Source organism: Rhodamnia argentea, chromosome 8 (assembly GCF_020921035.1).
Source record: "Rhodamnia argentea isolate NSW1041297 chromosome 8, ASM2092103v1, whole genome shotgun sequence".
Lineage (NCBI taxonomy): Eukaryota > Viridiplantae > Streptophyta > Magnoliopsida > Myrtales > Myrtaceae > Rhodamnia > Rhodamnia argentea.
This window is the reverse complement of record NC_063157.1, coordinates 11552983-11617736: the sequence shown is the minus strand read 5'-3', so window position 1 is coordinate 11617736 and position 64754 is coordinate 11552983. Positions and strand designations below refer to the sequence as shown.

Below are 64754 nucleotides of genomic sequence, written 5' to 3'. Positions count from 1 at the left end.
CGATGGACGGCGAGATGGCACCGCTGGACGAGGCCAAGCCACCCCATAGCTGGACAAGGCTTGACCGAGCTAGACCTGGGCGAGACCAGAAGAAACCTAACGCACATAATCAAGAAAGCAACTATGCATTATAATTAAGACTCGATGTGAAGGACGAAAAGGACAAAACTGACGAACCTAACTCATCCAATTCAATTACCAGAGGATTCACAGCGAGCATCTTGAACAGCGATTTCACCTTGGACAAGTACCTTCAAGGCAACCCAAAAACCAAACCCATTTCAATTTCCAGTTCACCACTCAAAATTGAAAGATTTAAGAATGAATTGACAAAATTAAAAGATTTATAAATAAATTAGTAAAAATGCAATAGACTTATGACTTTTTTGATAATTTTCTCAAGTGCGATGGTAATTAGCACAGAGCAGAGGGAGTGAGAGCGAAAGAGGATATGAAAGCGTAGAATATAATAATAGTATTTTTGAAAAGAAAATAACAAATCATTTATCCCTAATTCGAAGTCTCCTTGAGAAGAGAGTTTGATTTTTTTCATCTCGACGGTGGAATGAACATGTCTCCTTTCTCACCAAACCAACGGCAATTCAACTTCCAACCACCAGTCCTCGAACAAATCCTAGTTTTCCACAAACTTCTAGTCTTGTGCCATCAATTTATACCCCATGTTCTCCGTTCAATCCCCGCACCACCGCATCGTACTTCTCGCTCAGCTCACAGTCATGCCTCATCCTCACGGCCATCCTCATCCCCCACCGCCAGGCCCACCGCCTCCCGACCCCTTCGCACCGCCGCCGCCACGAGGACCGCCGGAGCCGCCTCCCCCAGTTTTCCACCACCCGCCCCCTCCACCAGGCCCACCAGGGCCTCCACCGCCGGGCCCTCACGGTCCACCTCCCCCGCCGTTTGCCCAACCGCCGCCACCAGGACCGCCGGGTCATCCGCTGCCTCCAGGGCCTCACCACCCTCATCCTCGTCCACCTTACTGATGCACTAATTCTTTTTCAGTCACATATTTATGTACTGAGACTGGTACTGAATAAGCGAGCATAGTCGTCGGCTCGTGCCTCTGTTCAGTAGAAGATCATATGTATCTTTCCTATGCACCATGGATGAATCTTGGTATCGATCTTCTGCTCGTTCAGTTGGGGAACAACGGCTCGTCCTCCTCTTTCCATTCTTTGCTTTTCTATTTCTATTTTCTATCCACAGTCAAATTTGTCGTTTAAAGAATTTAGTGGCTCAAACTCTTTGAAGATTAAGGCCTTAATTCACATATTTTTAAATTTCTAAACTTACCAAGAAGTTCAATAGCCGCTTGTGCGAAGTCTTCGGTCTTTCACAGCGATCAATACTCAATTTATTTATTTTCGGAAGTGGGAAATTCTGTCCGAACATCTATCGACCATGTAGCACCGAGTAGTACGCATCCCAAGAGGATCAAAATGAATTTAACACAGTCCCATAAAAGAGTTAAAAAGTCCGGCTTAAAAACTTAAACCGATAAATGAGCACATTAAATAATTAAATACCCCTCTCACATGCAAGTAGAATTAGCTATGACATATGAAATTTGACGATCGGGATGACCGTGTGCGGGCATAAGAAAGTCCAAGACTAAAAATTCAAGTCAATGTGAAAACAGATGATGCAAATTATATGACAAACCATGTAAATTCCATCATGAAACGACGTGATGTGTTTTCACGTCAGGAATGGCTCTGCGTCAGTTGTACTCATTCAGTGCTACTTTTTTTATTTTATTTTACTTGGATATGGTGGGTAACAAGTAGATCGAGGAAAGATGAAGTTGCACGAGAGTCGTGCCTGGTTTCCCTGGATCCACTTGTCCTTAAACCGTACGACGTGGTCCAATCCCGTTGGCGGCACGCCACGGATTCGCGTCGTAGAGGCCCCCGATTTGCGACACGAACGTGGATGTCAATTTCGAGCAACCGACCTCCTCGATCTATGAGCCAGTTATAAGATCGCGACTGTGTTTTGATGTCATAACAGATCCGTCTGTACGCGAAATGAATGAGTCTTTGCAAGATATATCGAGATGGTTTATCTTTTCAGATTTATTTAATTTGATAAATGTGAATTTTTATCAAAAAGTCATGTCCCTCTCTTTCGTGTGAAATAAAAATTTTCTTTTTGACCAAAAAAAAAAAAAAAAAACCTCCTCAACTCATCACATGCGATAAAATTGATCTGTGGAGGACTAAAAATTGACAAAATATGGGAATGACAAATTGCTCCCCTGTAGTTCATCCTTCGTGTATGTCTGAGTCACTCAAATAAAATTAGCCACAGCTCGAAAACACTCGACACCCATTAAAAGTCCAATCCAAAATGTGTGAACTGATGAATAAATAGTCGCGAAACAAACACAAGGCTCGTTTAAAAATCATAAGCGAGCGATGCAAGACATCCCTCTCTCACTCGCAAATCGGCCGAGAAGGACACATGAAATTGACAGGGGGAGAAAAACCGACTCCAGTATCGTATCAAAACGTCCAAACTAGTAGGCGAAGAGGTATTAATGCTTCATTTGTTTCGTAGAAAATGAATGATTTAGAAAATATTTTTTTAAAAGTAATCGCTTCTACCTCTTAAAACACGAGATAATTTGCCGACAACAGCATGACTAAGAATATTCGAATCCTTTTATCTTCATAGCTAAGGAAATTATACGTGGTTCCAAATGACAAACGATCAGCTGCTAGTCTTCCAAGTGTTCAAATCCAACTAACAGTCCGAGGGATATTTTAATCTCTTGAAACTTCTTTTCGTGGACGGTCCACTTCCCACATTTATATTGATCTCTCTCTTTACCGGATCCCTGTTTCCATTTCCCTTCATTCAATTCCCCCCCCCAACAAAATGGACTACCGTAGGCACCCGCACCCTCCACCACCTCCTCCTTCTGCTCCGCCGCAGCCGCCGCCCGATCCTTACTGGTATGGTCCCCCACCGCCGCCTCCTCCACCCCCACGCCCCGACTTGTATTATCCTCCACCTCCTCCTCCCCCTCCGCACCACCACCAACACTACCCGCCGCCCCCACCTCACCATCCTCCTGGCCCTCCTCCTCCACCTTATTTTGACCCCTATAGGCCACCGCCTCCACCGTGGAGCCGCCCTCCACCACCCTACTGAGTGATGATATGCTCGAGGAGCTTTAGTCTTGCTGCGGGCGAGTTTCCCTCTGCCGATCTAAGCAGCTCAAGGTTTGCTAAACGTGACTAAGAAACAAGGAGAGATTTATGTTCTTTTGCTTGTAACGGTGTAAAACACGTCTTTATTTTGGCGATGCTATGTATACATATGGACTGATTATTATTATTATGATATGAAGAAGATATAGTCGTTTGTGATTCTCACTAGGTTTACTATGATTCAAATATGGTATTCAAACTGATGATCGAATCGACATGTTCATTTCGATTGCTACTACTATCGAAAGAATTGCGAAATGGGTATCCTATTTTGTTCGTTGTTTAGTAAAATACGAGTATGTTTCAATTATTTGGAGAGCATATCGCAATAGCAAAACGCACAACACATGCTTCGACCTGCTTAAAATTCGATGGTCAATGAAGAACAAAATTGTCCCCGTGCTTTCTGTATATATCTAGATTTTAGCCGAACCTTTGAATCGGACGGAACTCGAGAGCGGAGGAGGTAGCGAGGAATATTTCTAACATTGTATATGCACACTCCGATCGCGATGCAATTCCCTTAGGCTAGGGGTGATCAATAGGCGGATCTAGGCGGGTATGGTCCTATTGTCGAGCCAAGGGGTCCTTGCTTAGCCCGTCCATGTTTAAAAAAAAATGAAAAATATCAAATTTTCTATGTAAAACTGAACAAATCGGGGTGGGCCGGACCGGCCCAAGATTGTGTCATCAATCACTGCATACTATCTATCTTCATACCTACAATGCGAACGTCTTTCCAATTTCACTCAAATTTCGTACAAATATAATTGTTAGTTTGCAATGGAACTTCCAATCTCCATAAGAAAAATCGAATGTCCTTACATTTAAATTCCGTCAACTCTCTTCCCGTCTCTGGCCAATCGCCGGTCCATGGACTATACGGGATTGTTTCAACGTCATCTCTGGATGTATCTCGGGTGCTGAACTCAATTGGCAAAGTTTATGGTCGGTTGGACTATAATCAGCAACGCATGATCTCTCATCAGTCTTAATTAGCACTCATGTAGGTGTACAGGTAGTGTCACATGTAATGACGACACCATCCATGGTACCATTGCACATGTATTGGGAATCAACTCAAATTGCACCAACCGCACATAATCCGCCGAAAGTAAGCGCATCTGATTCATAGTACTGTCTCCTGTTTGACAATTGATGGGAAAAGCAACAGGCAAATTTTGCATTTTGTCATGTAGAGATACTCCTAGTCCTCTGTTCACGTTGCTCTTGGTAAGAATTTTGCGCAAATATCCTGTTCCGGACTTTGTTCGCCTGCAATGATCAGTTCACGACATGTTAAACGAGAACACATTAAACTCGTGTCGGTGTGCAATTTCGACCTCCTGATTGATCTTTAGAACGAGCGACGTTAGGATCCGCGCGCAGATTCTGGCCTGGTCGTCTCAAAAGGTGCTGTTCAAAGTGTAAGCGGTTTTCTTTTTTTTTTTCGGTAAAACGTGCATCTGCTGAGGCAGAGGAGCTTTTTTTGAGCAAGCACCTGCTTCTGCCAGTTTGTGGCTCCAGTAACGAGAAAGAGGAGAGCCAATTGCACGGCGGTTCCGGATACGACACCGATCCAAAGCCCCTTGGCTCGTAGATGCAGGACAAAGCCGGAAATCACTCCGGTCGGGAGTCCTATCAAGTAGAACGCCCCGAGATTTATGTACGCTCCTATGTGCTGCCATCCGGTTCCCGTGGCAACTCCTGATTCATTGAACATGAACAAATCATTCTAACTGGTGGTAACAAAAACTGAACTTCCTAATCTGTAGTAAGAGCCGAACCACAAGTGACTGAGTACGATTTCGATTTCTCAAACTTTTTAAGTAGAGTCGAGGAGGTAAATGGAAGGAATAGAGAAGTGTAAGAGATGACCAGATAGGACTGCCTGCAAACTGTCCATGAAAATGGAGAGACAAACAAGAGGAGTCATGACTCCAATGTAATGCACCACTTGCTTCTCGTTGCTATAAGCATATCCCAGGACATGACGGCAGCAGAAGAGCGCGGTTCCCATGATGACTGCTTCAATACTAGCAAGTGACAGTATTGCCAGAACTGCGACTCTAGCCCGGTTCGGGTTCCCTGCTCCGAGCTCGTTTGAGACCCGAGTACTGCAAAACCTCGAAAAATTATGTCCTTTTAACACTTACAACATGCTTGTATCACATTCTTTTGACAGCACATTACCGGGGATTGAGGGAAACGTTAGTTTTACCTGGCAGCAGCTCTAAAACCATATGATATGGTGAAGTGCAATGTAGAGATCGAAAAACTGAAGCAATAACCATTATGACAGTTAGATAGATTGGCGATTTATATGGGAATGATTGCTGAACTGTTCTATATCATACCATATGGAGAGAACCGAGGTCTCCAGCTTTGGATTCGGTGAAAGGCCCGATAACAATGTGAGCAGCTCGCACGACCACCATTTTAGGCTGCAACCACGGGCATCAAGAAAAAGTTGAAGAGAGGACGAAACAGCAAGAAAGTTTTTCTTTTTTCCAGGACTAGAATTTCTAGGACTAGAGAGACTGACCAGATCATGAAAGCAGAAGGCACTCCGAATCTGAAGAACTCGGGGATTCCAAGGAAGGCATTCCTAGTGAAGTGCCCACGGGTTCTCTCACATGCTGAAGAGAACACCATGTAGAACCCGAGCAGCGTCACATTCAACCAAGTCGATATGCTGCAGGCCAAGGCCGCGCCTGGGCTTCCTAACTCCAGTTTGTACACAAGAATCCAGCAAAGGGGTATGTGGAAACAGAGGACCAAGAAGGAGGTGAGGAGCATGGGTAGTATAAGGCTTTGAGTTTGGAGAAACCGAACAAGTGGCTTGAGGATTGCACCCCCAAGCAGCGCAGGAATTAGCCACATCAAATATTTTCTGGCTTCCTGTGAGATTACATGATCTTGGTGCATTAGTTCCAGGAACTTGTCCATGAAAATCCAGAGGATGCAAATTGGAAGACAAACTAGAATGAGAGAAATAACGGCGCTGTAAAGGTAATCTCTGAGTTTCTGGTATTGTCCCGCACCATAAGCTTGCCCGCATAGAGTTTCAAGTCCGCCAGCCAATCCTGTCTGCTAGGAATATCAGATTTTACTGAGATTTCTGTTGTGTAAGAATTTGACCAAGTTACTTAGCAAAGGCATCGGCTTACATGGAGACTGAAGCCAGTGACATTGGCAAGAGAAGTGGCGATGGCAACGCTAGATAGCGAGAGCTGGCCAAGGTGTCCAACAGCAACCATCGACACAACTTGCACGAGGTACTGCAACACCGTAACTGCCACCATTGGAGCTGCTATACGAGTGGCCTTCTTCAGTTCTTGCACGAATTCATCTCTCGTTAATGCCCATTTCATCTGCTCGCTCTCCGGCACCTCTTCCATGGCTCTTTGGGTCAATTTTAGGACTGCTCATGGATGCAACAGTTTAGAAAAGAAAGAGCGAAGAGGCAATCTGCAATTATTACGCTATTCTTGAGTTTGTCTCGAAGTTGCATTTCACTAATCATTGCCTCCTGAAAGATTTAGTTGATCAACCTGGTCAGTTTGTGACGGATCGGAGGTTTTTAAAACACAATAGCCTGATTAGTCTAGGATTTTCTTGAGTAATATAGAATATTCCGGGGGGAGGGGGCGGGGGAGTAGTATTCAAAATTCATACGTGCATTTTATGGAATTTTGGTATTAATGAGGTTGATGGATCTTCACCTTGAGATGAGGAAAGATCTACGGTTATAATTTCAGGTCCTCATATACAAAATAGGAAAAAGAGTAGGACTCAGACCCCGATATTTTAATTGAAAGAAGAGGGTCTTTTAGCGTCAGCCAAATTTAAAATCAAATATGAGTTCTGGTCTTAAAATGATTGCTTATATCACTTACAGAAAGGAATAAACAAAAAGCATTTCCATCGTCCACGAAAATATTTAGTTACAAAATGTTGTCGATAATGAAAACATTTCTCATCGATTAATTAGAGAATTGTTTTCTAAATCATTCGTTCTTTGGGGAACAAACTAAGGGTATTTTGTAAACCCACAGTTGTTTAGCCTTACAAAACTGCTTGATTAATTAAATCAAGGAGAATTACCTTGCAGCTCCAAACAATCACGCCTTCAGTAAAACAAGCGATCTCAATTGGACGTACTGCACAAATCATGAAGTTTCAGACATTCAAACAGCTCTCGTGGGACTTCTGTTGTGCTGCACCACATGGGCGTAATACCAAATCCTAGGATGAAGACAACTCTGTCTGATTACATCAACCGCGGCACCAAAGGCTAACCCATCATGAACACGAAAAAAACTCGGAAACTCTCGCAGATCGTATGAATGCTTGGATTCCTGTATGTTGTGGCACCAAAAGTGAGAAGGGAATGATAAAAGGGCTCGTCCACACGGACCTTGTAATGAATCGCGCAGAGAGGGAGAGTGGAGGACGCGGATGAAATATGTCTTGACATTGCAGGAGCGATGTATATATCCTCCATGGCGGAACGATCACGCATTTGCCGGGTGGACCGTGGATCGTAAACAAATTGCCGTATGCCTGTCGGATGGGAGCAAAGTTGCATGAAAGGGATGAGCACTTTGAGCACAACACGGCGTACGAGATTCCGCAGGAACATATCAGACGGGGTTCGTTTCTGGACCTAGGATTGTCTTTGACAAGTCATTGTCTGCAGGAACTTCATATTGTTCCTAGGATATGTCCCTCCTGGTTCTCTTTTATTTTATTTTTTTCCCGAGGAGTCGTGACTGCCGTCATTTATCGAAGTGGCAATTTCACTCTTATGTATTGCAATTTTGATGAGAGCCGCTTTCCTCGTTCTCAAGGGTGCGTTTGTTTCCTAAAAAAATAGGCGATTTGGAAATTATTTTTTTAAATATAATCGCTTGTATCGCTTACAAAATGAACGAACGACCAAAAAAAAAAAAAATTAATCGTTCACGACAATGTTTAGATATTAATTTTTGTCCATAATGAAAATTTTTATTAAAAAAGTAAATAAATAATGATTTAAAAAAATAAAAATTAGTAATTTTTTAAACATTTATAAGAAACGAAATTTCCTGTATTGAATTAAATATCAAAGTGTTTTAACAATATAGATCGAGTCGAGTATGGGTCGAGAAACTTGCATTGCGATAAATGTGTTCTAATAGGTTATATGAATCAATTTGGATCGGACTATAATGGTCCGATCCAAACCCGATCCAATCCATCCGTTTGGCAGGTTTACTACTTAGGTTTCATATCATATAGGACATCCGTACATTTCGTGAAGATTAAAAATCGAATTCTCAGTTAAACGGCAGAATTTGACCTTCTGGTCCTAATCCTGTCAACAAACCTCCATATTTAGAAACTAGACATACCGTAGCTTTAGGACCTTGGACACCGCACCGACAAATCAAGAATCATGTATGCATTTCATTAAGGTTAAGGATCCGCATTCGTCGATATCAATTGGAATCAAACTCCTAATAAAAATATGTCGTCATTCCGTTGCTCTGCATTCATTTTTTTTATGCCAAACTTCTTCGGCTCTTGTAAACTAAGGACAGCCTACTTCATGTCCTCGATGCCACCGGCACAACCTGGTTTTTACGGCAAAGCCCATTTAGGATTTTTAGCCCAACCCAAGCCCATTAAGACCAATTTCTTGGCCCACCAAGCTCCCTAACCTAACCTAAGCCCGACTAGGATAAGATTGAAAGCCCAAGGAAAACTCGGGCCCGTCAAGGTCCCTCAAATATAAGAGAGAGGAACCAAGATCTTTTGTCAACTTTGAAATGCGAATCATTAGGAAGATTTATAGTAAATAAAGGTCTTTTCCTACAAAGAGCGTTAGTTAGATCAGATTGTAATCGACCTTTTTTTATTAGTCCGATGTTTTCGTTACTGTTCTCATCTCTTCTTGCTTCTCGGCCACAGTCCAATATCTTTCGCAACATTAGCAAGAATGATTCTTAGTGTGAAACTTGTGATTACTTTTTATTTTTGGACATTCTACATAAATTTCTGACATTTATAGAATCTTTCTTAAAGAAGTCAATTTCCTAAAACCACAGAGTTTGACCAGATCATCGCAGCATAAGGAAATCCGTATCCGAAGAACTCGAGGATTCCATGTCCCCTGGCATGCTGAAGAGAACACGACATAGAACCCGAGCAGCATCTCATTAAGCTGAGATGCCAAAGGCAAAGGCCGCGCCCATGCTGCCTAGATCCAATTTGTACACAAGATTACAGCAAAGAGGTATGTGGAAACAAAGGACCAAGAAGGAGCTGAGGAGCATTGGTAGTATCAGGCTTTGCTTTGAGTTTGGAGAAACCGAACAAGCGGCTTGACAGTCACGCCCCAAGCAGCACGGATGAGCAACATCAAGTATTTTCGGGCTTCAAGCAAGATTACAGGATCTTGGCCCATTCATTCCAGGAACTTGTCCGTGAAAATCCAGAGGATGCATACTGGAGGACAATTGAAAATGAGAGATATGGGGGCGCTGAAAAAATAAACTCTGAGTTGCTGGAATTGTCCCGCGCCATAAGCTTTTGTCCGCATAGAGTTTCGAGTCCTCCAGCCAATCCTGGGTGCTAGGAACATCCCATATGACTTAGATTTCTGTTGCTTGAGAACATGACCAAGTTCCTAAGCAATGACATTGGCTTTACAAAGAGACTGAAGCCTGTGACATTGGCTAGAGAACTGGCAATTGCAACACCGGATAATGAGAGTTGGCCAAGGTGTTCGACTGCACATGGCTGGCACGAGGTACCACAACACTGAAGCTGCCACCATTGGAGCTGCTAGGCAAGTGGCCTTCTTTAGTTCTTACGCGTATTCTTCTCTTGTTAATTGTCATCTCATTTGCTCGCTGTCGGACACCTCTTCCCTGGTTCTTTGGGTCAGTTTTAGGACTGCTCCTGGATGCAACATTTTGCAATTACTACATATTCTTGAGTTTGTCTCCAAGTTGCGTTTGGCTAATTATCGTCTCCTCAAAGATTAGTTGATCAACATGGTCAGTGAACGTATGACAAGACCTTTGGGGAGCTTGTTTTTGGGACAAAAATAATGTTCGAAGTACTATAATTTTTTTTTTCTTTCCCCCAGAAGTTACGAAAAAAACTCAGCGCCCATCATATTATTTATATTTGACTAACTTGTTCAGAAATAATGAATGCTTATTGTTGACTTATGTCTGACCCATTGTAATAATCATAAAGCAACAAAAATAGTAAGGAGAGGCGAAAGACCATCCTCAAGGTCATTCACTAGTTCATGTAATGTGGTCAGTCAACAGAAAAGATTGAAAACAGAAGAAAAACCAATAATGGAGAGTCGCTAGGCCTTCAAACTTCAAAACAATCAAATTCTCTTCCCCGGAGTTTGCTTCTGCACAACTAATGGCTCCTTTCTGTTTTCGCTTTCTGCTAATCTCACCCTCAATCCTTTTTCATTTTGGCCTCTAGTAAAGCCCTTACAACATCCTCATCCTCCTCTGCGATCTTCACAGCTTCGACCATTAGATCCATCTGACCAGCAGGGGTCTGCCTTAGATTCATCTTCCTCAGGGTCTCTTTCCCTATCTCCAAAGTCGGCATCTTCTCGATCTTGAGCTCACTGAGGATTGCAATGCTGCCCTTTTCTCGCAAAATCTTGATGGTCTAGGCACCATTTCTATATGGTATGATGCATATGGAGGAGGAGGGTGTGAGGGAGAAAGAACTCAAAACTGTGTAGGATGGCCCAAAAGAGCCTTGCCTCATATTTTGATATGTCATTAATAAGCCATCTTGTCCTCCATGGCTATGTTCATCTTCTTTCGAAATATGGAAACGAAAAGTTCATGTTACAGTCGTCCTGGTCTTCCATCTATGCATGGATCTCTCGTTAGGTCTTGTTTCTAATCAAAACCCTCCTCCAATTTCAAGAACTATGGACCATTGTATTCTACAATTCATGAGCGAGGATCATGGGGTGCGGTCTCTTTTGGTAGTTTAAATACTTCGCGATCTTTCCTTTCCCAATGTAAACTCCATGAAATTAGGATAGCATTGCATGTGTTAGTTTGCCCCATGCATTCATGACCCTAATCTAATCCTTCCCCTGCTCTTGCAAACCGACTTTCTGATCAATCCATCCATTGATCATGCACTCGTACGTATGAGGACACAATCTGAATCAAGTAGATACAGTACTCACAGCTGTACAAGTAGGCCAAAACCATCCACGGTACTATTGCACATACACTGGGAATCAACTCAAAAGTTACACCAACTGTACGCGTTCCGCTAAAAGTAATGAACAGCACTAATATTTCCTATTAACAAATGATGGGAAAAGCAACAAGCGAAATTCGCATTTTGTCATGCAGATATAACCCTATCCTCTGGGTCACATTGCTCTTGGTGAGGATTTTGTGTAAATATCCTCTTCCTGGTCTCGTTCACCTGCAACATAAGTTAAACGAGGACATATTAAACTTATGTAGCTGCGGAATTTATACTTCCCACTTGAACTTTAGATTGGGAGACTTCATGATCCACGGCCGGATTCAGGTAGGCCATTCCTAAAAGGGCTGCTCAGAAGGTTTTGTTAAAGGTGGAAGGCGTTTTTCGTTTAAATGTCATATAGATGTGCGAACTTCACAGTCTAACTACGTGCCATCTACAGAAGAGCTTTTTGAACAAGCACCTGCTTTTGCCAATTTGTGGCTCCAGTAATGAGAGAAAGGAGTGCACGGCAGTTCCGGACACAACACCGATCCAAAGCCCCTTGGCTTGTAGAGGCAGGACAAAATCGAGAATCAGTCCTATTGGGAGTCCTATCAAATAGAACGCCTTGATATTTACGTATGCTCCTATGCATTGCCATCCACTTCCCCTGGCTACTCCTGATTCATTGGACATGATGAAATCATTTCAACTGGTGGTCAAATTACTGAAGTTCTTAATATCTAGCAAGGGCCAAACCACATTTGACGAGGACAAATTCCAGAGAGAATGTCTCAAGACGTAACGAGTACGATTTCATAAACTTTAAGCAGAAGTGTAAGAGCTGACCTTATAAGACTGCTTGTGTACTGTCCATGAAGATGGAGAGACAAATCAGAGAAGTCATGACTCCAATGTAATGCACCACTTGCATCTCATTGCTGAAAGCATATCCCAGGACATAACGGCAGCGGAAGAGCACAATTCCCACGATGACCGCTTCAATAATAGTGAGAGACAATATTACCAGAACTACCAACCTAGCCTGGTTGGGGTTCCCCGCTCCGAGTTCGTTTGAGACCCGAGCATTGCGAAAACTTGAAAAACCCATGTCCTTTCAGAACTTGAAACATAACTTGCATTGCATTCTTGTGACCGCACCTCACTGGGGAGTGAAAAAATCGCGAGTTTTACCTTGCCGCGGCTCCAAAATCGTATGGCACAGTGAAGTGTGTTAGTGTTTAAAGATAAAAACAGAGGATTGAAGAAGTGTTTTTGGTACTGAAGAAGAAAAGGAAGATACGTATGTGCAGCCAACAAGGAAATCTTCTTCTATTTGATTTCTCAATCTCAAATTTAAAGTCTAAACAAACTGAAAGTGAGAGAATCATGGATCAAAATCCCAACAACATATCTAACTACTTCCTAAAGACTAGGACAATGTGATTTTATTAACTGAAACAAACTAAAGAAAAAAGAAACGTATTCAAAGAACACTTGCAGCACTGAAGCAATTTTATAACACTCCTCCTTGCTTTAGGTGCTGCAAATCCCGAGCTTCTCCCTTAGATCTTCAAATTTGCTTACAGGCAATGGCTTCGTGAAAATATCTGCCAACTGATTTTCTGATTTGCAATAAACAAGTGCAATTTCGCATTCTTTCTGCACTTCCCTTAGAAAGAAAAACTCGATTTTGAAATGCTTAGTCTTCCCATGAAAGACTGGATTGTGAGAAATTGCAATTGCTGCCTGATTATCAACAAGAATTTTCGTGTTGTTCCACTGCTTCAAGTGCAAATCACATAAAATTTTTCTTAGCCAAATTGCCTAATTAACTGCTACTATGGCTGCTATGAACTCAGCTTCTGTTGTGGACTGTGCTACAACTTCCTGCTTCTTAGAGCACCATGAGAAAATTCCTGAACCAAGACTAAAACAATAACCAGAGGTACTTTTCATATCATCCACAGAACCTCCCCAATCACTGTCAGAAAATCCCAACAGCTTGAAATCTTGGCTTTTCTTAAACTTCACACCAAATTCAATTGTTCCTTTAATGTATCTCACCACTCTTTTTACTACTCTTAAGTGCATTTCAGTAGCACAATGCATAAAACGAGATAAGAGACTTACAGAAAATAAAATGTCTGGTCTTGATGTTGTGAGGTACATTAGACAACCAATCAGACTTCGAAAGTAATCCTCTTCAACTCTGTCAGTCCCGTCCTCTTTGCTCAAGCTCTCCTTTTGATTCATTGGAGTGGCCATTGCCTTGCAATCCTCCATATGAAACTTCTTGAGAATTTCCTTGGCATACTTCTTTTGACAGATGAAAACTTCATCTTCCAACTGCTTAATCTCCATTCCCAAAAAGTATGTCATTACTCCAAGGTCTGTCATTTCAAATATCTGCATCATTTCTCTTTTGAACTCTTCAACAAGCTTGGCATTACCACTTGTGATTAAGAGATCATCAACATAAAGAGAGACTATGAGCAGATCATCTCCCTTATGTTTCATATAAAGAGTAGCCTCTGACATGCTTTTTTCGAATCCGAGGCTTGAGAGATGCTCATCTATTTTGCTATACCATGCTCTAGGTGCTTGTTTCAAGCCGTATAGAGCCTTCTTGAGCAAGTAGACCTTCTCCTCTTCACCTTTTTCCACGAATCCCTCGGGCTATTCAACATAGATCTCCTCCTGCAAAATACCATTCAAGAATGCAGATTTTACATCTAGTTGAAACACCTTCCAACCCTTTTGAGCTACAATTGCTAACAAGAGTCTTATGGTGTCCAATCTAGCCACAGGTGCAAAGGTGTCTGAATAATCAACACCAAAAATCTGTGCATACCCCTTAACTACAAGTCTAGCCTTGTACTTGTTGATTGAACCATCTGCATTTAACTTGGTTCTGAACACTCACTTTACTCCAATAACCTTTCTATCCTTCGGTTTGTCAACAAGCTCCCAAGTCTTGTTTTTTCTTATCATTGACAACTCCTCTTCCATTGCCTACTTCCAGTTCTGGTCTTTAATAACTTCTTCATACCCTGCAGGTTCACAAATGGCCACATTGCATCTCTGATAGATATCGGAGAGCAATCTTGTTCCATGGATTGGTGGATCATCTTCCAACTCTTCTTGCCATAGTTCTGTTGCTTTCTCTTCTATTGTTTGGAAGGGAAGACTTGATTTCTGCTTGCTCGTGGATGCTTCTTGTGTCTGTTTCCAATTCCACTTCTCATCTTCATTAAAGAACACATCTCTACCGACAATTATCTCCCTCGTTTGAGGTTGATACACCTTGTAGGCCTTGGAGGAAGAACTGTAACCCACGAAGATGCCCGGTTTTGACTTCTTGTCAAGTTTATCACGCTTGACCTGTGGAATGTGAGAGAAACACATACAACCGAACACTCTAAGGAAATTGAGTGAAGGTTTATAGCCATACCATGCCTCGAATGGAGTTTTGTCCTCTAATGCCTTGGTAGGCAATCTGTTCTGCAAGAAAACCGCAATACTTGCTGCCTCAGCCCAGAAATTCTTTGGTAGCTCCTTTTCATGAAGCATGCATCGAGTCATTTCCATTATGTATCTGTTTCTCCGCTAACTGACTCCATTCTGCTGTGGAGTGTAGGGAGCGGTAAGTTGGTGCTCGATGCATGATTCTTCACAGAACATACAGAACTGCTCTGAAGTATACTCCCTTCCATTGTCAGACCTAATGCATTGAATGTTGCTACCACTCTGCTTCTCCACCATTTTCTTGAACTTCCAGAACGTGCCAGCCACTTCTGATTTATTCTTCATGAAAAAAATCCAACACATTCTACTGAAATTATCTATGAAAATAACGTAGTACCGACTACCTGCGAGTGATTGAGTTCTTTGAGGACCAGCAACATCTGTGTGGATTAATTGCAACTTGTGAGAGGCTCTCCAAGTTGATTTAGGAAATGGATTTCTATTTTGTTTACCGAATTGACAGGCATGACAATTCGGTAAATGGTCTGCAAAGACAGGTAAACCATTTGACAGCTCCTTTTTCTTCATCAGCAACATTCTTGAAAGGTGACAATGGCCTAGTCTCTTGTGCCAGGTCTCAGTCACATTCTCCTCTGTGGAATAAGCAGCTTGTACCTCCTTGGTTGGTTCAAATGAGAAGCTCTTGCATCTCATTTTTTCTTTGACGATTTCATTTCCATTTGCATCTTGAATGAGGCAAAGTTTATCTTCAAAGAACACCTTGAATCCTTTTTCAATGAGCTGACCAACACTCAACAAATTTTGGTCGATATCAGGTACAAAGAGAACATCTGAAATTGACTTTGTACCTGAATTTGTTGAGATAGCAATGGTTCCCCTTCCCTTCACCGGAATATAGTCACCATTTCCTATTTTGACCTTTGTGATTGCCGTGGGCTTCAATTCTTTGAAAAGACTTCGATGGTGAGTCATGTGGTTTGTGCAACCACTATCTATCAGCCAACTCACATTTGATTCTCTGCTTGAGAAGCAAGTGGCTACAAACAGTTTATCTTCCTCTTCTTGGTCTGTAACTTGAGCATCTTCTTCCTGCACTTGATTTTTATTCCTGCATATCACTACCTTGTGTCCGAGCTGATTGCATTTGGAACATTTGGCGTCAGGTCTCCTCCAACATTTGAATGGAGGGTGACCTTTCTTCCCACAGTGATGGCAATGAGGGTATTTACCCTTAAAATTTCCATTTCTGCTTTTGTTGCTACTCGAAGTAGGAAAAACTGAATTTCCCTCTTGGCTTTTCTTCTTTTTCTTCTTGTTTTTGTCAGCTTCATGATGTTTTGTAGGTAAGGCTCCTTCAATTTCACCTTCCTGCCTCATAGCTCTTCTTTGCTCTTGCGCTTATAAAGCATTCAACAGTTTTGCCAGAGTGATTTTTGACATATCCTTAGTGTTTTCTAAGGATGTAATTGTGGCCTCAAATTTTTCAGGCATCGTTACAAGGATTTTTTCAACAATCCTTGATTCTGGCAGAGAAGAGCCGAGTAGTCTGACTCGGCTTGGAATGCTAAGCAACCTGTCAGAATACTCTTTGATGGATTCAGTCTTTTTCATCTTCTGCAACTCAAAGTCACGTACCAGATTCAACACTTGCATCCCTCGGATCCTTTCATCTCCTTCGTATTCAGTCTTGAGATAATCCCATATCTCCTTTGCTGACTTTAGATACATGATACGAGTGAAGATGTTGGATGAGACTGCAGCAAACAAGCAGGCCTTTGCCTTTGATTTCTTCGTCTTCTTCTCCTTCTGTGCTTTGATCTGCGCCATGGTGGGATTGTTAGGAAGAACAGGAATTTCATAGTCTTCTTCCACTGCTTCCCAAAGATCCAAAGCATCCAAGTATGTCTCCATGCGTACTGCCCAAATCTGGTAGTTGTCTTCGTCAAACACCGGCTGAGCAATTGATGAGAAACTGGATTCGGCTTCCATGATGCGTCAAACTCACACACAGATCCCTTAAGAAGAGAGCTCTGATACCAATTTGTTAGTGTTTAAAGATAAAAACAGAGGATTGAAGAAGTGTTTTTGGTACTGAAGAAGAATAGGAAGATACGTATGTGCTGCCAACAAGGAAATCTTCTTCTATTTGATTTCTCATTCTCAAATTTAAAGTCTAAACAAACTAAAAGTGAGAGAATCATGGATCAAAATCCCAACAACATATCTAACTACTTCCTAAAGACTAGGACAATGTGATTTTATTAACTGAAACAAACTAAAGAAAAGAGAAACGTATTCAAAGAACACGTGCAGCACTGAAGCAATTTTATAACAAAGTGCAATGTAGAGATCGTAAGACTGAACCATTAGCATTATAACAGTCAGAAAAGGATTGCCGATTTGTGTAAAAAGGATTGCTGAACTGTTTTATGCCATACCATATGGAGAGAACCGATGTCTCGAGCTTTGGATTCGATAAAAGGCCCAATGACAATGTGAGCAGCTCGCAGGACCACCATTTTAGGCTGCAAGCATGGGCATTAAGAAACAAATGAAGAGAGGATGAAACAGCTAGAAAGTTTCTCTTTTTTGGGACTAGAGAGACTGACCATGTCATTAAAGCAGAAGGAACTCCTTATTGGAAGAACTCGAGGATTCCATGATAGGCGTTCTTAGTGAACCATGCACGGGTTCTCTCACATGCTGAAGAGAACACTACGTGGAACCCGAGCAGGATTGCATTCAACCCAGTCGATATGCCGAAGGCCAAGGCGGCGCCTGTGCATCCTAGTTCCAATTTATACACAAGAACCCAGCAAAGGGGTATGTGGAAACAAAGGATCAAGAAGGAGCAGAAGAGCATGGGTAATATCACGCTTTGAGTTTGGAGAAACCGAATGAGGGGCTTGAGGATCACGCCCCCGAACAGTGCAGGGATGAGACACATCAAGTATTTACGGGCTTCGAGCGAGACTTCAGGATCTTGGCCCATTCGTTCCAGGATCTTGTCTCTGAAAATCCAAAGAATGCAAACCGGAAGACAAACGAGAATTAGAGACAAGGTGGCGCTGAAAAAATAAACTCCGAGTTTCTGGAATTGCCCAGTGCCATAAGCTTGCCCGCATAGAGTTTCGAGTCCACTAGCTAATCCTGACTGCTAGGAATACCCGATATGACTTAGGTTTCTGTTGTTTAAGAGTGTGACCAAGTTATTAAGCAATGGCATTGGCTTACAAGGAGGCTGAACCCAGTGACATTGGCCAGAGAAGTGGCGATGGCAATACTGGAGAGCGAGAGTTGGCCACGGTGTCCGACCACGACCAACGGCACGACTCGCAAGAGATACTGCAACACCGAAACCGCCACCATCAGAGCTGCTATGTGAGCGGCCTTCTTCAGTTTTTTCGCATAGAGATCTCTCGTTATCCCCCATCTTATGCGCTCGCTCTCCTGCAACACTTCCATGGCTCTTCCGGCAGGTTTCAGGACTGGATGCAACAGTTTAAATGAAGGATGAGTGAAGAGGCAATTTGCAATTACTACGTTGTTCTTGAGTTTGTCTCCAAGTTGCGTCTGCTGACTAATCATCGTCTCCTCCGGAAAGATTAGTTGATCAACATGGTCAGTGCACACATGAAGAGGCAACTTGTGTTGGGACAGAAACAACGTTCAAATTACCAAACTATATCCTTCAAAAGTAAAAGAAAAACAACTTAATGCATTATTTTATTTGAATGAAGAGGACTTTTTTGGCGTCAGCCAAATTCAAATCCAAATCGATGGGATTTCATGTAATAAGTGAAGGAAAGGATTGACTCGAAATGACAAATTGTCCAAACGGATCTTGTAAGGAATAATCGCAAGGGAGGGAAAGTGAGGGCGTGCATGCTGTGAAATAACGGAGAAGCTACGTAACTCAAAATCTAACCCGAGAGATGGAAATTATCAGAGAAATTAAAAAGAAACCATGAAGTGCGCGAAAGGTTTATGTGGTTAGTTTTGAATATCGATAGCTATTTCATGGTAGATATGTCAAACGGGGTGGCATGGGTCGGGTCGAAAATGATCCGACCCATATTGATCTATTTAATCGGTTTTGACCCATTTCCATGCAATATTAATATAATGATCCATACCCAACCCATATTGCTAAAACACTCTCATATTTAATCTAATTTAAAAAATTTATATCTTGTGAATATTTATTGTTTTATGACTAGATTGACAACTCATACCCCACGAGGCCATCGATCGGCGACCGGTGGGCGCGACGAGCGACCGACGGGTGGTGGGCGAGCATCGGGCGGTCGGCCACTTGACTTTTAAATCGTTATGTAAAAGAAAGAAAGAAAAAAGGAAAATGAAAAATTACAAATTAAAAAATCAGAAATTAAAAAATATATAAAATATAAAAACTTCAAGAGACACATGAATGGGATGACTCAACTAATAATATTTACAAACTGAATGGGTTGTAAATAGTTTAAAATATGGGTTTGTCTTTAAATCCATTTACCACCCACATATAATTAAGTTTATAACTCAAATACATTAACGACCCATTTATTAAAATTTGACTAACTCATATTTGACCTATCTCATTAAATATGGGTTAAAATATGAGTTTTCAACCCGTTTTGACATCTCTAATTCGCAAGAAGAGCCGGTCACAAGGAAACCCACTAATTAATCGGAGAGAACCATAGAGTTACGTCACTCACTCAAGTGCTTACGAGTCTTAAATTACATTACACCCAAACTCACCGTGTTTAGCGTAACATAATTGCTCCATATAATAATCAAGGAGAGTTACTTCGCAGCTTCCAAAAACAAACACTCGTGCCTTCGATAAGACAAACGGTCTTCAAATGGATGTACAACACAAATCACCGAGTGAAATCTACGAAAGCACCAATCGATTTGCTTTGGGACGAGAAGTGCTGCACCAATTGGGTGTACACATAAAATCCCACGGAGAATGAGATGACGACTCTAACTAATTTCGTCAAAAATGGTACCAAAATAAATCCATGATGAACATACATATAACATACACACACACATATCTATATACTGAATCGGGTGTAAAATCATATCCGACGAAGAAGACAACTCTGGCAAATTACGTCAACAGCGGCACCAAAGCGGACCTATGTATATTAATCTAGGAAACTCTTTGTACACCGATTTCAACATAGAAATCAATTTCCATGTTCTTTTACCGACTCAATCATCCAACTCCAGCAAAGGTTTTAGTGTTGCTTCAAAATGTTACGTCCAATCAGAACTTTCCTAAGTTAAATCACAGCTCAAACTCGAGATGAATTCTAATATGTCGCCCTTCGGGGCGAAGGATCACACATTCCCCATATTGTGGATGTAACCAAAGTTCCCTATGCGCCTCGAAAGTCATCAAAGTTGCATGAAAGGGAGGGTTGCCTTTCAGTAGGGCATGGCGTACAGATTCGACAGTAACCTAGCTCCGCAAATGCACCTGGCAGCGCTCGTTCGAAAGCGCCTGCGCTCCAGGAATTCAGTTCGTGCTCGTTCCTGGACCGAATGTCTGCGACTGTTAAGTCATTGTCTGCAGTAACTTCATATGGTTCGGAGGTTCTGCTGATGTCGTTGATTGGACAGTCCAACCTTGTGATTCCGGAACTGTTACATCATGTGTGGTGCTAAAAGGAACTGGCATCCCATTCCTTTTTACCTTTGTTTAGCTAAGAGTTGGGATGGTCGATCCACGTTATAGATGCTTGTGATCGTCTAGCATGTGGCAAAGAAGAACTTGTTAGGCGAAGACTTGCCAAGCCTTCTCGACCAACTCAATCTTCTTTTCTTAACCATTTGCGTCAGGTAATCCTCAGATGGAGGTCGGCCTGGATCGTTGTCTGTTGCTACCCATGTGGGTGTAAATCATGCTAAGTTGTTAGTTAAAGAAAGTATAGATTATGGCTCGAAATTAACCTCGATCAGCTTGAAATCCGACCCGCAATTGAATTGCAAGGAGACCCGAGCCCCATTAGGAATTTCAAATTTGTACTCTTGCCGACAACGAATGTAGTTTCATTTTTGCTGATCATAGGAGAACTATTTTGTTGATCTCTCCTTGCGAAGTAGGCACACCACCAAAATTTGCTGTATTCAAGTTTTATTTCTGCAATTATTTTTTACCCAAGGCGTTTCGTTTGTTCACGCTTTCACATTAGAACGACAGAAAACGAGATTTCCCTTGCTGAGTCCACCGTCTACATGTTAGGCCGTGTATCGGCAAATTTAGCAGACGCATGCGGGCCTCGTGAGGCTCGAGGAAACTTCTTCAAGTGTTTGGATCACAGCCGTGAAGGTCGGCATCCGATTTGGATCCTTACTTATGCAGTGCTCGATTAATCTGCAATCAAAAACGAAAGAAAATGAGTATCATGAGAGTCTCAGCTTGCAGGCCATATACAGGTTGCAGAACACCTTAATATGCATGAGCGTCTGGATTATCCTAATGTGAAAATTGCTATACTTTCCGTGAACCAGTCTGTTTGCATTGCAGTCAATGTGTACCTGCCTTTGCCGGACCTAATCATGCTATATATCTTGAAAGATACAATGAACCATCAAAGATATTCCATTTCGGATATCTTACACGTTATCAACGCGCTAATCGTCTAAAATCATTGTCTATCCGCGGAAGCAAGAGATGTAAGCGCTTAACTAAAGATCATTTTTCTCGGTATGCAACTCATAAAGCAAAACAAAGTATTTGGACAATATAGAACTCGATATGCATGACTGGCTTCACTTACTGTTGAACTCTTTTTGGACACTTGCTCATCTGGAACTTCGCTTTGAAATCAGCAGACTCCACATACGTGGCATCAGAGTTCTCACTATTTAGCGGTTGCTTTCCTTCGAACATCTGCTATTCGATCGTACGAACCCAGACAAGAGGGAAAATCTTGTAAGCATAAACAATGCGACAGACTTAGCAGGAAAAAGAAGAGCAAAAAGGATAGTAATGGCAACTGGCAAGATCTATCGAAAACACAACAAAAATGACGTTTTTCAGTCATGGATGAATAAAAGCAGTTGATAACAGGATTTGTGGAAGAAAAGCTACTTTTGCTGCCCATGAAGCAAGCTATTTTCGCTTTTCATATCCAGTTTGCCGACCTGATAAATCATAGTCCCAAATGAAAGGATATCTTCGTTGGTGTCGCCTGAAGGGTTTCTTTTGTGACCAGAACCGTCCTTTTTTGGACCTGTGAAGCAGAAGACTTGACAAGATGAGTGTTAAAGTCGGTATGGATTTGAACTACAAAAATTATTTGGTCACATACTGGCTTCTTGATTAGGGTGTATTTGCTCATATAACATTGGCACCCAATATTCACCGATCTTTAAGTGTCCTCCTTCATCCTGTAGTAGGTTTCTGTACACAAAGGAGGAAGCACTGGTGAGATACACCGACACACGGCCAGGACATGACTTCAAAACGATTGTTTGTTCTAAAAATTGGTGAGATACAAAGCCAGGGCAATTCAGTGATGCTACAGATTGCATTACTTCTGCTAAGACTTTACTTTAGCTGGTGCTCTGTCTAGTCATTCTTGAAGAAGTTCTCCATCATCACTGAATAAGTGTTGTACCAGACAAAAAAAAAAGAAAAATTCTAGGAATTGATTTGATCTTAACTGTTTCCTAAGTTTCAATACCTGACATCACTTCTGCAAATATAGTGCAAAGGCCCGGAAACATACTTACCTGGGGTGGAGATGATTGTGCACTATAGGAAGGGGTTTATGCTGGTGGAGATAATTCATTCCCCTGCAAATTATTTCGGAAATTGATAAATGCTTTATGGTGGTTCAATGTACCTTTTGAATGATCCTACTTAAGTCGTTGAATATGCTGCAACCTTGACTTGCAGTTTTATCAGCATAATTACTAGCTATATATGCTTAAGCTGCTTCAACCGAGTCCTCAATCAGGTAAGTCTTGGATTCTTAAGCACATGAACTACATTTTTAAGCTTTGTGTTTCAGATCATTTGCTTTCACTAAGCATCATGAATTTGAATAATCTAGCCACACAGAAGGATAAATAAGAGTAGGAATCCTGAGATATCTATTGTATCGAAAGGTTTGCGCAGCTGAAATACCATCAAAAAACGAATTTCATTTTCCAGTGAGAAAAAAGGTTTAAGAGAGAGAACAGCTTAATTCACCTAGCTATGTCGAGTGCATATTGCAAAGCAGTGGGCAGTTCTAATCTCACTTTCCCGTTCACTATGTCCTCGAGATTCCCCTGAAACACATTTGGAACAGCAAGGTGAGTGGAACACACAGTTGATAAAAAGATTGACGAGTGAAGTAGCTTCCTAAGAGCTCAAGCCTTGGTCCGCCCAAAAGTGTCTTCACTGTACAAGGCAAACCTTAACTGAAAGGAGAGTCTTATGATTTGATCTTAAAGATTCTTCAGTTGTTATAGCTGTCTGCATGATATTTTGTTCATTGAGACTCCTAGACATTGGAAAAAACAGAATTCTAACAGACAATGAGACAAAATATCACAATCATAAGTAGTAAATGAAGATTCATGCACAAGAAAAGCAAATTAGTTTACCCCAGAGGGAGGGTCATTTGAGAAGTAGTGTGATAAAGTTTGCCGATACCTTCGGTAAATATTCAGTGATCAGAATCATTTCCTCTCCTTGCACAATCGAACCGAGAAACTGCAATATGTTGGGGTGCCTGAGTTCTCGTAAGAGAGTGTTGTCCTTCGCTGATAATTTCCTGTATCATGATTGAAATAGGAAAATTCAGTCCCCTTGCATACTTTCGTCTTGTGGAGAGAAGTCGATTCACAAAACTGTTCGAGGAAGATGAGAAAACCTGAAGCTTTTACGCACATTTTGACAGGATGGCAGATTTGGCTCTTGATTATGGTTTTGGCGACCCATGTTCCACGCCACTTGACCTTTTCAGACTCGCCAAATACACCCTGCAGCAGGAAAAATGCTAATGACTAGTTAGTACCTGAAACAGTTATTTGCAGTCATTTACTGACACCGTGTCGGTAGTTTTGCGACGTAATATAGTTAATGTGATTTAGCTAATCTCAGACGTGATTTATACGCTTAATGAAGTACTGAAATGGCCCCTTTAGATACCTCTTAGGTCTGTTCATAGAGGCTCCTACCTGTTCAACAGTAGAAGAATCCGTCAGACTAAGTTCTGCAATGTCGATATTCACTTCATTCAAATCAGGTTCATGTCGAACCGTCTGCAAAATGGAAATTACAGGGTTAGATGCATTCATTGCATCCATTTTCTCTAATAAAAGCTAATAGGGTGCTCTCTAGGAGATGTCACCCGTGCTCGGGCCCATTGCTCAGAGGACTTGGCTCAACAAAGTAATAAAGTCCCCATTGGAAGTGTTTTTGAACTAATTTTGCTGTTGAGATTAAGTTGGTTACCATTGGTTGATCGTTTTTGAAATCTATGCCACCATTCACTTCCAGGATCCTGCAAATGTCTCGGTGTCCATAGGTTCTCGCATCGGTCAAGGGCTTCAGGTAAGAAAATCATAGAGTTTTAGTCTGATAAAGAACACGAAACAGACACATGATGGTTTTTAACTTCAAGCCCCATATCTTCAGAAAACGAAAACAACAAACAAAATCAGTTATGAACAAGAGATGATGCACTAAATGGAAGCTTACAGTGCGGTGCCATCGATCTTGAAGGTTAACATCAGCCTTGTAAAGAAGAAGCAGCTCAACGATAGGAGCATGGCCCTCGCTCGCTGCAAGATGTAAAGCAGTCCTCTTATCATAGTCTTGGACGTTAGGAGATATGCCTTTCCTAAGCATCTGGTTCAAGCCTACTCTATCACCCCTCGAAGCAAAGCTCAGAAAATTTCCAGTATGTTGCACGTCACAGTAATCGGTAGATTCTTTGAGCCGCAACTGACCCATCATCTTGATCTCAACAGAACTTTACAGCTTCCCTGTAAAGCATGAGATCATTCCCTTGTTTACGTGTGTCCAGCAAGAACATAGAAATTAACTATAAACATGAAAGGAAGAGAGAAACTGCATATAAAATTTCTTCTTGGTCTTTTGCTATCCTGTGGTTCATGTGGGATCAACAGTGTCACGACTGCCTAGCCTTACCTGGTTTGTATGAATCTAACTTCTGAGCATCATCAGTGAACAAATTTGGCCTAGTACTTGTATTCTGCTGAATGATAGCTGTTACTTAAATGACAAAGCAGAAACCAGCGGTTAAACCTATGAAAGAAGTCTAGGGCTTAACGGCCGATTCCCCAGTTCTCGTCTGTTTTCAGTCGATGCTAACTTTCCGATTTATTAGTCCATTTTTCAGCTTTAGTGGGCATCTTTGAGCTCCTAAGACAAGAGAATGAGTGATGGTACTATTTGTAAGACTCTTGTGAGCTTTAAAGACCATATTCATAGTCCATTACTGTCCATAACTCGAGTTTGGATCCTGGTGAGGATCGAGTCTCCGACCAGATTTGGTGGGAAAATCCCAATCTAATTGTGGAAAAGGAGCATACATCCAATTAAGATTTCTTTTGGTCAGTGTAATTAGGAGTTGGAATTGTGATGCTTGCATTTATTATTATTTTGAAGTAATTTGCTTTGCAGTTTACTGAGGAAACTAAAAGACAGGAATGCTTAAATAGTTCAATAATTACAAGGAGAAGGTGAACACAATGTTACTACCAGCCAAGAAAGTGTCCGGACATAATGTTACTACCAGCCAAGAAAGTGTGAGTTGTACTGAAGTATTGTTGGCCGGCCCAGGAATTAACTGCTTCTGCTCGTTTTACTAAATCAATTAACATGTAATCTTTCATGATTTGTTTATTTTTCATTTCTCATCCAACTTGAGCAATCGACCTCGGTTACTTCGGAAGCTAAAAGGCTGTTTGGCTTAAAGATCACGACAGAGGTAATATAGCAGGTCCAGAGCAAAGTGCCCTTGTGAGGGAGAGAGAGAGAGACAGAGAGAGATGGCCGGTGTACCAACTCGATCGCTTCCGGCGAATGGAGGAGATGGCTTGTACAGTGACACCCGCAACTCCACCTTTCAGGCAGTGCATTCTGGCGAACATATTTCACCTGCGGCTTTATCATGTGTTTCTTCTCTCTTATGGCAATGTTTTCCTGCTTTGTTTTTTTTTTTGGATGATGCCCTTTATCAGGCTAATGATCATCTTATGTGTCTTCTTTATTTTCAATCATCAGAGTTCGCGATACCCTATTACGAACTACTGCTTTTCGATTAGTTTTTACGGGGCCAGGATTCTGATCAAGAGTAGAAAAATTTTGCCGAAATGGGGAGTAGAAACCGCCAAGGCCTTGATCAAAGAGTCCATCACCGAGAAGCTCGACGCCAACCGGTTCATTTCTCCTTTGGCGGCCTTGACCACATTCTGTGAGTTAGGGTGCTCCATCGGGCCCAACACTTCCATTGCGGTGCAGAACATCATCGAATCCCTTGAACTCAAGTTCAGCTCCTATGGCCTCGGAGCTGAGGCCATCGAGTTCAAAGTATTCTTCAATGACTTCACATCCAACGACTTCAACACCCTCTTCAGATCGCTCCCTTGCGACCAACGCTACTTCACAGCCAGTGTCCCCGGAGCGTTTCACGGCTGCCTATTTCCCAAGGCTTCGATCCACGTCATCCACTTCTCCTAAGCCCTGCCCTGGCTCTCGGAAGTGCCGAAAGAAGTGGTGGACAGGGACTCGTCTGCATGGAACAAGGGAAGGATCGACTATCATACGGCCCTCGAGAGGTCCACGAAGCGTACGCTGCTCAATTCGCTAGAGATGTGGAGCGTTTCCTCGGAGCCAGAGAGCAAGAGCTCCCGTGCGGAGGGCTTACAGCCCTTGTCGTTCCGTGCCTCTTGACGGGACAACTGCTCAGCAATGCACACTCATAGCAATGGGCGGAGTCCTAGGTTCCTGCCTCGTCGACATGGCCACCAAGGTACAAAATCCGCTTCCAAGTTTGCGCCCTCCATTGACATTGGTCAGAAAGTTGAGTACATCGAGGCCATCACAAGTTCCTTTCGAAAGTGTTCAATGATCAATCTTGTTGTTGTCTTGGCTATAGGGGTTGCTTAAGCGAAAATGATGTGGACTCTTTCAACCTCCCCAGATACTATGCTAGCCAGCAAGAGCTGGAAACAGGCATTAAGAGAAACGGTTCGTTCAGCATCAAGAGGATCGAGCTGCTCGATCTGTCCAAGATCGACGGAGGGACCACCAGGGTGCCGCTGTCTATGGTCACCTCATACTTCAGGGCGCTCCTGGAGGGGCTTGTCAAGGACCATTTCGGGGCTGAGATAGTGCACGGGTTATTCGACCGGTTCGAGAAGAAGAACGAAGAGTCCTCCATGCTATTGGACCCCGGGTGCAAGCCGCCCGGCGAATCGTTCATCCTCCTCAAGCGCAAAGTCGCTTGATTCCGGAGTGTACTGTTTTTATCCCTGGAGCCCTTTCACTCTTAGAAGGGGCTGGCGGACTTCTAGGGACGGCCTTGGCTCGTCGCTTAAAGCGATTCATAGAGATTTAACACTATCTGGGGACGGGAATCTCGATTTCATGCGAGTCCATGGATACAACTTTTAGCCATGTTCCTTTGACTTCCTAGATAAACACGTGGCGAACCCACCAATTTTATTCATAAGATACCCCTTTTGAGTTCGATGGTGATGTGAATTGTTAATAACGAATATGGATGATATAAAACGGGGCATTTATAGAGAAAGGGAGAAGATTGGTCCATGATCAAGTAATGGATAAAGTTTAGGGTTAATAACACGAAAATCTAGTATAAATTTACAGGTTAATATCACAAAAAAATCCAAAATTGTATATCGATGATAAATTTACCTCGAACTATTTTTTTGACCACACAATAAACACAAAACTGGTACATATGTGATAAATTTACCTCCAACTATTTTTTTCGACCACCAAAAATCACAAACTAAATTTTTTTTATCATCAAAAACCTCAAATTTATACACATGTGACAAATTTACCATCTATTAGTTTCCGTTAAATCGAGTTAATACTATGAAAAATTCTAAACCGATATAGATGTGGCAAATAGTAGGTAAAAACTCCAAATTAGTGCACATGTCAACTGTCACGTGTCATCTAACTCAAGAATTTGATGGTCAAATTTAACAGAAAACTAACGAATGGTAAATTCATTATAAACGTACCAGCTTGGAGTAAATTTATCAAATGTGTATCAATTTGGATTTTTTTATGGAAAAAAAATAGTTTTGGGTGAATTTGTCATATGTGTACCAATTTAGGGTTCGTATGGTCAAAAAATAGTTTAGGATAAATTTATCACGGTTGTATCGGTTTGGGATTTTTCGTGGTGTTAACCCTAAATTTACCCAAATCCTAAAATGAAAAATCTGTGACAAATTTACCATCTATTAGTTTCCGTTAAATTTTTCCTTCAAATTACTAAGCTAAATGACACCCGGTGATTGACAAGTATATCGCCTTAGGATTTTTATCTCCATTTGGCACATGTATATTAGTTTGAGATCTTTCGTGGTATTATTCCAATTTATTGGTAACAAATGGAGAATAAATTTATCACATGTGTATAGTTTGAGATTTGGTCAAATAATTAGTTATGGGTAAAATTGTTACGTATATATCAATTTGAGATTTTTTAGGTCATATAATTAGTATGAGGTAAATTTTTTATAGGTGTATAAATTTGAAAATTTTCGTGAAATTAACCCTAAAATTTATCATGGCCCTTTCAGGGCTTAGCATTGCTAGAAAATGACTCACCATTCTTCGCTCGCCAAGACAAAAAATATAATGGGTTTCATCTCATCCACATTATTACTTCTTTTTATTGGGGAAACATTGGTTATATCTTTAATTGTACTTGTACATGTGTATACGCATCTCCGAGCAAATAATATTAATCGAAAATGGAAAGTAATATAGTCGAGCCGAAAAAAAATAGATTAGATAGAAATAAAATTTTCTCGTGTGGGCTATGAATCTTATAAGCGCATCTTGTCTATCTCTGACGTTTCATGTGATTGTATATTATTTCTAGATCGAGTTCCATGACAAGTAATATAGACCTTTAAGTTAACTTCTTGGCTATAAATGAGATTTTCTTTAACAAGTGTGGACAGGCCTAATGCCTAAATTTTTTTCCTCCATATGTACAATTGCACGAACCTACATAGTTTGCGTCTATGCCATGACAAGTTGGTAGGATCCACTTTTTGACGTCCCATGCTCCTTCGGTGTGGTGACATAGCGGCTAAAAAGGGACAAGGAGAGATGGCGCTTCTCTTGCTTTTGACATAGCCAAAGGCCTACAAGACCAGTTGTTAGCTAAATGGTGGAGCGCCCCTCGAATAACTGCGTCAATTGTGCTCGACCTGTGAGTGATCTCAACCACATAAATTATTTAACGTGCTAATCATTGCCCGATTATGAAATATGAATCATCGAATCAGATTTTGTTGATTCTGGTTTGCCAGAACTCGAATCAATTTGAGAGTGCCCTTTTTCACTTTGGTAGATCAGATCAGCAATTGACGTGAGAAAATGCTTTACAAGCTCGAGATTTGACCCGATTATCAAAGTGGACTTTTCCGCCCTAGCTCAATCCAATTGGGCTCTCGAGATGCGTGGGTCCAAGACTTTTTCCCACTTCGGCCGGAATAGACCGAGCCGCGCCGGTCCGCTGCATCAGCATCGGTGGATCAGACCGGACCTCTGAGAACGAGGGATCCAAATCTCGTACTCGGAGTTCAAAAATGTCCAAAACCCCATGAGCTGAGCCTTTGCTCGGTAATACAACAGTCGGAGAGGGAGAGAGGGAGGAAGAGAGAGAGAGAGAGAGAGAGCGCATCAAATGGCCGGCATGAGATTGCCACCGGAGGACTCCGAGATGTCCCAGCCGGCCCGGCCCGGCCCGCCGTCGGTCGATCTCGTGTCGGACGACGACCGCTCGGTGGCGGCGGACTCCTGGTCGATCAAGAGCGAGTACGGCAGCACCCTCGACGACGACCAGCGCCACGCCGATGCCACCGAGGCCCTCCTCACCTCCGGCAACTACCGCACCGCCGCGTCCGATTACAGGTCTCACCCTTCTCTTCCCCTTTTCGCGCTCCGTTCATTCCTGTTTTTTTTTTTCATTTGCTTCCTTTTGGTGTTTTGGGGTTGTAGATGTTCTATGGAGATGTTGGGCTGCTGTACGTGTTGATGATCGAAGTGGTTCTTTACATGTTAAATTACTGTTTAGCTAGTGAATCGGAATGTGTTGCGCCGAAATTGACGTTTTCAGGGTTTTTTGTGCTGTTGGAGATGGGTTTATAATTTCTTTTGACGCACTCTGCAAACATCCATTTACTCTTTAACCCATCCGTTGTCAATTTGGGATAGATAGTTTTATGAGTTCTGCGCTATGTTTGTATAATGCTTGAGTTTGCGAAATTTATGCATTTCTCATGTATGCGAGTTTCCTCTTTGAATTGGGTGAGACTAAACTGAGATATTCATCCGAAAGAAAAACCTCTGAGATGCTTCCTCCGAGGTGAATATGAAAAAATGAAAAATTGTGTGGGCATGCGAGGGAGGGCAAACTTCTGGACCACCAGCTACTTAGAAATTGCAAGCTACGAAATTTGTGGCGCGTATGTGTAAACTGACTTATCTTGAAATTTTTGCATGGAAATTACTAGCTTGAGGGCCATACCTTCTCTGGTTAATTCTTTTCTTGGTACAATCAATATCTTGTTTGAACAAGCTCTGCAGGTATAAACTGGAAGTAAATGACTGGTGTTAGGGTTCCCAATAGTGAATCTTCAAGAAGAGAGGGTTGTTTGACTGCTTCTTGAAAAATTGCAAAACGAGCTAATTGACGGCTCTACTGTGACTAAACGTTTTCCTGCTTTTTCTTGGTACTATTTTATTGAAATAAGCTAATTGGTAGCTTTACTGTGAATTATTTTTTTCCTCTTTTCTGTTTCTACTAGTTTATACTCCATTGAACAACAAAGAAATATGAAAATCTTCGAATGTGGAAGGCTAACTATCGTGGATGTGTGTTAACAGTTCGGACAAGGAAGAACCCGATGCTGATGGGGTAAGCTCAATGCTTGGTCTTCAGAGCTATTGGGATGCCGCATATGCAGATGAGTTGACCAACTTCCGTGAGCATGGCCATGTGGGTGAAGTTTGGTGAGCATTCTCATACTTACAAGTGAAGAACACATTCTCTTTCCTTTTCATACATGCGTTGAGTGAATTGTCGTTCATGCTTACTTGTTTGTACTGACACATACTTAACCTTATATGGTAAACTTGGATGGAGAAAATTGATTAACCCCAAAACCTTATCTCTCGGGGGGATTGATTTTATGTTGGTGCTTCACTCATAACTTTGAAGACAGAATGCTAGTTTGATGATGGCTTATTTCTTAGTACATCAGAGGCAAAATGTAATTGGGCTCATGATCTTTCTCTCCTTGTATTGTAGTTTGTTGCAACGGTGAGCATTGCCTGGAACTACACGGTGTTGTACTTTGGCTGTTCTTCGTTGTTTTCCTAAAAATTTTAGGTTCTAAGTCAATGCAAAATATATAACAACCAGTCTTAAAATTGCAAATGCTTCGCCAGTTCCTTTATAATGTTAAAAAGTAGTGAACAAATGATGAGGTAGGTAATTGAAGATTTTTATGACATCAAATCCTCCTTTTTTTCCGAAGTAATTTGTCTTACTAGCTGGGTACAATTGAAGGTTTGGTGCCGATGTTATGGATGTAGTAGTTACTTGGACCAGAAACCTCTGCCTTCAAATTGCCCAAGGTCACTTGCCAACTGATGCTGATGATGTCAAATATGAATCCGCTGAAGATGGTGATAAACATTTATGTGGCTGGAGTGTACTTGACATAGGAACAGGCAACGGTTTGCTTCTTCAGGAGCTTGCTAAACTGGGGTATGCATTTAGGACCGGGAGTTTGCGTGGATTATCAACACTTGTTCCTTGACCAAGACTTAAGCTCTCTTCCTCCATTTCAGGTTTTCTGACTTGACTGGAGTTGATTACATTGAAGGGGCAATTGACCTTGCTCGGAGCCTGGCTGATCGGGATGGATTTCCCAATATAAAATTTTTGGTATGACAGTCACAAAACTCTTTGGGCATGCAAATTGAGTCCCTACTCTGTGTGTGTGTGTGTGTGTGTGTGTGTGTGTGTGTTATCCTTCCCTTGCCCAAGTAAAATGGATGGTATCTTGCTTCTTGTCGACATTGACTACTTGCGGGGTTAATGTGTTCATATTGAGGTTTATATTTTTGGATCCCCTTTTAAAAATCTCTATTCCATTTATTCAGTACTTTTGGTGCAATAATTGATTTTCAAATGTATGGTTGGTGATTGCAATGTTGCCTTTAACTGATAAATATGAACTAAAGCCGGTACTACTAGCAATGCAAGGAAACAGTTGAGTAATACTACATCACATGGATTGACTCCCCATTGTGATTCTTTTTTTTCCTTTCATCTCTTTTCATGGGGCAGCAAAATATTAACCCGAAAGGCAGTTATTAGCCTGAAGATTCTTTTGAATGGTTTGATCCTCTATTCTTGGAGTGACCTTGGTTATTTTGCATGAGGGCCCTGGCATGTGTTGGGGCTTCCATGACTATGCCAAGCTCTTTCACCGGAAACCATTAATATATAGCTTCATCTTCCTCTGCAATTTGCTTGTAATTTATTATCTCTTTTTTGTCTTATCTTGAGTTCTTTTTTTTTTTTTATGTCATCCGGTTGTACTTGAAATGGGCTCGGCAATATATGGCTCAGTCTGACTTTATTTACGCAACGAAGCACATTGTGCAAGTTGCAAAATTTTTAATGGTAGTCTCTCAAATAGGATGGAAATGGAGCATTTCAGAGGCATTTAATCAGCAGCGTCTCATTTTGATGATCACTTTCCGCTCCTTTGGTATGTTAGGTTGATGATATTCTCGAAACAAAGCTGGACCGGCAGTTTCAGCTTGTCATGGATAAAGGCACGCTAGATGCCATTGGATTGCATCCTGATGGCAACATTAAAAGGTAAAGCAGCAAAATAGTATGACTTCCATCTGTGCTTCATGTGGAGTTGACATATACTTGTATGTCGATTCTATTAAGATCTGAATACATGCTTTGTTTTCAGGATTATGTACTGGGATTCTGTTTCAAGATTGGTGGCTCCTGGTGGGTTGTTGGTAATGTCCTGAATCTGTTCCATATATAATAGTGCTGTACTTTTAGTTTCATTGAATATTTTTCAACTAAAAGGTTTTGTTATTTACATCCTTCATAAACAAGGATCTTCAAGTTAACAGTTCCACTTAGGAAACCATGGTTTCTGTTTATGGCGATCATTACTTATGGTTTTCTTTGCCATGTAGCTAATTCTGTTGTTAATTTTGTGCATATAAATACGTACTAATGAAAGTGAACTTACCTTTTTGTCCCAATTCCTGGTGATGATAGGTTATCACCTCATGTAACAGTACCAAAGATGAACTGGTGCGAGAAGTGGAGAACTATAATCAAAGGGGAGGTAGTCAACTGATGGAACTAGAGGCAAAGGACAACGACACATGCAGAGATCATCCCTTTAGATACATCAGCCATGTTCGCTCTTATCCGACTTTCATGTTTGGTGGGTCGATCGGCTCACGTGTCGCCACAGTTGCGTTTCTCCGGGACTAGGAATTCACTCCTGCAATTGTTTGCCCCATGATATGTTTCTTTATCCATTATAACATCGTGCAAGCAACTTATGTTTCTTGAAAACCTAACGATCCAGTGAAAGGGTAGAAGTTTTTGTTGCACGTACTGGACTTGCAGATACCGGAAGAATACAGAATTTCATGTAAAGCTGGTAATTTTCGCGCTGTCTTCCACTTATTTATTCGCATGCGTGTGGGGGGATTCCTTCTTCTGATGTAAACAAACAAGGAGTGGTGGGGTACAGAGGGCAACAAATTGGACATGGGTGAGGAGAAGAGGACTCGCTTTTTCGCCTTGATATATGCTTGTCCAAAGTCCCACACCGGTGGAGCGCGTCTTCAGCGGACACTTTATCATTGTCCATAAAAAGATGATGGAGTTGCTGGGCTCCATCACGGGAACTTGTGACCCGAGTGGGGGCATTGAGTTGGTTTCGGAGGGTCCGGAAAACAACCTTTCTTGCATTTTGGATTGGTGCGGTAGCGGTTGAGATCGAGTGCTACATTGGTCGCAGCCTTGTCTTGGAAGAGCAGGAACTCGCGGATCGCTTCTCGCTCTCGTCGAGCTTGTTACAAACACAACATGACAAAGATGTAATCGACCAAAGTTCAATGAATTCAAGTATTGGATAACCTTCATAAGCTCTCGTTTATCATGTTTTCAATAAACAAAGCAAGCATGCATACTCAAAAGGATTGCGAACTCGAATTGACCCTCAACATTTAAAATTTCGAGCAATGCTTGTCAACTATTTGTATAGCACTTTCCCGATTGATTCAGTCATGCGGCGATGCGACAAAATTGTATGCCTTAGGTACACTAGACTAGAAGATACATGGGACTTTTCTAGAATATAATGTGGCAGTGTCGGATAGGATGTGTATTAGGCTTTTCTTCGAGTGATAGAGGGGAAATTTTCTTAAAGCATAGTGGTATTTGTGGAGCAAGTTTATCCGATAAATTAATCTCGTGAATTAAGTTTATGTAACAACTAAAAATATATATTGTGAAATTACACACACACACACACACATAATTCATATATAATTATAAATATTGTGTCAAATCTAATTGATGAAACGTTGTACATTTTTAGGATATAACTATAAACGGATGTTAAATATGTCCCAAGAACAACTACATGGATATCAAGTTGAGCATCAACGAAACAGTGAAGACTCAGAAATTGTTACGCTCCCAATCAAGTTGAATAAGGAAATTAGCAGAAAAATTCCTAAACATATTTAACCAATAAATAAATGGAGATCCAGTCGATGCCGGTCGTATTATGTGGCACGATCAACGATTGTGTATGATCGTGCACTGAACACATGCCTCCCTCAATTGCTGCCATCTTCATTCCTGGATTTGCAGCTCGTCACGTCTAGGGATCAAATGGATCCCTAGATGGTGATCTGTCACTGTGAATTGGATTTCTTTTTGTTCTTCTTGCGTGAAGTTAGGGGTGGGGGCGTCTCGAGTTGAGTTTTGGTACTGAATTGGCAAGAAATATCTTATTTGTCTTGGGGAATTTAGATGATTTTTCACTTTGGTTTTCGAAGTTCGGGAAAGGTCTTGTGTTTCTGAATTGGTGAGAAAAATTTTGATTTTGTTCTCAATCAGATGCTGGAAGAAGAGAAGTTGAATTTTGATTTTGAGGATTTGCTGTTGTTTCATCTGATCGGAAATTCTAACTATTGGCAGAATTATAATGACAATAGAGAAACCGGGGAACATCTAAACTTCTTTCTCAAAGACGCTGCAAGTTTTCTTTCATTGTAGAATGTTAGCGATAGTGAGCATCTAATGTTCAAAACTTTCTCATCCCCCTTACTTTAAACTCAAGTGCATCCATGGATTCTGACTGGAGGTGAGACAAGCTCATTGAGATGCTATATTATTGCCCAACCGAGAGATCGAGGCCGGACCCAAAAATTGAACCAAGCCACCCAGCAGCTTCTCAGTTTTCACTTTCGGGAAAAATCCCTCGAAATGAGATTCTCCTTTCCTATCACCACCATCATTGCGGAAGACGTAGGGTTCAATGCTCAGCTCAATCTAATCAATGGACTTGGACCAGTACGAGTATTCGGAGAAAGAGACAGTGGAGAATCAAGACAAAGTAGAGAACTCCTCCGAATTAGAAGGAGAGCAAAGATGGATTTTCGAAAAAGAGTGAGAAGTGCAATGTGGACGAGGACATAGATGGCAAGGACCCGAAAGGGCAAAGAGTTGAGAAATGGCTCCAGGAAGAGACCGCAAGCGGAGGAGGAGAGGGCGAACAGAGTAAATAGATGGGGAAGGATGTGCGCTTATATGCGAGTTTCCTTGTGGTGGATAACAATCTGCTGACAATCCCACATTGGAAGAATGTGCATACTAGCAACACTTTATGTCTACTTTGTACAAATTAAGAGGATTGCCGAGCTCAACAACGAGGGCTTGTTACCCAAGTGGGGGCATTAAAGATGGCTTGGGAGGGGGGCCAAGGGTGGGCACTCGGTCCTTTGGACCAGGCGTGAGTGGGGCGAAATTACATCCCGGATTTGATCGCAGCCTGTCTTGCAAGAGCAGGCCTCTCGCTCGGTCTGATCTCGTCCTGACGGATTGATAGGCCAGTACCTGTCCCTGAGGGCGGGCGAGCTCGATCCACAGCCGATCTTGACCTCGCGATGAGGGACACCGGTTCCTGGCCCCCTCATCTGTTCCTTCACAACAGTGCTCTCGATCCTCTCCCCAACCTCCACCTTTTGACCCGATCCACTCCGGCTACGGAGTGCGAGTTCATATAATTTGAGGAGGACATAAGGGGAACTTTCAATCTATCTACCGTGCCCGCTCATGAGGACACCTGGTCTTTGAGGTCGATCCTCTCCCCAACCTCCTCCTTTTGTTTTATTAGTGATGGACCATAAGAGAACTTGCATTACTTGTCCATGTTCAAAATCCTTAGTCAACCTTTCTTTCTTTATTTTTACTTTATTTTGCCTGAAAGTATTTCACTCAAGTAGTAAATAAATGTTATCAATAAAATGTATGTTGGCAGTGGACTACTGTCTGGGTCATGTGATGTCCTAGAATAGTGCAACATTGTTTTGCAGACTACAGGTTTGTACATTCCCTTTGCTGGTTCCGGATGATATTTGGGAGGATGTATCTATGGATTTCGTGCTCTGTTTACCGCATAGTCATGTGGTTCTGATTCTGTTTTTGTCGTAGCGGACTGATTTTCCAAGAAAGCTCATTTCATTCCATGTGGGTCGAGTTTTGCAACCTCATCCATAGATAACATGTGATGTGTCAAAGTTGCAACCTCATCCATAGAAAAAGCTCATTTCATTCCATGTTGGGTCGAATTTTGCAACCTCATCCATAGATAACATGCAATGTGTCAAAGTTGCAACCTCATCCATAGAAAACATCTGATGGGTCGAATTTTGCGAGGCTGTTCTTCTCTGAACTAGTGATGTTGCAAATTGTTTCGAAAACCATTACTTCCAACCAAGATACCCAAATTTCTCAGCTATTTTTGGTTCGATCCTTAACTACAACAGCGCAACTCATCAACAGACATCTGGTTACACCGAAGCTAATAATCGGATTATATGAAACCTGATATTTGTGGGGAGAGACCGAAGCAGCGGGACTTCATATCATCAACTCAGGTGAAGTTTTTATATAACAGTACGGTCCTTTCAACTCCGGGGTAGTCTCCTCTCCGGTTTGTCTATATAAAGTGTCCCATCCATGTCCTTGACTTGATTATGCTTCCTAAGTCAGCAGGAAAATGCCTAGCAAGCTCAGAATTTGGCGAAACAGGTGTAGTCAACTTAAAAGACTACTAAGCAGAAACCAGAGCGCACTAATACTAAAGATAAGCTTGCGGCGGATCATCATTGTCGGGAGAAGGTACCTATTGAAGGTGACAACATGATGATTGTCTAGGGGAAGGAGCGGTTTATGATGGGTTAGTATGGCAAGCCGCAACGGAAGAAGTATGCAGCGTACAAGATCAAGGAGCATATTAAAGATGACGCCTATAGAGATGATCTTCCATCTTTGACGAGTATGTCATCCGTTATTGCTGTATTTGACTATATTTTGGTGACCAGCCATATACTCGAGATCCTCCAAATAACTCGAGAATGAGTTTTTCCCAAGTGGAGGGGATTGACGTGAATGCGGTTACTGATGATTTTCTAGTGCATTCAAGCAGATATAAATCTAACAAGTGAGACCTAATTGTAGAGGGCGCAACCTTTCTGGATTTACCACTTGTACAAAATGTGGAAGCGTTAAAACAAAAAGGATAGCAAAAGTTTTGAAGGTTTGATGAGGGGAAAAACAAAGGAAGCCACTAGCCTAACAGTCCGACAAGACTGTTATTATTTCTGACCCCACGATTTTCTAATTAATAAGTGCTTTATGCAAAACACGCGTTGAGGTATGCGGATCTACAGTAAGAAATAACTGACAAGACTGTCTGACTGTCGGGGGAGCATTTCCCAAACACAAATACACAAGAGAGAGAGAGAACAATAGTCAAAATGCCTTTTGCGTAGGCTTACACAGAGAACAAATACACTCTCTAACAATGCAGCCTTAATGTCTCTCAACTCTCTCTATATCTAAGGCTCCTCCACACCCAACAAAATAACTAATCTCACATCTTATAAGCATTTCACAGCCAATAACTCTACCGGCTTTGAGGAAAAGCTAACTTCAAAATACAATCAAAGTTGATCTTTTCTTCCTTTTGCCGACTTCATGCGAAAAGGATCTTTGCTGCCACCTTATCCAATTCCAAAGTCCAAAGATCAAGTTGGACTCTACTTTCGTTTCGTCTTCTTTTCTTGACCGACGTGTGCCCCTGCTGCTCCTCAAAGATTCTTGCTGCTTGTGAGAGAGGATATGATATTGTAAGAGATGAAATTGATGTGGCAACGTGAGTGATTTGAGCAACAAGCACCCAAATTTAATCCAACTTCACTTTGATTGTTTTCATGTTAGGGGTTGATTCCAACGGGACAAAAATTCCCATAGCTCACGGAGAAACCACCATCACTTTTGATGGACAAAGAGTTATGCAATCCATAATATCAGTTCATGTAACGCTACTTTGCGACCAAATTGGGTTGGCCATTATTAATCATTTAGAACCTCAAAGTCCATCTTTTAGATTTTCCAGTGTCAATATTGATTAAGAGGGTATCTATTTGATCTTTTTTATATGTCGTATAGCTTTCGTCCTATTTTATAGAATACAAAAAAAAAAAAAGAGATTTCTTTCTATATATATATATATATATATCAAATATTTAATCATGTCAGATAATTGGGACCCGGTTAATGGCAAGGACCATGTAAAGATGGATCTTTGGAGAAGAGCAAGAAGCGCGATGTGGACGAGGACGTAAACGGCAACGACCGAAAGAGCAAAAAGTTCGGAATGGCGAAGAAGAGAACGGCTCCAGGAAGAAGACCGTGAGCGGGGAAGGAGACCGTGAACAGAGTAAATATGGGATCAATGTACAATATGGACAGGTGAGCTTGATCTCCACTCGGGTCTGCACTTGCACTGAGGTACAGTTGAGCCGCTGTCCTGGAACATATCTGTACTTCAAAGACGAGGGCGCTCGATCCGCTCCCCCAACCTCCACCTTTTGACCGGAGATAGCTGCTTTCCTCTCAAATGAAAATTTCCTTTTGCTTAATCAGCCTTTCTTTACTCGTAGATACATTTAGTAAATACATCATTGGAAATGTTGCTTGAATTAAGAAAATTTGCTATCTTTTTGCCCCGCTCTCAACCGAGTCGAATATGTGGCGATTGCTACTGGTCATACACTGCGATACGTACCCGTGCAATTTGCTTTCACTTCATTTAGCTAAGGCAGAAGATCAATGCGCATAGTCGAAGGGCAGATTCATATAAAAAAGCAACATGCAAATAGATGCGTGTTGGTAAGATTTAGTGATCGAACGAGAACGAATGGAATCAGACATTGAGGCGTAACAACACTCTTTTTAAAGAATTATTTGCTCGATAGTATTGCTAGTAGTCATCGAAAAAAATCATCCAGGATACAACAAAGAGTCTTGAAACGAGAATATCAGGTAGCAATTCGAATATTTTTCAAAAAAACTCTTAAGGGGAAACAATTGAAAACAATGACTGTATTTCTCTTATAAGGAAACGAATTTGGAAGTTGAAGCCGTTGCATATTGCATAGAATCACTGAATATATAATAGCGAAAAGAACACGACTTTTCACGTTATTCTGAGAAGAACACAAGTGGAAAGAGTGATTACTAATGGGTTAGTATGGCAAGCTGCGACCGAAGAAGTACGAAACGTACAAGATCAATAAGCAAATTAACCACGACACCTATGTCGCTGACCTTCCAGCTTTGATGAGTGTCTCTATCTCTGCCATATTATAGTTCTAGTTCATTTCCTTATCTTACGTTGTTTTAGTTATTTTTAATGTTAGGATATTAGGTCATTTGTTTCAATCATTAGTAGTTACCATTAGAATATAAGATCAAGTAGGTCAGATTTTCTTATTATTTAATCAATTTCCTATTTTAGATTTTAAATTTGATTACGGTTATTTTTTTTTTATATAAATAGATCTTATGCTTGCTTGTAATTTAGCTTATTCTCCAATGAATTAATGAAAATTGGGAGATTTCTCTGTTACACTTCGTGGGTGTGCGTCTTCCATGTCGCAAGTGTTCACTCGTTACAAATTGCCATTCGAGACCTGTTCCGCTGTATCGACAACTCAAAAAAAGCTTACATGGTCTTTAGAAACCTATTTACGATATTGTCACAACTCAAATTATTAAATCTTTCATCAATAAGTCAGATATTGACTGATGACGAGTTCTCTTTCAGTATTATTTCCAATCTTAGAGATTCATGGAAAAGATTATATGGTTAATCTCGCAGATCTAGTCACATTGATAGCCTCTTCCAATTCAGACCCAGGACATGTCTTGCATTCAAATTTTCAATACAAGAGACATGGAGGCACAGTCGAGGTTGTCGCACATCTCCAAAAGCTTTCGTCTCATCCCCTTTTCAGCAAATGCCATTGGAGCAAATATACGTGCGGTCTTCTGTCGTGATTATGTCTTCAAGAGAAAGGGTACAAAGATTGTTGGCTCTCTCGAGAAGGTATTTCGTGATGTGAGTCGCCACAAGTTTCTGTACCAACTTAGAATATATGTTGTTGAATTTCAAAGATATATATGCCGAATATAACTGATGACCCGTGGCATATTTTAGGATCTAACTAGACAGATTAACGTAATGCCCAAAAATGATGAAATATCCTTAAAAAAATTGATGGATCAATATAAATTGACAAAGGTTGTGAAGGGTTCTTTGTTGATTTTGGATAGGAAAGTGAATGACAAGAAATTTAAAGGAACGAAGACCAGAGACAATCATGTCCAGCCATGTAAATTATAGAAAAGTATAAATAAGATAATTTGCAGAATATCATTGAGTCCATGACTTATGTACGATGAATACACATGGGGATTCATGTCCTTCTCTACAAATGGTTACATGCGATGGCTAAGACACCCTTGCTTGGCCTCACCCAGATCAAAGCAAGGCTATCGTGCCTGTGGCCAATGAGGGCCCGACGACCCTCGTCGACCATAGTAAGAAAATGAGAAGAAAACAAAAGACAAGAAAATCGAAAAAAATTGAAAAATTATGAAAAATTATTCACGCTAGCATTGGCTGCGCCATGCGGGACAATCGACATCCACGCCAACGATTTCCGACCAAAATTGATTAAAAAGACTAAATTGGTATAAATGCAAATGATTTATGACTCAATTGGCAATGTAAAAAAGATTTAGGATTGACTGGTGTAATTGCATTAGTTTTATTATTATTTTTTAAATAATTTTTACTTATTTAAGTGGCACTCTGGTTGTCGCAGTAAAAGACCATTCCACTATTATGACGAACCCTCGTGTTTTATAGTAACCATTGCAATCACAATAACTCCAATGTCTTATTAGCAATATTCTGCTTCCGTACTAGATTAATCGATAGTCGGACAGCTCCTTTTGTTGAAGTCGTTTCTCTCTTTTTAGGCGAGCTACTTCGTTCCTCTCAAACCTTTCATTTTTTTAATTTTTGTTTGTTAAAAAACTGCACTTTCTATCCTTATTTGTGATTCTTGCTTCACTTCATCTTGACGTGAGAATTAGACGCTTCAAATGAAAAATTGTATAAAATGGTTCTTTAGTCCGTTCGACACTTAGCTTAATGCTTCGAAAAGACGAAGAAGAGCTTTATTTCATGAATGGTCTGACCCCTCCCTCCATTTATTTATTTAAAAGAATTGGGTAGGACGCAGATCTTTTAGTTGCTCTGACTTTGGATATTCCGAGCTCCAACTTAAGAGCTTCCAGGCCTCTTTTTTCTTTTGTGAGCAGCTAACCATACGTTGTATTTGAATTGTTTGATGACACGGAAAAAATCAAGGAAAACCTCTGAAATTATTTCAATATACATCAGGAGACGATGTCTTCTAGAATATTAAGTTGTCTTCTTCTTCTTCTTTTTGAAATTCATAATTAAGTTATGTATTTTTTTTAAAAAATTATCAGTCCGTGTGGGTGGTCCATTGTCCAGTTCCCCCTAGAATTGAGAATCAGATCGCCCATATAGCGGTTCTACCTTAAGGAACCAAGGACCGGACGGGTGAACTCAAGAACGGAACCGAACCGAACCCGTCGGTTGGGTTCAGTCTGGGCAATCCATCTTGCTCACCCCTAGTCTTAGATGACTCTTGCTATGCTCAAAATAAATAGCGGATATATCTTGTCAACTCATTTATGTGTCTATTTCTTTGTTATACATAACAAACATGAAGACCCCATTTAGATTTGCCAAAGTCCCACAACAGAAGAATGTGCATGCCACCAATACTAGGCTCTGTTTGTTTCACAAAAAATGTGGCATTGCTGGAAAATGTTTTCTAGAAAATTATTTTCCAAGAAAATGACGATATTTTCTCTTGTTTGGCTGAAATCTGAAAACAAATCGGAAAGTATTTTCCGCCATTTGGTAAGGAAAATGAAATTCCATTGTACATGCCTTTTAATAATTTAAAAAAAATCAATTTCTTAATTATTTTCTTTTATCTTTTAACTTTTCTGTTTCTTTCTTATTTTTTACTTTTATCTTTTTTATTTTTTCTTTTTCCTGTCTTTCCCGGTTGGCGAGCGGCCACGGCGATCGGCCATTAGGCCTCGTCACCTTCCGGGGAGCTCGAGGCGAGCCTCGTCGACCTTTAGCGAGGCTGTCGGCAAGGCCGTAAGTCTCAGTGGATGGGGCTCGCAGCCGTGGATGAGCAAACCAAAGACATGGATGAGCAAACCAAAGACAACAGTATCACCAATTTACCGTGGCAGTAGCATAACAGGCCAACCATGGACGAGCCAAGCTCGAGAGTAACGCTATCCCTCATCCTTGGCCATCATCGACATTGTACACCAGATCTAGCGAGCCGCTCGTGACCACTTGCAAGGTCTCGAGCTCTCTAGATCTGGGGAGTTGCTCGTGACCGACTCGCCGGCCCTTGAGCTCTAGATCTGGTGAGTTCACCGTGACTCGTGAGGTCTTGAGTTCTCCTTGACTCGCCGATCTCTGGCGTGATGTCAAGCTCGCCGAAGAAGCCAAGGAGGTAGATGAAGGAGGTGATGAGGGAGATGCTAGCGGTGATCTTCGGGAGGGTGACGACATGGAGGGAAGCGCGAGGCAATAGCGAGAGGCGGGGCGGCTTGGTTGAATGAGAAAGATGGGAGAAAAGGAGCAGATCTGGGAGAAAATGATTTCACAAATGGAAATCATTTTCCACAATTTTATAAAGAGTTTTTTAATTAACCGGTAAACATTTTCTTTGACCATGTATTTTCCGCCCCCCAAACACAAACACTGAGGAAAATGTTTTCCAAGAAAACCTTTTCCGCAAAACAAACACAGCCTATATATCAGTTTGCACAACGACTTATGGCAATATCTTCGTCTTCTCGGTCTTGAGCTCAATGTGGATCGCAATGGCCTTTTCTCGCAAAATCTTGATGATCAAGGCACTTTAGGGCGACATCCCAGAATTAGGGGAGGGAGCGTCTTGAATTTTCTTCTTCTTCTGAATGGGTAAGGAAAAAAATCTGATTTTTCTTGTGGGGTTTCAGGTGATTTTTCACTTTCCTTTTGGAAGTTCAGAAAAGGTCTTGTGTTTCTTAATTGGTGAGAAATATTTTTTTTTTTTCAATCAGATGCTTGAAGAAGAAAAGGGGATTCTGATTTTGAAGATTTACTACTGGTTCATCTAATTGGAAAATTATACCTATTAGCTGAATTAGACAATGGAGCAACCGGGAACATTTAAAGTTCTTTTCCAAAGATGCAGCAAATTTCCTTTGGCTGTTCATGGATTGTTAGTGATAGTGAGCATCTGATGTTCAAAACTTTATTGTCCCCCTACTTTAAACTTCAAGATTGTTTGTTCTTTTGCAAATAGGTAGTGCATCCATGAATTCTGACTGGAGGCGAGACAAGCTTATTGAGACGCTATATTATTGCCCAATCGACAGATCGAGGCTGGACCCAAAAATCAATCCGAACCACCCGGTAGTTTCTCGATATTTGCTCTCGGGAAAACCCCTCGAAATCGAGATTCTCCTTTCTTGTCTACACCATCATTGCGGAAGATGTAGGGTTCAATCTCTGCCAAGAACTTCGCTCAGCTCAGTGGGATCAATATAATGGACTTTGACCCGTACGAGTATTCGGAGAAAGAGACGGTGGAGAACCAAGACAATGTAGAGAACTCCTCCAAGTCAGAAGGAGAGCAAAGATGGAGCTTCGGAGAAGAGCGAGAAGCGCAATGTGTACGAGGGCGTAGATGGCAAGGACCCGAAAGAGCAAACAGTTGAGAAGCGCAACGTGTACGACTTTCATGTGAGGGTCGATTGGCTCATGCGTCGCCAGAGTTGCGTTTCTCTGGAAATAGGAATCCCCCCTTTGCAATTGTTGGCCCCAAGATATGTTCCTTTGTTCATTACAACATCGTGCAAGTAACTGATGTTTCTTGAAAACCTAACGATCCAGCGAAAGGGCAGAAGTTTTTGTTGCACGCACTGGACTTGCAGATACAGGAAGAATACAGAATTTCATGTAAAGCTGGCAAATTTTGTGCTGTCTTCCACTTATTCATTTGCATGCGTGTGTATGGGATTCCTTCTTTCGATGCAAACAAACAAGGAGTGGTGGGGTACAGGGAGGGCAACAAATTGGACATGGGTGAGAAGAAGAGGACTCGCTCTTTGGCCTTGATGTATGATTGCCCAAAGTCCCACACCGGTAGAGTGTGTCTTCAGCGGACACTTTATCATGGTCTATAGAAAAATCGTAGAACCGCCGGGCTCCGTAGCGGGAGCCTGTGACCCGAGTGGGGGCGTAAAGTTGGTTGCGGAGGGTCCGGTGAGCTAAAATAAAAATAAATTCTTTCCGAACTCGCCTCAAATTTAGGTGCAGTTTCGGGTCACCTCTTTCCCCACCTCCACCTTTTGTTGCATGCATACTCAAAAGGGGGGTTGCCGTTGCCGTCCTCGCCAAAATCGAGAGAGGGATGGGGATCCTGCCTTCCTTCGCCGCCCCTTCTTCACGATAGAGGGGCTCTGTGTGTGTGTGTGCCTTTTTTTAGAAAATAGAAAAGGGAAAAGGCAAATAAAAAAGGAAAAAATCAAGTAAAGCAAAATGACAAACATATCCTTGAAATTAGGTCCTTTTTTGAGACTCCATGGTCACTTCAAGGCTTCAAGCCCTTATTTAAAATAAGGCTTACTTGAGATACTTATTTGAGAAAATCAAAGCATTCCAAACCCATATTTAAAATAAGATTCACTTGAAACTCTTATTTAAGAAAATGAGAGCACTTCGAGCTCTTTTTTAGAATTTTTCTGGAAAATTATATGCCTCATGAACAATAGAGTAGAAGATACATGGACTTATCTGGAATATAATGTGACCATGTCAAATAGGATGTGTAATAGGCTTTTCTTAGGGTGATGAGGGGAAATTTTCCTCAAGCATAGTGGTATTTGTAGAGCAAGTTTATCCGAGAAATTAATCTTGGGAAAAGTACCATAAAATCCTAAACCTATTGCATCGGTACCAATTCAGTCATAAACCTTTCAATTGGACAAATTTAGTTCTAAATTTTTTGCATTGGTACCAATTTAGTACATTCAGTCAATTTAGATCGAAAATTTCACCCAAATCTAGCGAGGGCCGTTGAGGGCTGGCTGGCCGTCTCCTAGTGGCCAACAAGGGCCACCGGCAAAAGTGAAAGAAAAAAAGAAAGATAAAAATAATAAAAATATTTTCTTTAAAGAAAAAAGTATTCCTTAAAAAATATTTAAAAATATCCATGTCAGCACCAGTCGCCCCATGTAAAATAGTTAGCATCCATGTTAGCGAATTCCGGCAAAAAATTGACCGGATAGACCGAATTGATACAAATGAAAAAATGTTTAAGATTAAATTGGTTCAATTGAAATGTTTAGAACCGTGTTGGTACCAACGTAATAGGTTTATGGTTTTTTGGTACTTTTTTCTAATTAATCTCTTAAACATCGAGGATCTCAATCCTTTTCGCATTGGTCGGGTCATTCCATAGGGAGACTTTGCTCTCCATATTATTTGTCAATTGTTATTTTCGTGTCGAGCGAGCGCGATTCTCTTATCCCAGTAATCTTCATTCATATGATTACGAGGTACTCGCAAATGTAACCTGTTTTTGTATATTTATCATCTAATAAGGCATTGAACCTTTTTATTAGTAGATTATAACCCAGTGAACTGGAAAAATTCTTGTTGGGCCGATTTTCCACGGCTCAAAATTATTAAATGTACCTTCGTTACTATTACATATTAATCAAAGACGTCTCTCTTTCAATTATTTAAAAGTCTTCCTTTTTCTTGTGATAACTCAGGGGCACAATTGTATCGGGCCTTTGACCTATGCAGGGGTACTGATCCGTAGCAGTTTGTGCGCGATTAATCGGTGAGACTTGAACGAGTGACCTCTAATTCATTGACCGGAACTTTTTGACACCCCAACTAACTGCGTCAATCTCGAGGGGTTGTATTTCAAGTCCTTTGTGAATCTTTGGACATTGTTATGAAGCTAATCTTCCAAATCTCGTCATATTATCCAATAGCTGGTCACAAAGCTGTATCAAAGACATGTCTTGAGTTAAAAATCGAGGAACACCTTCGCCGGAAGATACAGATGGATTTAGTCAGAATTGTAATAGCTGAGGGGCGGTCGACATTGTATAGCATGCGTATCTCCGGCGTGCTTCTGTTTACCTTATGCAGCTAATTCCATTGCTCATGTGGCAAACAAAGGCGTGAAATTTTATCAAAATTGTAATAGCTATGGATTGACTAATCGGCTCACGCCTTGCCGTAGTTTACGTTTTCTCCGGAGTTGAAAAATCCACTGTTCTTATTGTTTTCCCTAGAACATGGCGTTGTCGTCGTGTTAGATAGGTATGAGCATGGTTCCAGGGTAGAACCGAGAACCTGGAACCGGACCCTGTAAGATCCGCTCCGGTTCCAGGTTCCAATGTATGCATGGTAGGTTCTAGGTTCCAAAAATTGAGGAACCTGTTCCAACGGGTAGGTTCCAGGTTCCACTACCTAGAACTTGGAACCTGGAACCTGGATCCTAAATTCCGAAATAAATTTTTATATTTTTCTTGGTATATATTTTTGCACAATCATACAATGTTATATGGCATTCGATGATGAGTGTATAATTTCGAGTTAAACAATTTTTTATGTTTCGGGTTCCAAAAAATGATAATTGTGTTGCAATGGATTGATTTCGGGTTCTAAATGTAATCAGTACAGAGCCTAAAATCACTCACATCTACTTTCTCTTAGATGTTGTAGTGTTCACTCTCATTTTGCGTAACTAAAAATGAAAAATAAAAGAAAATAAAAGAAATTGATAGGTTTTCGAATGAGTATTCTGGAACCGACCCTAGAACCCGTGACGGGGTAGGTTCTAGGTTCCAAGGTATGATGGGTAGGTTCTAGGTTCCAAAAAATGAGGAACCTGTTTGGACGGGTAGGTTCCGGGTTCTAGGTGGAACCCGTAAGGAACCTGGAACCGCTCACCCCTAGTGTTAGATGACTCTTGCTATGTTCAAAATATAGGCAAAAGGACATATCGAGTGTCAATATTTATGTATGACACTTACTTTAGTGCCAACATTATTTTTTTTTTTTGGGATCATTTAAGTGCCAAATCGAAAAAAAAAACGATCACTTTAGTGCCAATGACGAGAAATTTCAGTCAACTAATTACGTGTCATTTATTTTTAATTTTTTAAAATTACGTGGTAATTTTTTAAAAAAAAATAAGTCACGTGGTGTCCACGTGGAGTTTTAAACTTAAAAATTAATTACTTTTTAAAAAAATTAAATTAAACAAAAAAAATATGATAAAAATCAAAAAATAAAAAAGTAATAAAACAAAAAGAACTACAATGGTGAGGGCTTTCATAGCCCTCGTCGCCGAACCCCGACAACCCCTGTTGTGGCCGGGCGAGGTTGAGCCTTGCCTTCACTCTGCGAGGCTCGATTAGCCACGGCCAAGCCCCACCAACCCCGGCGAGGCCTCGATGGGGGTCGCCGGGGGTGCGCGATCCCTGTCCCCCACCCTCGCCAACCATTGTCGGCGATGGTGGGGTAGAGGCAACGAGGGCGGTGCAAGCCCTCGCCACCGCACTTCTTAATTTTTTTTATTTTTTTATTTTTTAGATTTGAAGTAGAATTTTTTTTTGTTGATTTTTAATTTTTTTTATTGCTGACTAGATCCTCCGGCGAGCCACATATGATTTCCGACCAAACTCATCGGAGTTAGCAACGAAATAACTATTTTTTTTAAAAATTGGTACTTAAGCGATCCAAAAAATATATATTGGTATCAAAGTCAGTGTTGTACATAAATATTGATATTTCAGGTGTCTTTTTGCCACAAAATATATAGCGGATAGATGTTGTCAACTTTTATATTATGTACTTGTTTCTCCGTCACTGATGACGCACAAAGAGAGCCACCTTAGGTTTGCCGAAAATCCCACGTAGGAAGAACGCGCGGGCCGCCAACACTAAATATGTGTATGCACACCTATGGAGAGACTGCTCTTCGTTTAATTCTGCTTTATATTGTTCGAAACTACGCTTGCATTCTAAATCTTTTTTAATCAGCCCTTCATGCGCAAATAATACAATACATATGTCTAGCCAATGTATCATCAAACTTGTCGCTTGAGTTCTGAAATTCGTTGATTTTTTGGCCACCCTCCCGACCGAGTCGGGTACGCGGCAATTGCTACTGGTTACATACGTAATACGTATGTGTGCAATTGCATTTTCATAGAGTTTTAGCTAGGCAGAAGATCGATGTGCATGATATGGTCATGCGGTTGATCTTCCTTGTTCGATAAGTATCGTTTTCCACTTTAACGTTGCTTATGTTTATCGCTATCATTTAGGTGATGACCCAAATATACCCGGGAAGACGGCCATTATTTTGATGTGGATTCTGTTATTGATGACTTTCGAGAGCATTCGAATGGGTATAAATCTAACAAGTGGGATTAGGATCAATTTCGCATAGCGCTCGAGAAAAAGGCCATTTCTTTTTGTTATTAAGAGTTATGGAGACCATAATATTGTCTGAAAAACAGAAAGATTACCCAAAAAGTCCTAAATCTATTGTTATTGTGCTAATTCAGTTCTAAAGTTTTTTTTCTTTGTCAATTGAATCTCAATCATTTTGCATTTGTGTCAATTCAATTCATCCGTCTAACTTTGGTCCACCGATGTTGATGTGGGAATTTTTAACATTGTAGTAATATTGTTTCAACTTTTTTTTTTTACTTTTTTTTCTTCTCCTTCTTCCTCTAGCCAATTGCCAGCGAGGGCTGGCAAGAGTGAAGCCGAGCCTCGCCATGGCTAGGGGAGGCTCGACTTTGCCATCGCTCGGCGAGGTAGCAATTGCTGCTCCCGTGAAGAGTTTGTAACTTGTGATCCATATATTTCAGCTTTCGAGGATCATAAGATTGTGCAGACACCGAAAAATGACCAAATCCTTTAATCGAAGCGACGCAATCACGTTGATACAGAGCTCGGTATTAGTCAATTTCATCAACAAGTGGATAGTAAAAGAGAAGCCTATTGATAAAAATAAATATGTTACATCGACACGAACACCAACATAAAGTTAGGTGCCGAGTGATTGAACTATCGAAGATCCAACCTCCGGTGAGAGTATTTTTATTCCAGATTATCCTTCAATTAGTGTTCTAAAATAATTAACGCCAATAAGCTTTCTCCACTGCCGTTTTCTAAATTATGTTGTAAATACCAAATTCACAACAATTAGACATTTAAGATTCAGTAGGTTAGATACTCCCAATATTTTATCTTTTGTCCTATTTTAGAGTAAAGTTTGATTAGGTTTTGCTAATATAGATAGATAATATGTTCTCTTGTAATGTAGCTTGTCCCTTGATGGATTATTAGAAAAATTGAGAAGGAAGTGGAAAAGTACTTATTTAGTCTTTAGAAACCTTTGTTTTGCTTTAGTCGAACTTTAGAAACCTTTTTTACGAGGTGGCCACTGCTCAAATCATGGAATTTGTCATCGACAAATTAGACATTGATCACTGTTGGCTCTCTTTCGGTAATATTCGCAAATCTTTTACGAATTCATGTAAAAAGATTCTAATCAATCTCGTAAATCTAATCACAACAATAGTGACCAAGGACATGCCTAATGCTCATAAATCGAATGTCCAACGTGCTTTTGTCTCATTGCTTTTTCAGCTAATGTCATCAGGAGAAGGGTACAAAGATTGTTGGCTGCCTCAAGAAGGCATCTCGTGGCGTGAATCGCCTTAAGTTTATGTAATAACATAGGACATATATTGTTGAATTTCTAAGTATATATTTCGAATCTAATTGATGACTTGTTGTACATTTTTAAGATGTAACTTGAAAAGATAGTGACGAATCATGAGTGCGAAATTCAAATGTAAAGCTAACACGGTTGGTAAAGATAGTCACTTATGAATTGGAATTGTCCTTGCTTTTCTTGGTGTGGAGTTAGGGGAGTGGTGTCTTGAGTTTCTTCCTGTCTGGGTTTTGATTCTGGATTGGTAAGAAAAGGATGATTTTTTTTTTTTTTTGAGGGGGGGCGTGTTTCGGATGATATTTCACTTTCGTTTGGAAGTTCAGAAAAAGGTCTTGTGTTTCTTAATTGGTGAGAAAATTTTGATTATTTTCTCGGCTAGATGCTGCAAATCTACTTTCATTGTAGATTGTTAGCAATAGGGAGCATCTCATGTTCAAAACTTTCTTGTCCTCCTACTTTAAACTCACAAGTGTTTGTTCGTTTGTAAATAGGAGTGCATCTATCAATTATGAACGGAGGCGAGACAAGCTCATTAAGATGCTATATTATTGCCAAATTACGAGACAAGCTCATTAAGATTCTCCTTTGTTGTCACCATCATCATCGTGGAAGACACATGGTTCAATCTCCGTGGAGAACCTTGCTCAGCTCAGTCTGATCAATGGATTTCAACCGGTACGAGTATTCAGAGTAGACAAATATAGAACCAAGACAATATAGAGAACCCCTCCGAGTCAAAAGAGAGCAAAGATGGAGCTTTGGATGTAGACGGCAAGAACCGAAAGAGCGAAAAGTTCAGAATTGCGAAGAAGAAAACCACCCCAGGAAAGAGACCGCGAGTGGAGAAGGAGACGGTGAACAGAGCGAACTACGGGATCAATGGATAATGTGGGCAAAGGGCAAGGATGTGCGCTTATATGGTAGTGTTCTTTGTGCTGAAATCCCACATCGGAAGAAGGTCTGTACCCGCAGCACTTCATATGCAATCGCCACAGGTTCGGGGAAACGCCGAGCTCAATAACAAGGGCTTGTGACCCAAGTGGGGGCATTAAAGATGGCCTGGGAGGGGGAGGCCGACTTTCTGTGGGCTGAGCCTTTGGACCGGGCGTGAGTGGGCGATCCGGATTGGAGCGCATCCTGTCTTGCAAGAGCAGGCCTCAAGCTCGGTGTGAACCCGTCCTCATGGACGGATAGGCCAGTGTCCCTCCCTGAGGGCAGGCGAGCTCGATCCACAGCCGATCTTGGGACCTTGTGATGAAAGGGCCGGGTGGGGCCACTGTGTCCTGGCTCCCCTTCTGTCACTTCAGAACAAGCGCTCTCGATCCCACTCCCCAACCTCCACCTTTTTGACCCGATCAACTCCGGCAAATTGCTGCTGATCGTACACGTAATACGCACGCGTACAATCGCTTTCACGATTTTCTTTTATATAATTGCCAGAAGTCCCACCTCGGGACAATGTCGAGGCCACCAACACTATATGTTAGCGTGATGCCGCGCGACTGCTACATCTTCATATTGTTACGGTGAACATGAGAGGAGCTTTAGTCTGTCTCGGGCCTTGCAAGAGCAGGCCCCGCTCATGAGGGCACTTGATCTTTTGAGGTCGATCCTCTCCCCAACATCCTCCTTTTGATTTATTAGTGATGGACCAGAAGAGAACTGCATTACGGTCCATGTTTAAAATCCTTAATCAACTTTTTTTTCTTTAATTTTACTTTATTTTGACTAAAAGTATTTAACTCAAGTAGTAAATTAATGTTATCAATAAAATGTATTTTAGTGGACAACTTCATTCACGGCGGTAGACTAGCCAGACACTTGAGTTAAGAGCTGTGATGTCCTAAAATAGTGCAACATCGTTTTGTCTCTCAAACAACAAAGAGGGAGATGCAGAATACAGGTTTGTACATTCCCTTTGCTGGTTCCGGATGACATTTGAGAGGATGTATCTATGGGTTTCGTGTTCGCTTTATTGCATAGTCAAATTCGTTCTGAGCCTTTATTTATTTATTTTTGTGGTGGACTGATTCTCCAAGAAAGCGCATTTCATTCCATGATGGGTCGAATTTTGCGAAGACATCTGATGGGTCAAATTTTGCCAGGCTATTCTTCTCTAAACAAGTGAGGTTGCGCACTATTCCGAAAACCATTACTTCTAACCAAGATACCAGGTTTCTCATCTATTTTTGGTTCGATCCTTAACTACGGCAGCACAACTTATCAACAGAGACATAGTTAGACCGAAGCTAATAATCGAATTATGGGAAACTTGATATTTGTGGGACGAGACAGAAGCAGTGGGACTTCATAGCAACTCAGGTGAAGTTTTTATATAATAGTATGGTTCATTCAGCTCCGCGGAAGTCTCCTCTCTCTTTTGTCTATAGAAAGTGCTGATTCCAACAAGACAAAATTTCCCATAGCTCACGGAGAAACCACCATTACTTTTGATCGACAAAGAGCTATGCAGTCCATAAAATCAGTTCAGAAAAGCATATCACACTCTTTTGCTGTCAAATTGGGTTGCCCATTTCTAATCGTTTCGGACCTCAAAGTCCATCATTTAGGTGTTTTTCAAGGCGCTTTTCTATTCCTAATTCGTTACTGCTTAAGGTTATCTTCGGATTTTCCAGTGTCAATAATGATTAAGATGGTATCTATTTGATCTTTTTTTATATATCATATAGCTTTCTTCCTATTTTATAGAATACTCAAAAAGAGATTTCTTCCTATATATCAAATATTTAATCTTGTTAAATAATTTGAGAAAATTGTCCAAAAAGTTCTAAACCTATTGCGCTTTTACCAATTCAATCCCCGACCTTTAAAATTTGCCAATTGAGTTGTAAACCTTTTCACCTTTGGCTAATTAAGTCCATCCAGACAATTTTGTCTATAACACCGACGTGAAGGCCGGTTGTCTTACATGGCAAGGACAGTGCTTACGTAGACAAATTTTAATAATATGTTTCATTTTTCATTATTTTTTTCTGGCCTTGCCTAGACCCTCGCCGGGCACTGAGAAAAGAATAGAAAAAAACTAAGGAAAAATTAAAATAATAATAAAATTCACAAAAATATAAAATATTGTTTACGTTACCACCGGCTGGCACCCACATTAGCGATTTCTATCTAAAATTGGCTGAATGGACTTCAATTGGTCAAATGTGAGAAAGTTTATAATTCAATTGGCAAAATTGAAAGGTTTAACATGAATTGACAAATGTGCAAGATAGAGTCTATCTTATCTTGACATATCCATACAAGCGAAGGACTACTATAAAATAGATGTTGTATTACCTTTTTAGGTTGAATAAAATGATTAACGCCAATTAGCATTCTGCTCCTCCAAAGATTAGCATCAAAGGATAATGTTCTAAATCATGTTGTAAATACCAAATTCACAACAATTAGAATTTTAAGATTAAGTAGGTTACATACTCTCAATCTTTTAATTTTTTTTCCTATTTTTGACTTAAAATTTGATTTGGTTTTACTAATATAAATAGATATTTTGTTGTCTTTTAATGTAGCTTATCCTTTGATGGATTAACAGAAAAATAGAGATTTCTTTTTGCCAAATGTGATTTATACGTGTGTGCCTAGTACGTGTTATGACGTGTCATAAGCTAAGTAGCGTCGACATTGACAGGCGACATGACACAACATGACACGCTGACATGTTATTCTAAAAAACATAGAGAATTTCGACACATTGAGACACGTTGTTTAATAACTATATATTTTTATATATTCATGATAAATTATATCAGCAATGAGTTTCTTCTTCTTCTTCTTCTTCTATGATACCACGATTAATTTGTTTTTGCTAGTTAGGTATGTTAGTTTTGGGGTGGCTAAGTATATGATTTAAGTGTATATATTTTTGATAAATTTACCTTTTGATCTCTAATTTATTGAAAATGCTTAAAATTAACCTGTGCGTATCAAAATAGCATATCGGGATGCTTGATTCGCATATCGCTTGCATGTTTGGAGCGCCGATCACGGGTCGGTTGCATGTTGGAGAGTATCGAGAGAGCGTCAGACATGACACGTAGACCCTCGAAGAGTGACGGTGCTTCATAGGTCGTGAATGTTTGCTTGTGTTTGCCACTTGCAAATCGCGAGTGTTGTGTTTGCCATTTGCTATTCACGTTATCTCCCATTTTAACTGCGTCAACAACCCAATGAAGTCGAAAAATACTTGTTTGGTCTTTAAAAACCTTTGTTTTTCGTTTGCTGAACTTCACGAACCTATTTACGTGGTGGTCACAGCTCAAATTTTTGACTTTTTAATCGATAATTAGACATTGACCGCTCACTAGCTCTCTTTTAGAAAGATTGGAAATATTATACGATTCATGGAAAAGATTCTAATCAATCTCATAATTTTAATTACATAAATTGTTGGTTATAATAGTGGTCAAGGTTAAGTAACACCGACACCGACATACGACGCATGATACGACACAACAACATGATAATATATAAAAATATCAGCGGTGAGTTTCTTCTTCTGTTAGGGATCCATAATTTTTTTTTTTTTTTTGCTGAGTGTATTAATTTTGGGGTGGCTGTATATATGATTTAAGTATACATATTTTTGTGATAAACTTACGTTTTGACCATTAATTTATTGAAAATGCTTAAAATTGATCTCGTGCGTGACAAAATGGCATGTCGAAATACTAAACTCGCATGTTGCTAGCATGTCTAGAGCACAAACTATGTGTCGGTCGCATGTCGGATAGTGTCAAAGTGTCCAACACGATACGGAAGCCTCCGGAGTGTCGGTGCTTTCTAGGGCCAAGGAGATGACATGTATTCATAAATCAAATCTCCAGCGTTCGTCTCCTTGCTTTTTCGGCTAGTGCCATTGGAGCAAACATACGAGAGATCTTCTGTCATAAGCAACATTTTTATGTCGTGATTATGTCGTCCTTAGGGTAAAGGGTAGAGAGATAGTGAGCATCTGATGCTCTAAGCTTTCTTGTCCCCCTGCTTTAATCTCAAGAGTGTTTGTTTTTTTGCAAATACACAGTGCATCCATGGATTCTGAATGGAGGTGAGACAAGCATATTGAGATGTAATATTATTGTTAAACTGAGAGATGGAGGCGCCGGACCAAAAAATCTAACTGAACCACCTGGCAGTTGTGGTAGTTTCTCGGTTTTCGCTCTCGGGAAAAAATCCCTAGAAACCAAGATTCTCCTTTCTTGTCACCACCACCATGGCAAAAGACCTAGGGTTCAATCTCCGCAGAGAATCATCGCTCAGCTCAGTCTAATCAATGGACTTCGATCAGTGTGGGCATTTGGAGAAGACAGTTGGAGAACCATGGCCATGAAAAGATGGAGCTTTGGAGAAGAGCAAGAAGCGCGATCTGGACAAGGATGTAGATAGCTGTCGCGACCCTCCTCGATCGGAAAAAGCGAGGGCTAATGGGTCGCCCTTCCGGCCCGGTTGCATGTGGACTTTCGGACGCGGGCCTCTCCCAAGGCCCATTACCCAAATCGCAACGGAGGATAAAATCGTGGTCGACCTTTCGGTGCGGTCTAGTGGCAAGTGCTACGTGTGCATGCCTCGGAGTCGCCACCAATCGTTTCGTGGAAGGTACGATTGGAAACCCTATCGAATAGTCGGGAGTTTCTATTCGATTCTCAGAGAACCAGAGAAGTGGGTTCGGGGACTTAGTTACGCCAACTATCAGAGTTGACGCCCTTTCGGTACCTAAGTTGATTGAATTTTTCTAATCTCGAATTTTATGCAGATGAGTGGGGTACGAATCCTAAATCTAGGAGTTCATGCGGATGGGAGTGACTATCCTAGCAATCACAATCAATCGAAGTAAATGCGCAAATCAAGGAATCTATAACGTGCGGATAAATCGCATCAAATCAGCGTGGCATTCCTAGTATAGCCCTATTGGCTTAGAGAAAGAGGTATTCAAAACATAGGAGAGGGTCGGGAGTGATTTGGAAGCGATTCGCCCATGAGGGGCAAAATCGTAATTTTGAGAAAATTTGGGGACGATTTGCCAAAAAGGGCAAAACCGTCATTTCGGAAGATATTCGGAGTGAGAAACGTTGGAAATAGGATTGGCCACCTAAACTGACCCATTTCCTAATTTCCGACATTTTTTTGGAAGTCCACAGGAATTTTTTGGAGACAAATTACCCATAAAGGGTAAAATTGTCATTTTTGGAAAGATCGGGAGGAGAAATCTCAAAAATAGGATTGGCCAGTTGATTGTGGCCATTCCTCAATTTTTGAGAATTTTTTTTGGAATTTTTGGGAATTTTCTACAAATTTTCCTAAATTTTTTTTTGGATTTTTTAATGATTTTTCGATTTTATTATTTTTATTATTTTTTTATTGGACCGAGTCAACCCGGTCAACGGACCGGTCAACCCGGTCCACGAACCGGTCTGTCCGGTCCGGACCCACGTCCAGACCGGGACTCCCCGAAACGGCGTCGTTTGCTCTTTGGCGCCCAAAACTTCGAAAAATCCCGCCTAAAACCGAGTGATGGTCTAGATTGCGCCACGTGGCGCGATGACGACGGCCGGATCCGTTGACTGGAATCGACGGCTCAGATTAAATGGAAGCTTAATCTCCACCGTTCAAACCGAAAACCAAGATCGACGGTTCAGATCAAATTGCGAGATTAAATCTCAACCGTCCGATCTAGCCTTTTTTTTTTTATTTTCTGAAAATGATTTTATTTATTATTCGAAAATTCGAAAATTTGATCCAACGATCGGAATGGTGACGCGTGGCCAAACCTGGGCCACGCGATCACAAAATATTTTTTTTTTTCGAAAAATGGAATATATTTGAAAAATGATTTTTATTTTTCAAAAATTCGGGATCCCTACACGTGGCCTATCTTAGGCCGTCGGATCATTTTTTTCTGTTATAACAAAATCGCCGACGTGGCTGCCACGTGGCCGCCACGTCGGCGACACGTAAGCGTTGACCAGGTCAACTATCGTTGACCGGTCAACGCTTCACCGTAGAAGATGACCGGTGCCGGCGAGTTCGCCGGCAATCACATTTCGGCATCGAAACCGATTCAGAAACACAATATCTTCGCATCAAACGACTTCCTGTCGATTTCTTATCCACATATATCAGATTCAATCTAAGAATCTGCTTGAACTAACCTAAAGTCGACCGTGCACAGGATCGGCTGTGGAGTGACGTTCGATGAAACCGCCGGAATATTGCTGAAAATGCCAAGACAGATTCTAAACTACACACAAAATGCTTCGATTTCCTAGCAAACTGAATCAACTCAACCACAGAAATAACATATTAAAGATTCAGAAGAGAACGATGGTCTGCAACTGATTCACATGAACTCGAGCAATAGCAGACCTTCGCCCAGCCTGATCTCCTGATATTCACAATTGAGGCTCAAACTAAATAACCAGACATCATCCATGGAGGTTCGGTTCACTTACCTGGAGAGCCAATAGTTTTGATTTTGTTCAAAACGAGCGGTTTAGCTCGCATCCAGTCCGGAAGAGTTAAGGGATCGACTCGGGAATTTTAAGCCAAATCAATGCAAAGCAAACGCATAGGCGAGTTCAGTGTATGGTCGAGAACGATTGTAAACCAAAGAAATCAAAGAAAACACATCGAAGCTACGAATCCGCCATTAATGAAGTTCTACGAAGCTCGAGTGCGACTTTTACCTTTTTTCGTGAATGAAGTTTCAACTTCGAGAGGTTCGGCTATCCTTCGAGGTCGCAGAAAACTTCACTCGATGATCTCCCCAGCTTGCAATCGTCTGGGGAATGGAGTCTCCCGCTCTGAAGTTCGTCGTCGAGGTTCAACAATGGCCGTCCTTCCCCTTTGCGATTACTCCTCTCCCTCTCTGTTCTCTCCAATCTCCCCCCCAAATCCCTTTTTCTTTTCGAGCACTCTTTCTTTTTGTTCATTTCCCCGTGCTCTCCCCTAACTGCCTCTCCTTCTAGATCCTTCTCGAAGCCTCTTCGTCGATGATCACCGCTCGAAAAAACAGACTCCCGCCCTCTAACTTGCGCCGGTGATGCTTTGGGAGAGACGATGATGAACAGTTCCGGGTCACCGGGTCGGATCCGCTCGACCCGGTAGACCCGGTTCGTGCAAAAAAAATGCAAAATTGAGGTAGTAATTAGCATTTTTTCGTAAAATTGATGCCAAAATTCATTTTCCCTACATGGATTCCCTTTGAAAATGTGGTTTCTATGAAAAGTACTCTACGAATTGAGTGAAAACCCCAAATGTTGGTTAGGATCCGAAAATGATTTCTGTAAAATTGGAGCCCTTAATGAAAGAATTAACCAAAATTGAGCCTACCGTTAGATTCAGAAGGTCAAAAACTGTAGGCTAGGGGTCATAGGGTTCTATGGGTGCCTCTTAGTGAGATTTAATTTTGAATTTGGCCTTCTGGGGACTAAAATGAAAGAAATTTTTGTGCAATTAAGTCCCTAGTGCCAAAATTGAGCAAATTAACATGCAATTGGATCGGAATGTGAAATGTAATGCTATAGAATCATGTCACAACCCTCAAAAGTGAAGAAAGAAAAATAAAATGACCCCAAATGGTATTTTCATGTCTAATTTGTGGGTGCATTTGTGAAGGAACACACAAATCCGAAGTGGAATTTTCAAATTTTAAGAGGTCAAAATGAAAAGGAAATTAAAAGAAAAATGCTGACTATTTTTCTGTATTTTTGTGACCTCGAATGGTATTTATCTTGATTTTTTGGGTATTTTCCTATTTTCCGAAAAATATCAAAAAATACGAAAAATATGAAAAATTATTTTTTGATAAAAAAAGGCTCCTTGAGCTTGGCCAAGGCTACCAAAGTTGATTTTACAATTTTCTAATTTTTTGTGAATTTTTTATGAATTTTCAAAAATAAATCGAAAAAAAAATTGATTAAAAATCGGGTGTCAATAACTGCCCTCTTTGGGAGTGATCTCGTGAGAGGTCACTTCCAAAGATAAGGTGACACCTGAAATCTAATCGACTCGATTGGGAAAAGAGAAAAGGAAGAGTTGTGACCGTTGATCTTCAAGCATTCCCACCGATAAGCTCTTATCCAAAATGAGAATCCGTGCAGTAGATATGAGAGGAGAGTAAGAAAAGATTTACCCGGCGCTTACCCGTCCGAGCTCGAGAGGCTTTCCTGTGAGTGTGAATGGATTCTAGAAGATACCTAGGGATTCATCATCAGAATGTCCTAGGGAGATTAAGCTCTGACCCGTATGGTAGGTCAAACCATAATGAAATTCCTAACTAGAGGAATGTGAAGGTGACTTATCCCGTCCGTGGGATTCGTCAGAAGATTTGATCCGTATGGTGGATCAGCCCATAAAAAGAATTCCTACTTGAAGGGATTCTAAAGACGACCTATCCCGTCTGTGGGATTCGTCAGAAGATTTGATCCGTATGGTGGATCAGCCCAGAAAAAGAATTCCTATTCAAAGGGATTCTAAAGACGACCTATCCCGCCCGTGGGATTCGTCAGGAGATTTGATCCGTATGGTGGATCAGCCCAGAAAAAGAATTCCTACTTAAAGGGATTCTAAAGACGATCTATCCCGCTTGTGGGATTTGTCGAAAGATTTGATCCGTATGGTGGATCAGCCCGGAAAAAGAATTCCTACTCAAAGGGATTCTAAAGACGACCTATCCCGCCCGTGGGATTCGTCAAAGGATCTAATCCGACCGGTGGATCAGTCCGAAAAAGGCTTACCTACTAAAAGGCTTTACCTGTAAGATGATTTATCCCACTTTCGGGACTTGTCAAAAGTCTTTAGAAAAGGCTTACCTATTAAAAGGTTCACCTAATAAGATGACTGATCGGGGATTTAGGGGATACCCGAAATCCTGCAGAAAATCGAATCCGAAAATTCTTTTTAACGAAAGAGGTGTCATTCTGGGATCCGGGGTTACTAGAAATCCTGCAGAAGTTTAAATCTGAAAACTTTTCTCATCAGAAAGTGGAAATTCTTTCTTACCACGAAAGGCGTCCTTCCGGGATCCGGGGTTTCCATGAGTCCCGCAGAAGTTTAAACCTGAAAATTTTTCTCCACAAGAGAAGATTATCAATCTTTTATGGGGAATCCGTTATCGAACCGACAAAATTTCTATGACTTAAACTGAAGTCATGAAAAAGTATAAATGGATGTATTATGATGTCGGAGGTTATCCAAAACATCTGGCAACATGCTAAAGTGATCAAAAATTCCTTGTGAGGAAAGTTTGGATCCAACGATCTGAAACTACCAAAAGAGTTTGGTTAAAACATCCATTGGAGTATTCTCATCCAAGAGGGCTTCTCACCATTTCGAGATAACGGTTTTTTCATTTTGAAAGCGCTCAAATTTCCTATCGAACCTATGCCTAGGATTCGGGATCATTCGCAGCGCATACATCTTGATCGATCGGGAGGTCTTCGAAAGGACCGTAATGTTGGGCTTGGACAATGGTTTCCAAGTGGGACTCACAATTGAGTCAAGGCTATTTGAACGAAAATCTTCAACATATGCTCCAGGTTTACAAGTCAAGAAACCTGCAAAATGAGAAAGAAATGATCTTGCTCGTACTTCTTCGAGCTAAGCTTCTACGTTAATCCAAGTGCTTTAATCGGAAAAGACTTTTCGGGGTTGTAACGTAGGTAAGGATTGGGGACCGAAAAAGGCTTATTTTTGGGCCCGAAACATGTAAATGGGTGTGTCGTTGGTGATCATTGCAGCTCTACCACCGATACTACCCTTAGGGATTATCCTTCGAAGAATGTTTCTAATCTCGAAGGTATACCCAAAATTTTTTGGAGAGCATCCTCGGTCTTCGAAGTGCATATTTTGTCTTTAGAGAGCACCTCAATCTCGTCAAGATGGTGCAAAGTTTTTATCTCTGTTTTCGTCATCCGAGAATGACATAACTACAGAGTGATCTACCTCCGCCGAGGATTTTCTTTTACAACCAAATCTCATTGGAGATAAAGATATCATGGAATCTTTTGATACTTACAAGATCGAACACATGGTTCACAAATGTACGAGTATTTGAATGGGCATTGGCCTTACTTTTACCAGGCACTTTGCTTTTTCTTGATGCCCGGGATCGGCTTTTTCTTTCTTTTTCTCATTCTTTTCAAAATCCCGCATTTTCCTTTCTTTTTTAGGAATAGGATTTTCAATGGTTGTGCTAGATATTCAATGGAAAGTTCTAGCATACCCCAATATGGGCTTAAGAATTTCTTATAATTCCTATTTCTTGAACTCTTCCGTTCTTGGAGTGTTGTCGCTCACACCTTGATATATGCAACGATCACCAACGGGGTTCATGAAACGAATATGCAGGCTCAATCGGGCTATGCAAAGGATAAAAGTGTATAGGATAGAGAAACGAATGCTTTTCGTCATCCTAAAGCACTTGAATTATCGTATAAGCAACACACGAAGATTGATGTTAGTCCAAGCAAGAAAATTTCTAACCATTTTCCTCCCGATACGCGCAGATTTACCTCCATTTGACCCCAATGTGGGGTGGTTCTTGACAGGGATAAAGAATGAAACCGCCGTTCAAAGGGGTTATCAATGGTCACCCGTAGTGTTTAAGATAGAGAAATGAACGCCTCCGTCATCTCAATCCATGTAATCGCTGCGAATAACCCCTATGTCCGCAGGTCAAGGTTTCGCTATCCCTTCCACTCCACTCATCTCTCAAGTGTGTATGGGACGTGTTTGGATAAGGTTTGCCTCTCGTCCGAGGAAATATCCAATGAATGGTTTAAACAACTCTTGTTGGAAAAGTTTATTTTCTCTTTTTCAATTCATACCTTCAAAGGGAATTTATAGTTCACTCTGCATGTTCCAAATGTATTTGAATAACCTCCATTTCGCAAGATTAATGCAGATGACATGACCAATAAAAAGTCTAATTCCGAAATCAAAGGCCTCTGCGAATTACCGACATTTACAACCGTCTCTCGTCTTGTGAGATGATGGAAAGAATTTTTGCACCTATTCCGACGTCGATCTTCGGTCGTCTTTTGTGCTTGATCGTCGTACCTTGGCAAAAAGAAACGATCACCCGATGAGCAATAGGATTGAAATGGAAGTAATGGAACAGATACATATCACCTGTTTTCATTGCTTTGAGATGAACAAACCCCTAGTTCTTCTTGAACAAGTTGGGTCTTGGATTTCCTGTTTTTGAACCCCGCAAATTTTGTGCATGTATGCATGTATGCATGTATGTATGAATGCAATGCAAGTAATTCTATGGCGACTCGGATCCTTCGTAGGAAAGCCACAATCATTTCTGATTTTATTTCGGGGATAATATTTCTTCACTGCGTCAACGTTTACAGGATATCCCAATTCATCGCCCTCCGAATTTACAAGAATCAAGGCTCCTCCCGCAAGTACTTTCTTGACAACATATGGCCCCTCGTAATTTGGGGTGAATTTACCCCCCGGATGAGCGGCGTTTGGTAGTGTCTTTCTCACCACGAGATCTCCCACCTCAAAATATCTTGGTTTCACCTTGCGATTGAACGATTTGGCTACTCTTTTCTGATAACTTTGGCCATGACAGATAGCCTTCAGACGCTTTTCGTCAATTAGATTCAACTGCTCGCACCTTTGCTGTATCCATTTAGCTTCAGAAGGTTTAACTTCTGATAGTACCCTTAAGGATGGAATCTCCATTTCCACAGGCAAAACTGCTTCCATGCCATAAACCAGGGAATAAGGAGTTGCCCCAGTTGAAGTTCGGATCGAAGTTCGATAAGCCATCAATGCAAAGGGTAGCCTCTCATGCCAATCCCTATAATTTTCTGCAGTTTTCGACAGGATCTTCTTGATATTTTTGTTTGCTGCTTCAACCGCCCCATTCATCCGTGGGCGATAAGGAGACGAGTTAAGATGTCGAATGCCAAAGTGATCCAACAGATCGTCGACAATCTTGTTATTCAAATTGGACCCATTGTCCGTGATAATTGCCTGAGGAGACCCGTAGCGAGAGATTATATCTCTCTTAATAAATTTTGCTACGCTCTTTGCAGTGACGTTAGCGTAAGAATTGGCTTCAATCCATTTGGTGAAATAATCAATCGCTACCAGTATAAAGCGATGACCATTTGAAGCAACGGGATTTATTGGCCCAATCATATCTATCCCCCACATAGAGAAAGGCCAAGCTTCTGACATTTGATGAAGTTCATTTGGAGGAGCATTAATCCTATCTCCATACATCCGGCATTGATGACATGATCGTACATGTCGATCGCAATCCGACTCCATGGTCATCCAATAATAACCGAGTCGCATGATCTTTTTTGCAAGGAGATAACCATTCATGTGGGGCCCACATACTCCTTCGTGAATCTCTTTCATGAGTATGTTTGCTTCCTTGGCGTCTACACACCCGAGCAATACCGAATCAAATGATCTTTTATACGGGGTTTGGCCATTCACAAAGAATTTGGTAGCCATCTTGGCTATATACTTTTTATCTCCAGCCTGACTCCCTTCAGGAAATTCTCCTTTCAGAAGATAATTTTTGATATCGTGATACCATGGTTCACCATCAAATTCTTCTTCTATCAGCATGCGATAAGCTGGCCGGGTGATCACATCAATTCTCAAAGGTTTTATATCCAGCCCGTTCGTCACCGGCAACATAGAGGCTAATGTTGCCAAGGCGTCTGCAAACCGGTTTTGCGTTACGGGCAAGTATTCAAAGGAAATTTCTTCGAATTCAAAAGCAAGTTCTTCCAGGAACTCATGATACGGGATGAGTTTGGAATCCTTTGTTCTCCATTCTCCTTGAGTTTGAAGAATAATTAGCATAGAATCGCCATACACCCGTAATTTCTGCACCTTCATGGAAATGGCTAACCGTAAGCCCA

The 64754-nt window shown here is 41.1% G+C and overlaps 4 protein-coding genes, 1 long non-coding RNA gene and 2 pseudogenes across 5 annotated transcripts; 3 read left to right on the top strand and 4 right to left on the bottom strand.

Annotated features, from left to right (window-relative positions):
- The first annotated feature begins 4266 nt into the window (after window positions 1-4266).
- LOC125316362 lies at window positions 4267-4843 on the top strand. Its single transcript, XR_007199601.1, has 3 exons — window positions 4267-4350; window positions 4436-4663; window positions 4715-4843. It is a non-coding gene; the product is annotated as an uncharacterized LOC125316362 (long non-coding RNA).
- Window positions 4267-7667, bottom strand: LOC115745418 (protein DETOXIFICATION 14-like). The gene is made up of 8 exons (XM_030680948.2): window positions 7344-7667; window positions 6407-6660; window positions 5782-6326; window positions 5594-5680; window positions 5458-5514; window positions 5115-5353; window positions 4738-4943; window positions 4267-4511 (listed from the first exon to the last, which is right to left on the bottom strand). Exons 2-8 carry the CDS (start codon window positions 6635-6637, stop codon window positions 4428-4430), a joined length of 1449 nt encoding a protein of 482 aa, XP_030536808.1. The 5' UTR covers window positions 6638-6660; window positions 7344-7667; the 3' UTR covers window positions 4267-4427.
- A 3763-nt stretch (window positions 7668-11430) lies between these two features.
- LOC115745386 lies at window positions 11431-18451 on the bottom strand (annotated as a pseudogene).
- Window positions 13189-14621, bottom strand: LOC125316358 (uncharacterized mitochondrial protein AtMg00810-like). The gene is made up of 2 exons (XM_048284525.1): window positions 13611-14621; window positions 13189-13396 (listed from the first exon to the last, which is right to left on the bottom strand). Exons 1-2 carry the CDS (start codon window positions 14016-14018, stop codon window positions 13358-13360), a joined length of 447 nt encoding a protein of 148 aa, XP_048140482.1. The 5' UTR covers window positions 14019-14621; the 3' UTR covers window positions 13189-13357.
- A 3622-nt stretch (window positions 18452-22073) lies between the features above and the next one.
- Window positions 22074-24936, bottom strand: LOC115745385 (integrin-linked protein kinase 1-like). The gene is made up of 9 exons (XM_030680907.1): window positions 24682-24936; window positions 24436-24528; window positions 24159-24242; window positions 23869-23960; window positions 23632-23752; window positions 23185-23264; window positions 22722-22784; window positions 22298-22389; window positions 22074-22219 (listed from the first exon to the last, which is right to left on the bottom strand). The coding sequence occupies exons 1-9, from the start codon at window positions 24934-24936 to the stop codon at window positions 22074-22076; spliced, it is 1026 nt and encodes a 341-aa protein (XP_030536767.1).
- Window positions 24937-25997: 1061 nt separating this feature from the next.
- On the top strand, window positions 25998-27458 carry LOC125316357 (annotated as a pseudogene).
- Window positions 27459-29829: 2371 nt separating this feature from the next.
- On the top strand, window positions 29830-33966 carry LOC115745423 (EEF1A lysine methyltransferase 2). Its single transcript, XM_030680956.2, has 7 exons — window positions 29830-30138; window positions 31114-31239; window positions 31799-31999; window positions 32083-32179; window positions 33021-33124; window positions 33228-33279; window positions 33551-33966. The coding sequence occupies exons 1-7, from the start codon at window positions 29912-29914 to the stop codon at window positions 33770-33772; spliced, it is 1029 nt and encodes a 342-aa protein (XP_030536816.1). The 5' UTR covers window positions 29830-29911; the 3' UTR covers window positions 33773-33966.
- Window positions 33967-64754: the final 30788 nt, after the last annotated feature.

Bases quoted from the DNA above. Each gene is read 5' to 3' on its own strand.
- LOC115745385 (XM_030680907.1), bottom strand. From the start codon at position 24,936: ATGGGTCAGTTGCGGCTCAAAGAATCTACCGATTACTGTGACGTGCAA. The intron at 24,529-24,681 runs GTAAGCTTCCAT...TCTTACCTGAAG, and splicing joins AAGATCGATGGCACCGCACT to CCCTTGACCGATGCGAGAAC. The intron at 23,753-23,868 runs GTGCGTAAAAGC...ATCATGATACAG, and splicing joins ATCTGCCATCCTGTCAAAAT to GAAATTATCAGCGAAGGACA.
- LOC115745423 (XM_030680956.2), top strand. From the start codon at position 29,912: ATGGCCGGCATGAGATTGCCACCGGAGGACTCCGAGATGTCCCAGCCG. The intron at 31,240-31,798 runs GTGAGCATTCTC...GTACAATTGAAG, and splicing joins GGCCATGTGGGTGAAGTTTG to GTTTGGTGCCGATGTTATGG. The intron at 33,280-33,550 runs GTAATGTCCTGA...TGGTGATGATAG, and splicing joins TGGCTCCTGGTGGGTTGTTG to GTTATCACCTCATGTAACAG.
- LOC125316358 (XM_048284525.1), bottom strand. From the start codon at position 14,018: ATGTCAGAGGCTACTCTTTATATGAAACATAAGGGAGATGATCTGCTC. The intron at 13,397-13,610 runs GTAAGTCTCTTA...GTCTTGGTTCAG, and splicing joins GACCAGACATTTTATTTTCT to GAATTTTCTCATGGTGCTCT.
- LOC115745418 (XM_030680948.2), bottom strand. From the start codon at position 6,637: ATGGAAGAGGTGCCGGAGAGCGAGCAGATGAAATGGGCATTAACGAGA. The intron at 5,681-5,781 runs GTCAGTCTCTCT...CCGTGGTTGCAG, and splicing joins CCTTCTGCTTTCATGATCTG to CCTAAAATGGTGGTCGTGCG. The intron at 4,512-4,737 runs GTGCTTGCTCAA...TGATCATTGCAG, and splicing joins CCACAAACTGGCAGAAGCAG to GCGAACAAAGTCCGGAACAG.